Genomic DNA, 72089 nt, shown 5'->3' on the forward strand with positions numbered 1-72089 from the left:
AACAAGCATGGAATGTAAAACAGACATGATTTCAGCCTCAGTACAATTGTCAATATTCCATGAGTAAGTAGAATTTGCAGACCAATCCTTATGATATTCAGATTTCATAAGGTCTCTGCGATCAGGGGCAGGGTTCCAAGTAGTCTCCCATCTCGATCTGGAAGATGTAACATTGACCTGATCTTTATCATCATCAGATTGTTCTTGGTCTGTCACAGAGAAGTTATTGATACAGATTTCAAGATCTTCAATTTGTGGTTCTGCTTCTATCTTGTGAAGACTCATGTCAAATAGTGATGCTTCTATCTTATGAATACTTGTATCAAAACTTTCTTCTTCATCTTTAGTGGATGAATCTTCAAACATGAAATTAGAGGATTCTGGCTTGCTTGATTCTTCAGTTTCTTTGGATTGTTTTATGGCAGGATGTGGGCTAAAGAAACTAGGATTTGCAAACAAAGAGTATGGATGAGAGGAAGTAGGTGGTGGAAAGGTTATAGAACTGGGTGTCCTGATGAGGCTTTCCACAGAAGGAGCAATAGAATATGGAACAGAAGTCTTGGGTTCTGAAAATATAGTTGCAGATTTATAAGCTTCGACCCTAGGCTTCTTTTTCAGGGATTCTATCCCTTGAGATACTTCCCAAACTTGTTTTTTGACAATATCTAGGGAATTACTGATCTTCACTATTTCTTTTCCATGAGAAAAGGTAGCTTCATGGGTCTTTTTTTCTATCTGTCCTGTCTGTAAAGATAATCTGTCAAGAATCTTAGCAAGAGCCTTATCATTTTCTGCTAGAGTAGTTATGCTGCTATTCAGACAAACTGTGTTATAATATTGTTTTCTCAGAATACTTTCAAGCATGGTCTTCATTTCAGAATTAGCAGTTTCAATACTCTCAAATTTAGAACTGACAAATTTCTCAAGACTAGACAAAGCTAAATTAGTCCAATTAGTAGCAGCAACAACATCTCTTGCTACTAGGTTAGGATCATCAGCATGAGATGGAAGCAATTTGTACAATTTTCCATCTTGACTTCTTATCACAAAATTTTTCCAAGGGGGAAACTCTGTGTCTGTTTCCAAAAGGCTTCCGTCAAGGAGTTCCCACTTGTGTTTATTTGGAGTTCCAGTCCGCATCATGTTTACTTGGAGCTGAGAACAAATCTTTCTTAGTAATTTTTCTCCTTCAATTTGAACAGTAATCAGAGATCTGGGAATATTTGGCTTGTTTAACATGCTCTGAATCTTTGGCTGAAAAACATGGGCTTTCAAAGGAGGAGGAATTACTACAGGATTTTCTTTCAGCTTTTCTTCTACAAATTTCTCTGGATCCTTGATTCTCTTTTGCTTTGCTTGGTTTCTGAATTGTTTCATCAAGGATTGTTCTATTATATTTGCAGAAGGGTAATACCATTCATAGAATGATATCAACTGATTTTCTGCCTTCATCCATTCTTTCCATTTCTCAACATTCTATCTGTTGAAGGCAGGGCGATCATCTCTTGGAAGAAGCATTACTTCTTCGAAGTACAAATGTTCTTTTTCATGTGTAAACATATCCCAATTGAACATTTTCTTTTTCCATTGATCTTCTGGATCATATGGACTGATACCTTTAAAAATCTTTAAAAAGGCAACTATCTCTGAATCAGAAGGGATTTCTACATGCTTTGGAATCCTATCAATAGGATTTCTTCTGTATTCAGGAATAGGTGAAGAATCAACATAGCCCAAACCATAAGTGGAAGAACTAGAAACTGTATGTACAAGTAGTTCTTCTTGTGGGTTAAAGAATACCACTTTTTTGTAGTTTTCCTCAGAGGAATCAGACGGAGGAGTGAATCTGATCATATTGATCCTGTGACGGTCTGATGACTCACCATGTGGTGTAGGCGGCTCTGAGGAGAATTGGCAAAATGTTTTTGAGCAGTGTGGATGATCACAGACTGAGCTGAATGGCTGAGATGGGTTTGGCTGTGAAAATAATCTTCTGATGGAATCATATACTGCTTGGTCAATTACAAATTGCGGAGGTGCAGAGGTTTGAGCAGGATGTAATTGGCTAATTGTGGTTGGAACTGCAGAGACAGAAACAGAGGGTCCACCATGCTGAACTGTATTGACTCTGGGAAATCTTGTGGTAACTTTACCGTCAATCTCAGTAATGATTGACTGTGCTGCAGCAACAGGTTTTTTTATGGGTTTTCCCCAATTGGTTACCCAGTCGTCAGGAGGACACAAATCGTTGCGAGAAACATAGACTGGTGCTACAGGATTACAGGATGAGTCATACTGGATGAGAGTGACTCGGCCTTCATCTTTGTCAGGGGTGTGTAATACAGCAGGAATTGTGGTATTATAAAATCGGACACAAGTAATATAAAAGATGGCCAAATTTTTTGATTTTGTTTTGAAGTTTTCATATCCTGCAGTCTGAATACCTAATGTTAGGCATTGCAGGACATTTGGGTCATCTAATGCAACAGAAAAGTCTGGAAAAACATCATACTGTACAGGGCCTTCAGCAAGGCTTGTCTCAATGCCACCTATCATGGCTTGTGTAAATGTAGTCCATCGATTATCAAATAGGGCTGAGAATACATAGGCTTTTTGGCCTTTTCTATGCAACGCATTCAGTCCTATTCTCACCATCCCCAGATGGGCGTATTGATAACCAGCTTTGAGGGCTGCTTTGATATGTTTGGCCTCTAGGAGAGAGATGGTCAACATAGCATTCAATGTTAAATCAGCTTTAATGGATTTTTCTTTGATTTTTATCTGGCTGAGGGCACGGAAATTAAAAGAGGAAAGTCCTCGATAAACATCCTGAGGAGAGACTGGTGGAAGTTTCCAGTTTACAGTTGGGTCTGTTTCTTCTTGCTCAATTATTGCAGAATTACCAGAAGCAGATTCAGATCGACATAAACCTTCTAAACCAGATCTTAGTTCCTCTTCAGTCTTTATAGATTTAAAATGCTTTGTTCCAAATATTCCCATAGACTCAGAAGATTCAGCAGATGAATTTCTAGAAGCATCCATTGTAGATTTAAGAAAGATAAATACCCGTTCAAAGACTTGCAGAAAATGATGAAAGAAGAATTGCGGCTTTCTTCTGAAGGAGAAATTGCAGCTTCTTCGCGTACTTGAAGTACGAATTCTCGTCCAACGTCTTCAACACCCTCCAACACCAACACCAGCAACAACGGGCTCAAACGCTATTCAGGACTCAAACGAATTCGCGATCCACTCAAACAATATCTCACAGCAAAATATCAACTCAACAATACTTGGCTTTGATACCATTTCTATTTATTAACTTAAGATTGGAGAATTATTAAAATCCATCTACAATGTTAAAATTCTGAGACAGAGATTTTTTGAATCTATTTATTAACTTATTTTAATCCTTACAGTATAGAGATAATTTAATATATTGAGCAAATGTAAAGTTATGAGGAAAAGAGGTTTTTTGAATTTATTTATTAACTTATTTTAATCCTTACAATATAGAGATGATTTAATAATTTGGGAAAATGTTGGGTTTGGGAGAGGGAAACCCTTCACTCATATACATTAGGAAATGAGAGGAATTTTGCACGTTCCAACTCATTTTGTTTTTTATTTATTCTTTGGCAACAAGGAAGTCAGTCAGATGCATTTTTCCGTTTGGCAGTATTGGCATTTAGACTTTCCTGCAGTAGTATAATAGCAAGGAAGTCAGTCTGATGCATTTTTTGGCCATGCAGGATTGACATTTACAGTGTTTACCTAGATCTTTTTTGCGTTTTCTTGTGAAACCCAAATTTTCTTCTTCTGCACATTCCAACCCATTTTGTTTTTTTATTTATTCTTTCCTGCAGCAGTATAACAACAAGGAAGTCAGTCTAATGTATTTTTCTGCCCGACAAGATTGGCATTTACTATGTTTGTCTAGATCTTTTTCACGTCGTATACCAGAGAACAATACTATGTTTGAATCACAATTTTCTATCATGAGTATAGGAGGAGGAAGATGTTACAACCCAAATTATCGTATTGAGAAGGATTGTGGCATTTGCAGTGAATAGGTGATGGGTTTACGCTATTTTTAAGTTCCTTTTGAGTTGAATGTTTATGGTATTTTCTTATTCTAGAGATTAGGTTTTGGGTAATTTGATTTATTTTTTATTACGATTAGTGTAGTCATGTACAAGAACCGACTGCAGGAGCTTGCTCAGAGGATCTGTTTCAATCTGCCTTCGTATTTTTGCATATGGGATGGGCACGATCACACCCCTCGTTTCAAGGCAATAGTCACATTCAATGGTGAAACTTTCAAAAGCCCAAAATTTTATACCATTTTGTGCTAGGCTGAGCATGTGGCTGCGAAATTTTCTCTCAATACTCTCTCAAGAAGAGGCCCCTCGCAGTCTCTTGCTACAAGAATCCTAGTAAGTAGACCATTTCTTATTTCTTTTTCCTTGTTGGTTTTGATATTAGATTGAAATCAGTACACAAGAAAAAGTGTTATCCTTTAAATGCCCCATGTAGAAATTTTGAATAATTTAACACATATTCAACAGAGATTATCCTGATCATGTACTATTGCGGAATACATACACAATACATAAGCTCCTCTACGTTGATCATCAATATAGCAGCATCAATAACAATAAAACATCAAGAGCATTCACACATTAACACAGTATGTAACCCGGGGAAAGCATCTCGCTAAAAACCCCACACTATCTGTATATTAATGATTGAGACCATGTAACATTACAAAGTACAATGCTTATCACAAGCAATCCAGTACCAGCTCCACCTGTTACACACAATACAGCTAAGATCTGATCTCCAAATCTATTCCACTGCTTGCCTGCCTCCACTGCTCAATACCTGCTCAAGAATGAATGAGAATGGTCTACCAAACTCGTATTTCACCTCCAAAGAATCACTCACAATGTGTAAGACGTGAGCAGAAGCTACAAACTGGGCAAATACATGAGCAAACTCATTGGCATACTCAATCCCTTGATTGTGCAAGATCTGGTGCACAACTATAGTCACAACTGATAGCAATCTGATTCTCTAACACCTGTCCCTGCTGAAATGAACATGCACTGACATGCAACTGAGTTAACTGATGTATTCTATAGTTGTATTATGAGTTAATAATTAGTTTAACAACTCATCATTAGTCTATTTGCAGTTAGACTAACTACAACTAGTTTAACCAAGTCAAACTGAACACAACTCCATCAACTCCACAATCAACTCCACCAAACTCAACTGATTGAGTTCTAACTGAAGTCATGCATGCAACAACTCAACTGACTCATAAGAAAAGCGTACTTCCTTCTGACAGCTGCATGGGCCACATCTGTAGCTCAAACTGAAGTGCTCCAAGAGAATAAGATCAAGTTTATAGTCCAAATATTATTATGAGAAAATAATATTTGACTTTTCTATTTTTGACAGCCAATCTAAAAATAGACTTTGATCACCCACATTTTGGTCACCCACATTGTGGTCACCCACACTTTGGTCACCCACATTGTGGTCACCCACACTGTGATCACTCACACTGTGGTCATCCACACTGTGATCAAAAATAGAACTTGCGCCATAATTTGCCTGCGGGCCCACTTAGTGAAGGCGAATCTTTTCACTAAGCTCCATCATCTTGTTGCAATCTCAACACCCCAGGCACTGCCGCATTAACATTGTCCCTTGTTTTACTTTTGAGTCCCATTGACCTATGAACAATAATGCAATTTCTTTCTATGATCCAGGTCCGAGTGTGACAAAGGACCCTTCCAAGACCTTTTACTTCCGTGATGTGTTAAATTGCATTTTTAATAGAACATAAATGAATACATCTACATGCTGTAAAGAAGAGGAACATGATAGTCATCAACACATGAAAACATAAGCCGTTGACAACGGAGTTCATCCAGGAGGGGCTATGTCTCCGAGCCCCGGTGTCAAGATGGTGTAGGCTGCTGCATTAAGTGTTGTCAATAGTGATGATGTACATAGGGGTGATGTCGTTATCATACAAGGAAAAATGCCCTCACGCAGGAGTGGCTCCAAGAGATGTTCCGCTACAGGAACTCTCAGTCAAAAGACTACTATCAGTATGACACAAAACTCATACACGATGAGCATCCCACCAACATGGCATAAAAGGGATCTCAAAACAAACATGCATGGTGACACATGAGTATCCCATCAACATACAACAAAGGATCTCAAAACACAACATTATGAATCATGAAAAGTACATCACATAGACGATTTCACGTCACATCAAGCAGGAATCATGAAAACGAGTAAGAAACTAGATCCCACATCAAACATCAAGCAAGGACCTGTGCAACACAATGCATAAAGAAGAAGTACATGAACACAACATATACCTCACAACCAAGGGCCATTTGAAGAGGCGGATGTCAAACTACTGAAGCTGTTCGGACCATAAATCTCACGACATCAATCGCATGACTGCTCACACATGGATGTTGACACCTGCATTCCACTTAGAAAAGTGGTTGAAGAATAGAATGAGAGAATGAGAAATCTGAACGCACCATCAGATTTATGACGTCGAATAGTGCAAAATCGACTGTCCAATTTTTGAATTCTAAGAAGTTGAGAATCTAGGGCTCAAGGAATCTTTTAGATTCCCCCTAGATTCCTCAAAGATTTTGCTCCATGGGTGGACTGGAAATCTGCAACTCCAAAGGCGAATCTGACTTTTCCATTACGATCCCTGCGGAAAACCATGAAAAACGACTGTAAACTTGACTATATTCCAACATGGAGAAAAATTACCTCCTCAGGAAAATTGCAAGGATCATGGTTTTGCTCCCTGTTTTTGCAGTAATCATGGTTCCACCCTCATACTAAAAATGGCCGAAAAATTAAAAACTCTGATGGAGACATGGACAGCGCCATTGCATTTGTGGCGTCGAGAAGTGCTGAAACCATATAAAATTTGTCAAAATCTGACAAAGTAAAATTTCACCCCTCTTGCAAAACACTGCCTCGAACTGTGTGCCAAGATTCTGCCTCCTCTGTCTCGAAATTCATGCCTTCTCCTGGTTCTCCCATCTGTCCCCCTAGTGCACTGAAAATACTGGGTTTATATAATATTTCCGGGTGGATTAACCAAGTGGGTTAGTTGGCATTGTGGTAAATTGAGGCATTAGTTGAGGAGGGGTCGGGTGGTCAAACCCCGCCCCTCCCTTTTTATAAAAAATACACTTTTAAAAAAAATTGAACGAAACTTTTAATATTTGGGGTGCATTCATTTGAGGCTGGTACATTGGTACTGTTTGGTGGTGTCATGGGGACGCTTAGTGGGGGCCTGCCCATGTGGGCCAGGCGGGTTCAATCCCTGCCGGCCTCACCTTAATTCCCTTAATTCATTTGTATTTAGTGTTATGGAGAGGCGTGGGTGGTGGGGGTGGTGGCCCATCACCGCCCTTTTTATATTTTTTTTAATTTTTTTTTTTTTTTAATACAAAAAAATCATTTTTTGAAATTTTCGAAATTTGGCCGAAGGAGTCTTTTTAACTAGGCCACAATTTCGCCTGGAATCTGGCCAGAGTTGGCTAGAATTCGGTGGCCAGGTTTTGTCCAAATTGTTGACTCCTTAAGCCTACCCAGTCAGCAAAAAGTCAACCCAACTTTGACTGCTTCTATCTTCATCATCCGGACTCGTATTTAAGAACTATTTGCACCGTTGCGATCATGACGACGAGATCTACAACTTGAACTTGGTTCAAGAAACTTCTGATCACTTTGGTTTTTGAGCTTCCATCAGTCCTCTTTATCTTGTGTGTCTCTCTAGAGCCACCTGGATCATTCCTCCCCACTGAGATGTAGAAATTCCCACTGTAGATCAACAGATTATGCAATATACTAAAACACAATACAAGATATACTTCTACAACACTTTGTAGAAGCTTAATCGAATTGAGCAAGATCAAGAGAACACATATAGCTGAGAATGAGAAATCAATCACACATAACATAGAAGAAATAACCCGGGGAAAGCCTCAGCCTAAAACCCCAACTCTGTATTATCATACAAGTGGAAATCTTGTTCAGGTTACAAAAAGAATCAGCTCTCAAGCTATCCTGCTCTCTCTGCAATCAAACAATACAACTCACAGACTGAATAGACATAGTATATGTCCTTGTCAAGCCCTCCAAGCCTCCTACTTCCTTGTGCAGTTTTTCTTGGGGTCCAGTGAAGCCACATGTGTGAATTGGCCTCATCACACTCACAAAACCTGAAGAATTAACTGCGCAATCTTCAAGGAGATAATTCCTTCTGCATGCAAGGAATATTCACAATGGAATATTCTATCAACTGATAGTACACTGCCCCTCCATCTGATCTCAACTGGGTCTCTGTTTGAACTGACATGCATGAGTTATTTATGAGAGAATACTCAATTATCTGAAGTGCAGTAGTTACATGCATGTAAGTATTAACTAACTGAACTTACATTCATTCAACAAATTGTTTGAATTAATCTAACTGGACTTGACTCAGTTAACTAAGTCAACTAATTACAACTCAATATTACAACTCATCCTTATCTCTTTAACTGATGGATAAATTCCTCAATTAATGGAGAAACTGTTGCATGTCCCCACATAGACTTCAAGTTTGATTTTCCTTAACTAATTAACTCAAGATGAATTAATTAATTAATTTACAAACAACTGCTAAGATCAAATTTGAATTTTACTTCACTATTTTAGTTTAGGGACTGACTAAAATAGGAAGGTATCCTAAAATGCTATTTATAGAATGCTATTTTTAGCACTTCCATTTTTCCATCCATTGTTGCTAAGATCAACACTGGCTGAACTACTATTTATAGCAGTGCTATTTTTAGCAATTCTATTTTTAGCATTTCTTGTTGCTATTTTCAACACTCCCTCTCAACAAGAAAGGGATTATCAGTAACCCCAATCTTGTCTATGTGGAACTCGAACTTGCATTTTGATAATGCCTTAGTCAAAATATCTTCATCCTGTTCCTCGGTCGAAACATATAGCAACAACATGATCCTCTTGACCACACAGTCTCGAAGATGGTGATATCGGATATCTATGTGCTTGGACCTGTCATGAAAAATTGGATTCTCAGAGAGTTTGATACAACTCTGGTTATCGCAGTAGATCACTGTAGGATCCATCATCTGACCAAACAATCCCACTAGAATCTTTCACATCCAAGTGGCCTCACATGCAGCCTGACTAGAAGCCATGTATTCAACCTCTGATGAGTTAAGTGCAACTGATCTCTATTTCCCGCTGTACCAGGAAACTGCAGTTGAACCAAGGTTGAAGATTCCTCTAGAAGTGCTCTTCCAGTCTGATGGACTCCCTACCCAATCCACATCTGTGAAGCCCTAAAGCTTCACTCCCTCTGTTCATATATACCACAATCCGAATTGAGATGTGCCTCTGAGGTATCCTAGCACATGCTTCGTTGCCTTCCAAAACAGCTTGGTAGGCTGAACCATAGCTTGACTGAACTAGTTCACCGCAAAGCATAAGTTGGATCGTGTGTTCACCAGATACATAAGTGAACCCACCAGCTGCCAATAAACAATAACAGCTACTACCTCACCTGAAGTAGCAGCCTCCTTCCTCCAGTTCATAGCTAGAGGAGTCTGCATGGGCTTGCACTTCTCCATGTGAAAGCGCCTGAGTATCTCATTGAGATACTTGCCTTGAGACACAAATACTTCCCCATCTTTCTGCCACACCTACATGCCTAGAAAGTAGTGCACAATTCCCATGTCCTTCATCTCGAACTCTCTTGCAAGGTCCTCCTTGCAAGATTGTATCAGCTAATCATCACCTGTCAAAATGAGATCATCAACATAAAGAACAATGATCAATGGTTTACCTTCTACCATGATGTGGTAAAGGTTCGCATCTGCTTCACTCTTGGTGAAGCCCAAACTGGTGAAATAGCTGTTGATCCTAGTGTACCAAGCACGGGGTGCTTGCTTCAGCCCATACAGAGCCCTCTTGAGTCGGCACACATGTGACTCACGATCGAAGGTCTCGAAACCCTCTGGCTGCTCAATATACACCTCCTCCTCAATCTTCCCATTGAGAAATGCTGTCTTCACATCCATCTGGTGGATCTTCCACCCCATCTGAGTTGATAGTGCCAACATCGATCTAATCGATGATTACCTTGCTACGGGAGCAAAAGTCTCATCGTAGTCGATCCCCTTGACCTGTAAGAAACCCCGGGCAAAAAACCTTGCCTTATGTTTCTCAACACTACCATCAACTGCCTTCTTTACCTTATAAAGCCATCTGGAACTCACCACTGACTTTCCCTGAGGCCTTGGGACAACATCCCACGCATTGCTCCGAATGATAGAGTCATACTCCTCTACCATTGCATTAACCCAGACTGGTTGCTGCACTGCCTCCTCGAATGAAGAAAGTTCAGTATCTACACACTCCCCAAACAGGGCCATGTACCCAGTGTACCGCTCGGGAGACCTCCTCTGTCTGCGCTGAGAAGATGGTTGTTCCACATTCTCCCGTGCATCCAGCATCAACTTTTCAGCTTCCCTTGAGCATTTTTGCCCATCTTTGGAAGTATCAGCATGAGTGGATGTCTCCACTCCCGGATCCTCTACATGCGGCTGCTCCACATCAATCTGAGGCTCCTCCTCCTTAGGAACTGAAAGTTCCTCATCTGCATGCAACTTGAGCTCCCTCTCAAGTGATAAGCACATGGATTTTTACTCGTCGAACTTTAGATCCATGCGTACCATAGTCCTTTGAGTGGAAGGCAGGTACACCCGATAGTTGTGGGGTGTATCCGTGTACCCCACAAGTATTCCAAACTCAGCCGTTGGGTCCAGCTTCTTCTTGGAATCTTTGGTCACATGATAGTAAACTGATGATCCAAAGATTTAGAAGTGACTTACATAAGGTTACTTCTCGGAATAGGCCTCCATAGGTGTCTTCATTCCCAGTATACGGTGCGGGCTTATGTTCTGCAAGTATACTGCTATATTGCATGCCTCAGCCCACAAATGCAGTGATAGGCTTTGGTCATGCAACATCACTCGAGCTACTCCCACTATTGATCTGTTCTTCCTTTTGGCCACCCCATTCTGTGTGGGTTATGGGGTACCGTCAGTTCCCATTTAATACCTTCTGCAGTGCAAAAGTCTTTAAACTGTTGGGAGACATACTCTCCACCATTGTCACTATGCAAGGCTTTTATTTTCTTTCTAGATTCTTTCTCTGCCAAGGATTTAAACTCACAAAACCTCAAGAAGGTTTGATCCTTCTTTTGCATAAAGTAGATCCAGCATCTACGAGAAAAATCATCAATAAAAATAACATAGTACCTTTGTTTAGCAGTGGAGGCTGTAGAGAAAGGTCCACAAACATCTGAGTGAACTCACTCCAGGATTGCTCCAGCTCTACTGTCTCGATCCGGAAAGGAAGATTTCGCATACTTACCCAAGGTACAACCTTTGCATGTAGTCGTCTGCTCAAGTTTTCCCTTGGGTAATTCGGTAGAAATCTGCTGCATGATCTTTAGGGTTCCATGGTGCAAGTGGCCCAGTCTTCTATGCCATAGCTCGCCAATATCTTGGCTCTGCACCATCTCAACTTTGGAACTCAAAGCAGCACAGTCGTCTACCTCTAGCTTGTAGAGATTCTTGACTCGAATCCCTATTCGCTTTGTCTGTCCAGTACCGATATGCCTTAGGAATACCTTTCCTTAACTAAATACTACATCATAGCCTTTATTTCTAGCATACTGACAGACACAAGATTCTTCTTCAGACATGGTACATACTTTACATCAGTCAGGGTGAGGGAAGCTCCATGCTCCCTCTGAAACATAACCGTACCTTCACCTGAAACATGGTACTTTCCATCATTGCCTATCTCGATCTGCATCTGGAGATCCTTCTCCTCCAAGGTATTGAAAAGATTCTTGTCACCTGACATGTGGAATGAAGCTCCACTATCCAGGTACCACACACATCCCACCATGGATGAAACCATGCATACAATAAGTGACAAATCCAGCTCAAACCGTGAGGCCAGTGCCTCACCATCAGATCCCTTTGAGGAACCCTTCTTGGATTTCTTTTGTGGACAATTCGTAGCATAATGGCCCACTTCATGACAATGAAAGCATATCACTTTCGATTTGTCAATCTTCTTCCCACTATGGGAAGAACCAGATTTGGGATGGGATGCCTTCCCTTTCCCTTTCCTCGCCTTACTCACTAAGGCTATATTTTCCTCATCGTCTTGCTTCGACGAGGATCCATCTCTGGTGCTTCTTCTTATTTCATCCTGCATCATATCCGACCAAAGTCATTCCCAATCTCACTATTTTTCTCTTCCATTAACCGAGTCTTAGTAGCTATGCCAGCTCTTAAGAAGACCGAGGAGTGCAAGACTCACCCTATCATCATCAACGGTTGTGATCCCTACACTTCAAAGCTCATCCCTGCAGGTGATGAGCTTGTTCAGATATGTAGAGATCATGTCTCCCTTTTCACACTTGATCTTACAAAGCTTGTCTTTCAGCGCCAACTTCCTCTGATCATTGCTATTCTGATATAAATATTTCAATGTTTTCCACATCGAAAATGGTGTCTCCTTCCCATGGAGGCTCGAGACAATGTGGTCTCGAACTCCCTCCAAGAGGATTCTCCTTGCTCTAGCCACACATTTCTTCCATTCCGCCAGTTGAGTAGCATCAGTCGGCTTGGGGACTTCTTGATCAATGAAGTCCTTTAGACCGTTATCCTCTAATACTACCTCCATGCGATCCTTCCAGGCTATATAATTCGAGCCGACATCAAGGCATACTCGAGTCTTAAACCACTGAACGCCATAGGTGAAATTGAGATGTGATAAGAACTCGATTTCTATCTTCAGGAACCAAACTTCGAACTTCTCCTTCTTGTATACTGTTCTTCGTCTTGATCACCTTTGCTCCGATACCATGTAGAAATTCCCACTGTAGATCAATAGATTATGCAATATACTAAAACACAATACAAGATCTACTTCTACAACACTTTGCGGAAGCTTAATTGAATTGAGCAAGATCAAGAGAACACATATAACTGAGAATGAGAAATCAATCACACATAACACAGAAGAAATAACCCAAGGAAAGCCTCAGCCTAAAACCCCAATTTTGTATTATCATACAAGTGGAAATCTTGTTCAAGTTACAAAAAGAATCAGCTCTCAAGCTATCTTACTTTCTCTGCAATCAAACAATACAACTCACAGACTGAATAGACATAGTATATGTCCTCCTCAAGCCCTCCAAGCCTCCTATTTCCTTGCGCAGTTTTTCTTGGGGTCTAGTGAAGCCACATGTGTGAATTGGCCTCATCACACTCACAAAACCTGAAGAAGTAACTGCACAATCCTCAAGGAAAGAATTCCTTCTGCATGCAAGGAATATTCACAATGGAATATTCTAGCAACTGATAGTACACTGCCCCTCCATCTGATCTCAACTGGGTCTCTGTCTGAACTGACATGCATGAGTTATTTATGAGAGAATACTTAGTTATTTGAAGTGCAGTAGTTACATGCATGCAAGCATTAACTAACTGAACTTACATTAATTCAACAAACTATTTGAATTAATCTAACTGGACTTGACTCAGTTAACTAAGTCAACTAATTACAACTCAATATTACAACTCATCCTTATCTCTTTAACTGATGGATAAATTCCTCAATTAATGGAGAAACTGTTGCATGTCCCCACATAGACTTCAAGTTTGATTTTCCTTAACTAATTAACTCAAGATGAATTAATTAATTAAATGACAAACAACTGCTAAGATCAAATTCGAATTCGAATTTTACTTCACTATTTTAGTTTAGGGACTGAATAAAATAGGAAGGTATCTCGAAATGCTATTTATAGAATGCTATTTTTAGCACTTCCATTTTTCCATCCATTGTTGCTAAGATCAACACTGGCTGAACTGCTATTTATAGTAGTGCTATTTTTAGCAATTCTATTTTGAGCATTTCTTGTTGCTATTTTCAACATGAGGAGCTTTTGGTCCTCCAAAAGCATGAAAAATAATCTGTAACTTCTCTGTACCTTGTATGCGTCACAAGCATCCTGAAAAGTTCTTGCTTCCATCCCCTTCACCTTTGTTCTTCGGAGCCTTAAGCGACGAGCCGACACTTGCAACCTCTGCAACCTGTAGTACATTGTTTTGCAAATTACTTGCTTGACTTACATGACCAACTAATGACCCAAACATCCCATACTTTCCATGAGTTTATAACACAAACTCGGTGGTCAAGTTTACATCATGATGGAAATGATACCACTGCTACGACAAGAAGGCCGAAATATCATTGTTGCTTCAACAAGTGATGGAAACACATCATCATTGCAACACATGATTTACAACAATAAGGCCAAACACTATTTGCTTTGACAAGTGATGGAAACACAACATCACTTTCAAAGTGTAAAATGAAACTCAAAATAAGGCTAGACACCATTGTTGCTGAACAAGTGATGGAAAACACATCATCACTTTTACATTTTAAAATGCAACAAATGATTTGCAAAAGCACGACCATGAAACGCTAACATATCTAGAAACCATTTTTCACTTATCAATGTGAATGGGTCGCCTCCTTGTGGCGGTTTTTCTTATCGAACAATTGTTTCACCTGGCTCCTGCACTGACACTCTGTCTTTAAGGCGTTGCTCTAGATGGAGCCTCCAACAAGTGGCTCTTTGATGGCCACTTCTGTCGCAATGACTACAATAGGTTTTCTTTCTCTAGATCTGTTTAACCTACTGTTGAGAGGGTCTTTCATGCCTCACCCTTTTGTGTGCTGCCATTCTTTTCCAACACTTAGAAAATGTATGGTTATGTAATCCACAAAAGGTACATGTTTTTCGATGCCATGTTTTTCGTTCATCATTAAAAACATGATTATAATCGAAATGAATATTCAAAAATCGAAACTGGTTATACCTTTCCTTGTTGTTTCTGGTGTAAGTATGGTGATGAGAACTTGCCTCAGCTCTGTCCCTGCAATGGAAACTGCCATGGGATGATGGGAATGTGTTCCCATCATTCTCTTTCCTCGACGATTTTGACGATGTCTCGGAAGAATCTGACACCTTTGAGCATTCTCCTTTGGTGTATCTCAAGCCTGCAAATTGAGGTCTCTGCTTAACCTCCAATGGTTGAGTTATGCCTTGGTTATTAACACCAAGTTCTCCTTCCTTCTCATGCCTCATCCTTGTAAGGAGCCTCATGTTTGTCCCTATAATTTGGATCTCCTAATCTGCAACAGAAATCATACTATGTGATGATGAAACTAAAAGGAAATCAACATCTTTTACCTCCTCTATCAATTTGGAAAGAACTGATGAGGGCTGCTCATCATCTGTTGTTGGTGGTTTGCTAATTGTCATGGCGCATTCCCCAACTTCCTTTTTGACATACCCAAGTCCTGTTTGACAGGGCAATTATTCTACTTTGATGGGGTTGACAATGGCTTGGCCATTAATTCCCAAGCCTTTTCCTTCATACCCCATTTTCTTCAACAGTTTGGAGCCAATTCCTGTGGTATGATTTTCAAAAACAACGAAATCGTCATCAGGAAACATACATGAATTTGGAGAATTACATTTTACCTCACATGGGTCACGCTGCAACTTTTCCAAGGCCTCATCCTTTGCTTGCAGCTATCGTATCAAATTATGTTTCTCCTCTTTCTCTTCATGTAGGTGCATCTTCAATTCAACGTTCTCTGTTTGAATATTATGTTTGTTTTGCTTCAGTTCTTCCATGGCCTCTTCTGTGGCTTGCAACTGAAGATGCAATCACTCCTTTTCCTCTGTCTCTTTCTGTAGAGTTTCATACATTATCTCTACCCTTTTGGAAATGTAGAGCATGGTCTCGTTCATCGCTTTTTCATCCTCTGTCGCTGCACATTCCATTGTTTACACTGCAATTCACATCAACGCAAAGACTGCTCCAATACCACTTGATCCAGGTACGGATGTGACAAAGGACCCTTCCAAGACCTTTTACTTTCGTGATGTGTTAAATTTCATTTTTAATAGAACATAAATGAATACATCTGCATGCTATAAAGAAGAGGAACATGACAATCATCAACACATGAAAACATAAGCCGTTGATAACGGAGTTCGTGTAGGAGGGACTATGTCTCCAGGCCCCGGTGTCAAGATGGTGTAGGCCGCTGCATTAAGCGCTATCAATAGTGATGATGTACATAGGGGTGATGTTGTTATCATACAAGGAAAAATGCCCTCACACAGGAGTGGCTCTAAGAGATGTTCCGCTACAGGAACTCTCGGTCAAAAGACTCCTATTACTATGCCACAAAACTCATACATGATCATCATCCCGCCAACATGGCATAAAAGGGATCTCAAAGAAAACATGCATGGCAACACATGAGTATCCCATCAACATAAAACAAAGGTATCTCAAAACACAACATGATGAATCATGACAACAAGTACATCACATAGATGATTCCGCATCACATCAAGCAGGAATCATGAAAACGAGTAAGAAACATGATCCCACATCAAACATCAAGCAAGGACTTGTGCAGCACAATGCATAAAGAATAAGTACATGAACACAACATATACCTCACAACCAAGGGCCATCTGAAGAAGCGGATGTCAAACTACTGAAGCTGTTTGGACCATCAATCTCACGGCATCAATTGCATGACTGCTCGCACATGGATGTTGACACCTGCATTCCACTTAGAAAAGTGGCTGAAGAATAGAATGAGAGAATGAGAAATCTGAATGCACCATCAGATTTATGATCAAATAGTGCAAAATCGACTGTCCAATTTTTTAATTCTGAGAAATTGAGAATCTGGGGCTCAAGGAATCTTTTAGATTCCCCCTAGATTCCTCAAAGATTCTGCTCCATGGGTGGACTAGAAATCTGCAACTCCAAAGGCGAATCTGACTTTGCCATTGCGATCCCTACGGAAAACCATGAAAAACAACTGTAAACTTGACTATATTCCGACATGGAGAAAAATTACCTCCTTAGGAAAATTTCAAGGATCATGGTTCCACTCCCTATTTTTGCAGCAATCATGGTTCCACCCTCATATTGAAAATGGCTAGAAAATGCAAAACTCTGATGGAGACACAGACAACGCCATTGCGTTTGTGGCATCGAGAAGTGCTGAAACCATATAATTTTTTTCAAAATATGACAAAGTGAAATTTCACCCCTCCTGCAAAATGCTGCCTCGAACTGCGTGCCAAGATTTTGCCTCCTCTGTCTCGAAATTCGTGCCCACTCCTGGTTCCTCCATCTGTCCTCATGGTGCACTGAAAATACTGGGTTTATATAATATTTCCTGGCGGATTAACCAAGTGGGTTAGTTGGCGTTGTGGTAAATTGAGGCATTAGTTGAGGAGGGGTCGGGTGGTCAAACCTTGCCCCTCCCTTTTTATACAAAATACAGTTTAAAAAAAACTAAATGAAACTTTTATAAGGGGGTCAGGTCCACATTGGGTGGCCCGCCCCATGCCTCCCGCACACACATACGCTGATGCTTTTAATATTTGGGGTGCATTCATTTGAGGCTGGTACATTGGTACCGTTTGGTGGTATCATGGGGCCGCCTGGTGGGGGCCGGCCCACGTGGGCCGGGCAGGTTCAATCCCCACCGGCCTCACCTTAATATCATTAACTCATTTGTATTTAGTGTTATGGAGAGGCGTGGGTGGTGGGGGTGGTGGCCCACCACCGCCCTTTTTATATTTAATTTTTTTTTTTAATACAAAAAAAATCATTTTTTGAAAATTTTGAAATTTGGCCGAAGGAGTCTTTTTAACTAGGCCACAATTTCGCCCGGAATCTGGCCGGAGTTGGCTGGAATCCAATGGCCAGGTTCTATCCAAATTGTGGCCTCCTTAAGCTTTCCAAGTCAACAAAAAATCAACCCAACTTTGACTGCTTCTATCTTCCTCATCCGAACTCGGATTGACGAACCGTTCACATCGTTGTGATAAGGACGACGAGATCAACAACCTGAAATTGGTTCAAGAAACTTCTGAGCAATTTTGTTTTTGAGCTTCCATCAGTCCTCTTTTTCCTGTGTGTCTCTCTAGAGCCACCTGGATCATTCCTCCCCACTGAGGAGATTTTGGTCCTCCAAAAGCATGAAAAATAATCTGCAACTTCTCTATACCTTGTCTGCATCACAAGCGTCCTAGAAAGGTCTTTCTTCCATCCCCTTCACCTTTTTTCTTCGGAGCCTTAAATGACAAGCCGACACCTACTACCTCTGCAAACTATAGTACATTGTTTTGCTAATTACTTGCTTGACTTACATGACCAACTAATTTCACAAACATCCCATACTTGCCACGAGTTTATAACACACACTCGGTGGTCAAGTTTACATCAAGATGGAAACGATACCCCAGCTACGACAACAAGGCCGAAATATCATTGTTGCTTCAACAAGTGATGGAAACACATCATCACTGCAACACATGATTTACAACAATAAGGCCAAACACTATTTGCTTTGACAAGTGATGGAAACACAACATCACTTTCAAAGTGTAAAATGAAACTCAAAATAAGACTAGACATCATTGTTGCTGAACAAGTGATGGAAAACACATCATCACTTTTACATTTTAAAATGCAACAAATGATTTACAAAAGCACGACCATGAAATGCTAACATATCTAGAAACCATTTTTCACTTATTAATGTGAATGGGTCGCCTCCTTGTGGCAGTTTTTCTTGTCGAACAATCGTTTCACCTGGTTCATGCACCGACACTTTGACTTTAAGGTGCTGCTCTGGATGGAGCCTCCAACAAGTGGCTCTTTGATGGCCACTTTTGTCGCAATGACTACAATAGGTTTTATTTCTCTAGATCCATTTAACCTGTTGTTGAGAGGGTCTTTCTCGCCTCATCCTTTTGTGTGTTTCCATTCTTTTCCAACACTTAGAAAATGTATGGTTATGTAATCCACAAAAGGTACATGTTTTTCAATGCCATGTTTTTCATTCATCATTAAAAACATGATTATAATCGAAATGAACATTCGAAAATCGAAATTGGTTATACCTTTCCTTGCTGTTTCTGGTGTAGGTATAACGATGAGAGCTTGCCTCAACTCTGTCCCTGCAAAGGAAACTGCCATGGGATGATGGGAATGTGTTCCCATCATTCTCTTTCCTCGACGATTTCGACAATGTCTCGGAAGAATCTGACACCTTCGAGCATTCTCCTTTGGTGTATCTCAAGCCTGCAAATTGAGGTCTCTGCTTAACCTCCAATGGTTGAGTTATGCCTTGGTTATTAACACCAAGTTCTTCTTCCTTCTCATGCCTCGTCCTTGTAAGGAGCCTCATGTTTGTCACTATAATTGGGATCTCCAAATCTCCAACAGAAATCATACTATGTGACGATGAAATTGAAAGGAAATCAACATATTTTACCTCCTTTGTCGATTTGGAAAGAACTGATGAGGGCTGCTCATCATCTGTTGTTGGTGGTTCGCTAACTGTCATGGCGCATTCCTCAACTTCCTTTTTGACATACCCAAGTCCTGTTCGACAGGGCAATTCTTCTACTTTGATGGGGTTGACAATGCCTTGGCCATTAATGCCCAAGCCTTTTCCTTCATACCCCATTTTCTTCAATAGTTTGGAGCCAATTCCCGTGGTATGATTTTCAGAAACAGCGAAATCATCATCAGGAAACATACATGAATTTGGAGAATTACATTTTACCTCACATGGCTCACGTTGCAACTTTTCCAAGGCCTCGTCCTTTACTTGCAGCTGTCGTAGCAAATTATGTTTCTCCTCTTTCTCTTCATGTAGGTGCATCTTCAATTCAACGTTCTTTGTTTGAAGATTATGTTTGTTTTGCTTCAGTTCTTACATGCCCTCTTTTGTGGCTTGCAACTAAAGCTGCAATCACTCCTTTTCCTCTATCTCTTTATGTAGAGTTTCATACATTATCTCTACCCTTTGGAAATGTTGAGCATGGTCTCGTACATCGCTTTTTCATCCTTTGTCGCTGCACATTCCATTGTTCACGCTGCAATTCACATCAACGCAAAGACCGCTCTACTACAACTTGATCTAGGTCCAGGTGTGACAAAGGACCCTTCTAAGACCTTTTACTTTCGTGATGTGTTAAATTGCATTTTTAATAGAACATAAATGAATACATCTGCATGTTGTAAAGAAGATGAACATGACAATCATCAACACATGAAAACATAAGCCGTTGATAACGGAGTTCATCCAGGAGGGACTACGTCTCTGGGCCCTGTTGTCAAGATGGTGTAGGCCACTGCATTAAGTGTTGTAGATAGTGATGATGTACATAGGGGTGATGTCTTTATCATACAAGGAAAAATGCCCTCATGCAAGAGTGGCTCCAAGAGATGTTCCACTACAGGAATTCTCGATCAAAATACTCCTATGATTATGACACAAAACTCATACACGATGAGAATCCCGCCAACATGGCATAAAAGGGATCTCAAAGAAAACATGCATGGCGGCACATGAGTATTCCACGTCACATCAAGCAAGAATCATGAAAACGTGTAAGAAACTGGATCCCACATCAAACATCAAGCAAGGACCTGTGCAGCACAATGCATAAAGAAGAAGTACATGGACACAACATATAACTCACAACCAAGGGCCTTCTGAAGAAGCAGATGTCAAACTGCTGAAGCTATTCGGACCATCAATCTCACGGCATCAATTGCATGACTGCTTGCACATGGATGTTGACACCTGCATTCCACTTAGAAAAGTGGTTGAAGAATAGAATGAGAGAATGAGAAATCTGAACACACCATCAGATTTATGACGTCGAATAGTGCAAAATCGATTGTCCAATTTTTGAATTCTGAGAAGTTGAGAATCTGGGGCTCAAGGAATCTTTTAGATTCCCCCTAGATTCCTCAAAGATTCTGCTCCATGGGTGGACTGGAAATCTACAACTCCAAAGGTGAATCTGACTTCGTCATTGTGATCCCTGTAGAAACCCATGAAAGACACTGTAAACTTGACTATATTCCGACATGGAGAAAAATTACCTCCTCAGGAAAATTGCAAGGATCATGGTTCTGCTCCCTGTTTTTGTAGCAATCATGGTTCCATCCTCATACTGAAAATGGCTGAAAAATGCAGAACTCTGATGGAGACACGAATAGCGCCATTGCATTTGTGGCATCGAGAAGTGCTGAAACTATATAAAATTTTTCAAAATCTGCCAAAGTGAAATTTCACCCCCTCCTGCAAAATGCTGCATCAAATTGCGTGCCAAGATTCTGCCTCCTTTGTCTCAAAATTCATGCCCGCTCCTAGTTCGTCCATCTGTCCCCCTGGTGCACTGAAAATACTGGGTTTATATAATAATTCTGGGCGGATTAACCAAGTGGGTTAGTTGGCGTTGTGGTAAATTGAGGCATTAGTTGAGGAGGGGTCGGGTGGTCAAACCCCACCCCTCCCTTTTTATACAAAATACAGTTTTAAGAAAAACTGAACGAAACTTTTATAAGGGGGTCGGGTCCACATTGGCCGGCTCGCCCCATGCCTCCTGCACACACATACGCTGGTGGTTTTAATATTTGGGGTGCATTCATTTGAGGCTGGTACATTGGTACCATTTGGTGGTGTCATGGGGCTGCCCGGTGGGGGCCGAGTGGGTTCAATCCCCGCTGGCCTCACCTTAATTCTCTTAATTCATTTGTATTTAGTGTTATGGAAAGGCATGGGTGGTGACCGACCACCGCCCTTTTTATATTTTTTTTAATTTTTTTTTTAATGCAAAAAAAAATCATTTTTTGAAAATTTCGAAATTTGGCCGAAGGAGTCTTTTTAACTAGGCCACAATTTCGCCCGGAATTTGGCCGGAGTTGGCGAGAATCCAGTGGCCAGGTTCTATCCAAATTGTGGCCTCCTTAAGCCTGCCCAGTTAGAAAAAAGTCAATCCAACTTTGGCTGCTTATATCTTCCTCATCCGGACCTGGATTGACGAACCGTTCACACCATTGTGATTAAGACGACGAGATCTACAACCTGAACTTGGTTTGAGAAACTTCTGAGCACTTTCGTTTTTGAGCTTCCATCAATCCTCTTTGTCCTGTGTGTCTCTCTAGAGCCACCTGGATCATTCCTCCCCACTGAGGAGATTTTCGTCCACCAAAAGAATGAAAAATAATCCACAACTTCTCTGTACCTTGTTTGCATCACAAGCGTCCTGAAAAGGTCTCGCTTCCATCCCCTTCACCTTTGTTCTTCGGAGCCTTAAGCGACGAGCTGACACCTGCTACCTCTGCAACCTGTAGTACATTGTTTTTAAAATTACTTGCTTGACTTACATGACCAACTAATGACCCAAATGTCCCATACTTTCCACGAGTTTATAACACAAACTCGGTGGTGAAGTTTACATCAAGATGGAAACAATACCCCAGCTATGGCAACAAGGCCGAAATATCATTGCTACTTGAACAAGTGATGGAAACACAACATCACTGCAACACATGATTTACAACAATAAGGCCAAACGCTATTTGCTTTGACAGGTGATGGAAACAAAATATCACTTTCAAAGTGTAAAATGAAACTCAAAATAAGACTAGACATCATTGTTGCTGAACAAGTGATGGAAAACACATCATCACTTTTACATTTTAAAATGCAACAAATGATTTACAAAAGCACGACCATGAAATGCTAACATATCTAGAAACAATTTTTCACTTATTAATGTGAATGGGTTGCCTTCTTGTGTCGGTTTTTCTTGTCGAACAATCGTTTCACCTAGTTCATGCACCGACACTTTGTTTTTAAGGCGCTGCTCTGGATGGAGCCTCCAACAAGTGGCTCTTTGATGGCCACTTTTGTCACAATGACTACAATAGGTTTTCTTTCTCTAGATCTATTTAACCTGCTGTTGAGAGGGTCTTTCACACCTCATACTTTTGTGTGCTGCCATTCTTTTCCAACACTTAGAAAATGTATGGTTATGTAATCCACAAAAGGTACATGTTTTTCGATGCCATGTTTTTTGTTCATCATTAAAAACATGATTATAATCGAAATGAACATTCGAAAATTGAAACTGGTTATACCTTTCCTTGTTGTTTCTGGTGTAACTATGGCGATGAGAGCTTGCTCAGTTCTGTCCCTACAGTGGAAATTGCCATGGGATGATGGGAATGTGTTCCCATCATTCTCTTTCCTCGACGATTTCGATGATGTCTCGGAAGAATCTGACACCTTCGAGCATTCTCCTTTGGTGTATCTCAACCCTGCAAATTGAGGTCTTTGCTTAACCTCCAATGGTTGAGTTATGCCTTGGTTATTAACACCAAGTTCTTCTTCCTTCTCGTGCCTCATCCTTGTAAGGAGCCTCATGTTTGTCCCTATAATTAGGATCTCCAAATCTCCAATAGAAATCATACTATGTGACGGCGAAACTGAAAGGAAATCGACATCTTTTACCTCCTCTGTCGATTTGGAAAGAACTGATGAGGGCTAATCATCATCTGCTGTTGGTGGTTCACTAACTATCGTGGCGCATTCCCCAACTTCCTTTCTGACATACCCAAGTCCTGTTCGACAGGGCAATTCTTCTACTTTGATGGGGTTGACAATGCCTTGGCCATTAATGCCCAAGCCTTTTCCTTCATACCCCATTTTCTTCAACAGTTTGGAGCCAATTCCTGTGGTATGATTTTCAAAAACAACGAAATCATCATCAGGAAACATACATGAATTTGGAGAATTATATTTCACCTCACATGGGTCACGCTGCAACTTTTCCAAGGTCTCGTCCTTTGCTTGTAGTTGTCGTAGCAAATTATGTTTCTCCTCTTTCTCTTCATGTAGGCACATCTTCAATTCAACGTTCTCTGTTTGAAGATTATGTTTGTTTTGCTTCAGTTTTTCCATGGCCTCTTCTGTGGCTTGCAACTGAAGCTGCAATCGCTCCTTTTCCTTTGTCTCTTTCTGTAGAGTTTCATACATTATCTCTACCCTTTTGGAAATGTTGAGCATGGTCTTGTACATCGCATTTTCATCCTCTGTCGCTGCACATTCCATTGTTCACACTGCAATTCACATCAACGCAAAGACTGCTCCGATACCACTTGATCCAGGTTTGAGTGTGACAAAGGACCCTTCCAAGACCTTTTACTTTCGTGATGTGTTAAATTTCATTTTTAATAGAACATAAATGAATACATCTACATGCTGTAAAGAAGAGGAACATGACAACCATCAACACATGAAAACATAAGCTGTTGATAACGGAGTTCGTCCAGGAGGGACTACGTCTCCGGGCCCCAGTGTCAAGATGGTGTAGGCCGCTGCATTAAGTGCTATCAATAGTAATGATGTACATAGGGGTGATGTCATTATCATACAAGGAAAAATGCCCTCACGCAGGAGTGGCTCCAAGAGATGCTCCACTACAGGAACTTTCGGTCAAAAGACTCCTATGAGTATGACACAAAACTCATACACGATGAGAATACCACCAACATGGCATAAAAGGGATCTCAAAGCAAACATGCATGGAGACACATGAGTATCCCATCAACATACAACAAAGGGATCTCAAAACACAACATGATGAATCATGACAACAAGTACATCACATAGACGATCCCGCGTCACATCAAGAAGGAATCATGAAACCGAGTAAGAAACAGGATCACACATCAAACATCAAGCAAGGACCTATACAGCACAATGCATAAAGAAGAAGTACATGAACACAACATATACCTCACAACCAAGGGCCATCTGAAGAAGTGAATGTCAAACTGCTGAAGCTGTTCGGACCATCGATCTCATGGCATCAATCACATGACTGCTCGCACATGGATGTTGACACCTGCATTCCACTGAGAAATATGGCTAAAGAATAGAATGAGAGGATGAGAAATTTGAATGTACCATCAGATTTATGACGTCGAATAGTGCAAAATTCACTGTCCAATTTTTGAATTTTGAGAAGTTGAGAATCTGTGGCTTAAGGAATCTTTTAGATTCCCCCTAGATTCCTCAAAGATTTTGCTCCATGGGTGCACTGGAAATATGCAACTCCAAAGGTGAATCTGACTTTGCCATTGCGATCCCTGTGGAAGACCATGAAAAATGACTGTAAACTTGACTATATTCCGACATTGAGAAAAATTACCTGCTCAGGAAAATTGCAAGGATCATGGTTCCACTCCATGTTTTTGCAGCAATCATGGTTCCACCCTCATACTGAAAATGGCCGAAAAATTCAGAAATCTGATGGAGGTATGGACAACGCCATTACGTTCATGGCATCGAGAAGTGCTGAAACCATATAAAATTTGTCAAAATCTGACAAAGTCAAATTTCACCCCTTCTACAAAATGTTGCCTCGAACTGCGTGCCAATATTCTACCTCTTTTGTCTCGAAAATCATGCTCGCTCCTGGTTCCTCCATCTGTCCCCTTGGTGCACTAAAAATATTGGGTTTATATAATATTTCCGGGCTGATTAACCAAGTGGGTTAGTTGGTGTTGTGGTAAATTGAGGCATTAGTTGAGGAGGGGTTGGGTGGTCAAACCCCCCCTCCCTTTTTATACAAAATATAGTTTAAAAGAAAACTGAACGAAACTTTTATAAGGGGGTCGGGTCCTTATTGGGCGGCCTGACCCATGCCTCCGACACACATACGCTGATGCTTTTAATATTTGGGGTGCATTCATTTGAGGCTAGTACGTTGGTACCATTTGGTGGTGTCATGAGGGCGCCCGGTGGGGGCCGGTCCACGTGGGCTGGGCAGGTTCAATCCCTGCCAGCCTCACCTAATTCCCTTAATTCATTTGTATTTAGTGTTATGAAGAGGTGTGGGTGGTGGGGGTGGTGGCCCACCACTGCCATTTTTATTTTTTATTTTTAATACAAAAAAATCATTTTTTGAAAATTTCGAAATTTGGCTGAAGGAGTCTTTTTAACTAGGCCACAATTTTGCCTGAAATCTAGCCGGAGTTTTTCGGAATTTGGTGGCCAGATTCTATCCAAATTGTGGCCTCCTTAAGCCTATCTAGTGAGCAAAAAGTCAACCCAACTTTGACTGCTTCTATCTTCCTCTTTCGAACTCGGATTGAAGAATCGTTCACACCATTGTGATTAGGACGACAAGATCTACAACTTGAACTTGGTTCGAGAAACTTTCGAGCACTTTGGTTTTTGAGATTCCATCAGTCCTCTTTGTCCTGTGTGTCTCTCTGGAGCTACCTGGATCATTCTATTATTGTTCCTTTCCCTCACCCATCCTGAACTAGTTTTATACTTGTTCAAACCTTTAAACCCTCTGGTGTGGTACCTGAAGGCTCATGTTAATGAAATTTGTATCTGTAAATTGAGCAAGGTTGTTGAACCTGCCCGGCCCAAAATGGCCAACACTGCACTGAAAATAATACATAGCTTTAGCTTTGTTTGAAGAGTTGTTGATGCCTATACAACATATTACAAGTTTCACTGGATAGGCTAGGGGTTGTAAGTTGTAACCCTTGTCGCACCATGAAAACATCCATGTTTTGATCCTTGTAAAAGCATCACAAACTGGACAAACTATAAAAGGAGAAGGGAAGAGAGATGGGTTTTTAACCCTCTGTTATAATATCAATCCACCATCCAAACTAGGTTGGTTGTCGTGAAACAGGTGGGCATAATCAGTGGCAGAGCAGTCAAATGGCTAGAGGCGCAAGTCCTTGGTTTGATTCGTAGCCTGTCCAAGTTTTAACACCTTCAACCATTTTTGGCAGTTTTAAAGTCAGATCAAATAAATTTCAGGGGAACCTTATCTACTTACCTAGAAGTAGTATGGCTATTTGTAACATCCATAGAATTTTAAAAACAAGGTGGTCAACTCGGTTCTCTTAGCTGATAGAGCTATATGATGTCTATTGTTGGTTATATCTACATTTAGAGTTGAACTTGAGTAATTCCATGGCACTTGAAGAATGCATGAGAGACTAGAGTCGATATTTGGCCATCTTGTGTGTCCCAATTAGTTGACTTAAGGGGATTTGAAATTTGGCCTATGGCACATGCAACTGAACCTAACCCAAGAATTTGGAATTGTGATCAGTAGTTAATTATTGCCACTGGTAGCAGCAACCGTGGGTGAACCTCATGTTGCCTTAAAACTTAAAAGTAGACATGCTTGTTTTGGAGAAGGGATAAAATTAACAATTATCCAGCCTGTGTTGCATGGACATCCTATGGAGGGAACTCTCTTAAGGAAGGTGGGACTTTGATTACTGTTGGATTTACACTCAATGCAGGCTGGGAAATCTACTCCATAAAAGAGAATGCCAACAAAAAAGTTCATTATTGTTTTTTTTAAAGAGTGGAGGCCATCAAAGTTGAAGATGACATTATTCCATGAAACTTTGTGAAAAAATTGTGGAAATTTATAATTAAAATGTCAAAAGATGCTAAATGTAACACACTTATAAATGTTAGTCTAAATAAGTAATTTCTAAGATGTGTTTTGACTTATACGACGAAACTGGAGTGTGCAAAAATCTATTACAAGAGATGGCCCAAAGGGCTGGGGTGCCATTACCAATATATACAACAACGAGGTCAGGACCGAGACATATGCCAGTGTTTACATGTTCTATGGAAGTTGTTGGGATGACCTTTCAAGGTGAAGTTGCAAAGTCAAAGAAGCAGGCTGAAAAGAATGCTACAATGGTTGCATGGTCATCCTTAAAGCAACATATATTTATGCACATTACGCATGTGATTTTCACTGCAATGTATCTAATTCTTGGGTTGGTAATGTTATGCCCATTTTTTATTGTTTGTGTAGATACTAGATATTTATATCATGCCCATAGTTGCAATGAAACTCAAGCAAACATTAATACCCATAGATTTCAACTTTCAACTTTAAATTGAGAACATATGTGAAGCCCCTAGCCCACTTATAGTTTCAAAAACATTTCAGTGGGTGAGGTTACTCTAATTTGTGTGTCTAATGGCCTCAGGAAAATACAAGGGAACCTCACTAATGGAGGTTGTTAATATTATTTTCCAATGAGGTGAACATAAGTGTTGTCTACGAAGGAAATTAAAAAGCGAGTGCTAATTGTGAAATTAACTTTAGTGACATGGCCTTTGTACTTTCCAATTAGGATGGGGCAAGGGAGTTTGGGAGCTAAGATTTCTTCAATGCTAAGGATCCTTGAAGAAGAATTGTTGACAAGATAGACTAGAAAGCATTCAAAAGTTCTTTTATAAACTAGACCTTCAAGGTAATGTTTCTATAAGCATTAGAGTCTAGACATCATGGGACATGACAGTGTGTGCAAGGCATAAATGCAAAGAACAAGGAAGCTAGTTGTAGAAATGTTTGTGAAGGAGAAATATTATCACATTAATAGAATCTCATTATCACTTTTTTAACAAGAATAATGTAGTGATCTAGGTAAATTTTATGTACTAGGGTTGTGGGGATTAGGGTTTGAGGCTGAGACGTCCTTGTGTCAACTAACAACTAAATCAGATTCAAACAATATATATTCTGATGAACAACTCAATAATTAAAACACAATACTGAATAAAATGAACTTCCTTGAATAAATTGCTTCAGTCAATAGAATCAATGTGATTTCAGTTAAATCATACCATAGGAGTTCATATAGTTTTGCATTCAGATAAAGAACCAAGTTATACACATGAAGGTTGCATACCCTAATGAACATTCAACTAGAACCCTACGTATGGACTGATCTGAGAAAATTCAAAAAATAAATCCTTCCTCTGCTACAAATCTCTTTGACTTCAGATCCATGTCCCTGTTTTTCCTTCACTGTCTCTACCAACACAGGATATTGGTTCTGATTCAACTCGACTTTGTTGTATTTGTTTTATCTAGACTGTGGGGTACTGAGTTTCCCTTCGATCACAGTTCAAAACCCTTTGCCTACCTTAGAGTACGATCTTTGTGTGTGCAAAACTTCTTGATGACCCTCTGAACTTGTTCAGTGATCCTTGCTCTAAATTGGCCTTAGGAGGATTATATGCTCTGAGAATTGGGCTATACTATAGGAGGCCACCATGTGTTTTTTTACAGAAATCCATCTCCTCTATAGAGAGGCATCCATCCTAATCAAGAAGTTGAATTATGGCGTGGGGAGTGTTGACTTGATGGGGCCTGACCCAGGTTCAGCTTTATTTGTGCCAACCAACAAAACCCTAATTGCTGGCCCTTTCGGCAACAACCCGTGTAGCACAGGTTGCAGTCTCACCTGAATCAATATTGGGGGATGCTAGAACCAAGTTTTTGCATACAAAGGCCTGTGTGATGTGTTCCTGCAATCCTTATGGCTTAGATTTGCCTTCACGCACCTCTAATACTTCCAAACAAACAACTATAGTAAATCTATCTAAATGACTTATAGATCTTCGCGAAGGTTCCTAATTATACTTGACATGCATAAAGATTATAGATCTACCACTTTCGTGTAGTAAATAAGCATTGATTCATGTAAATCATAACATAGAGTGAAGATACATAAACTTTGCAGAAGTAAATAATAAGTCACAGATGCATCCAAATCAACTCAAAACATTATTTATTAAGTATAATCATTTAATTACAGACTTCTTTTCCCCGTGCACTCAGCTGCAGGGGCCCGTGCACTCAGCTGCAGGGGCCCGTGCACTCAGCTTGCGGACTTACTAAGGTCTCCGCGCACTCAGCTGCAGGGGCCTGTGCACTCAGCCTACGGACTTACCAAGGTCTTCACGCACTCAGCTGTAGGAGCCTTCCCCTTTTGCCTTAGTACAGGAAACAAACCTTTCCTGTCTTAGCACCTTGCCCTTACAATGATTTTTCACTATTAGGTATTTTTTAAGATTCACTATGACTCATCTATATATAACATTTGGTTTATAATATCATGGTTCGCGGACCATGGGCGGGTCTCCAAACCACTCTATTACCTACCCACCCAAGTGACTAAAGTCCCTTTGACTTGTACTAGCTTCGCGCTCCGCTTCCACATTTCGCGGAGACTTTACATCCATTACATAAAGATATTACAAAATTGACCCAAAACTTGACCAAAATGACCCCAGGGACACCTCCTGGTCTTAGATTTTCATTACAAGTCATACTGCAACTTCAGTCCTCAAACTTCCACAATTCTTGGCTGCTTAGAAAGTCTACGAGCTTGGATTATCCTCCTAGAATGGACCTTGATGACTCAAGAGTCAACTCATATTTATAGTTCAGATAGATGTTTTCCCTTGGAGTATAGAGACAACTTCAAAATACCTCGTTTCCTGAATGAGAGGGTTCTTGTAGCCAAATAAAACAAACAAAGAACTTCGTTGCCCTCCTAAAAGAAATTAGTATTTCTTTTACAATTGTTACTTTTATGCCAGTTAAGATCACTTAAAAACATAACACAAAATGAATAACAAGTAAATAATTTTATTAATCAAAATAACAAGGAATCCAATCCTCTTTTACAATAATACAAGTTGCAATCAGTACAATCACACCTATGATTCCTTCAGGGCTCCAACCCTAGATGAAGACTCCAATATTCAATTCACCAGGCTCCAACCTGAACTACACCACCAAGCTCCAACTTGGTCTATTTGAGGACTCCAATCCTCTCAGGCTCTATCCTAATCCAAGGCTCCAACCTTGTGCTCCACCAAGCTCCAACTTATTCTTCCTGAGGATTCCAATCCTCACTACAACACAAGATCCAACCTGATCTTTTTCAAGGCTCCAACCTCTAGGGCTCCAATCCACTGCTTCAAGACAGCTTAGTGTTATAGACATATTTGGGCATTGCAACCCCAATCATATATGTCAATAAACCAAGGGCTCTTTAACCCCTAAAAGTGTTGTTTCATACCCAAAAGGGTCATAGTCAACTGATTACATCATTCCCCAGAAGTTCCACCTGAAAAACCACTCAGAACTGGCCAAAACTGGACCATACTGACTGCTCCACTGTCAGGGTGCGATGCATACTGGCTCCTACACTAGCCAGATGCGACGCATACTGAAGAAGCCTTCTGTGGGGTGCGATGAGATAGAATGGACAAATGTTTGAGATAGTTTGCTAAGTGGATGCTCATGGAATATTCTAGAAACTTCCTCTATGACACTTGCCTCTCTGAATTCGCCCAGGGATGAGTAAGAGATCCAAGAAATATCCAAGTGGAACTAAGAACTACAAGTGGAATGACACCAATCAAAAACCCAGAGATGACTCACACCTCTACAAACATATATAAATGGATCCCTCATCTGAGAGATCTAGAGGCTGGAATTTTGTAATTTGTAAAGAAGTGTTGTTAGTCTGTCTTTGAGAAGAAGCATTGTATTCTTGGGTGATCTTGATTTTCATGAGGTGAAGATGGCATTGATGCTAGGAGGATGATGCTAGATCAGACAACTGGGTTGTAATTCTCCCTTCTACTTTAATAAAGTTTTTTGAGTTTTCCTCCATACAATCGTGTACTTGTGAACCTTGTTATTTGTGAATGCAATTGTATGTTCAATGTATTTCTGATCCTACATTGTTTATGATATTATAGACCGAGATGCTTTGATGGTGTTTTGTTACTTTGTTTCTACAGGTATTCTCTAAGCAGGACAAGTAGGAGAAGGGTTGCAAGCTCTATTGAAGGAGAGAGAAATTGAGCAAGGATTCAAGTGGAAGATCTAGGTTGGTCCCTTTACTTCTCTCTTATCTATTATACATAAAGGAAATCGCAAATTACTTTGATTGTTTGTTTCTAGGATAGCTACCAATCTTAGTGGGACTAGCAGATCGAAAAGACATTAGTTTTCCTGAAAACAAAATGGTGACTCCACTGGGGAACGAATAGTTTGTTTGTTTGCTGTTGATTGTTTTCTTTATAAACTACAGATGGAGCCTGAAGTTAGCCAGATAGCCTTCGAACTGCTCTTGCTATGAAATTTCAAAGTAGATGAATGCTGCTTTAGTCAATCTCTGGGTTAGTTTATGAATTGAACATCTGACTTACAAGTATTCTAAACGCCCTTTGTGGTAGCTCAATAACCTCCTAAGATCACACCCCTGTACTTTGTTCTTGACTGTTCACAATAGCTCAGCTTAAATCACTGAACTCGGCTGCAAATTTGAGCAAAAACCCACCTCAGTTTCACTCCCTGGCCCATCGCACTGTCTGTAACTAGAAACCAGTATGCATCGCACCTCTCGTGTGTAGCAGGTGAGATGCATCCTTGTTTCTGAGAAGCATAGGTGCGATGACTAAGTAATACTATTTCTCTCTTTGAAATTTAGGTTTTTTCCTCCTTGTTTTCAGCTCTATTCAGTTGTTTTGCTACTTATGATCAGTATCTCATTACTGAAGCCTCCTTATTTTACATTGTTCAACCTCCACTGATTAGGATTAGTAAATGTTTTTATGTATTTTTCCATCATTTATGATCCTTAGTCAAAAAGTAGCTTAAATCGAACTGTCGTTTTGATGCAAAAAAGTGTCGTAACTGTCATTTTGAGTCAATAAGAAGAGTGTCGTAAAGTCTTCCTCCTGTAGATAGTCGATTGTACTTTTGTCATGGTATTTGATTTGAATTGTTAATATTTGAAGTGTCGAAATTAGTTTTCTATTCGAAATCGAAAAGTGTCGTTTTAGTCTTCCTTTTAGTTTGAAAAGAAATTGTCGAAATGTTGGTTTGAAGAAAATAGTTCAGATCTGTACTTAGTTTTCCTTTTTTGCATTCTTCACATTAAAGGGAACGGAAAACAAATACATGCATTTGCATTTGCATTTAGACTGTGTGCGAAAGATGATTTAGGAAAAGTGCATTTAGTGTTTGCTCTTTTCTCTTTGTTGAAAGAATCATAATCTTCTTTCCTTAGTAGCTAGGATTTTCATTGCTAAAAGAAAACAACGATTGTTTATCATTTTAGATTGCATATTTAGGAATCTTATATCTACATCACGTGGTGAAACTTGAAAGGCAAACTTCTAAGCAAGATCAACTCTAAAATAAATCTCAATGAATATAACAACACTTTGGAACCTAACGCAACACATCTAGAGGTCTAGGCTAGAGACGTGTTCTGGCGTCATAAAACCTGGTAACTATCGTTTTCATCGAAGGTTGGGTGATTCCTCCTCTTTGATATGACAAGTGCTAGTACAGACTTGTGCTCCCCGTACCATCGAGTATATATTGGGAGACCACAATAGGCTTACATCCTTTATCCATAGGAAGCTGTGTCTGTCGCCCTATCGATCACAATGCACTAAACACAACATTCGGGAAGATTGACTGCCGTACATAAGTCCTTGGTAATTTCTCTTTAATTTACCACCAAGGTGTATTTTGCAGTTTTGCGATTGGTTTGGTAATCCCTCTGTCTAGATTTCCAGAGTAGTCACTTTCATTCCTTTTCGACTCCTTAAAAGAAAAGGTCCATCTGAGCACTTGTCACTTCAGGCTCATTAAAAATCGAAGGAGACTAGAGTCATCTTTAGCTTTTTCTCCACTCTTAAAAATTGAAAAGGAAAAGTTGTGTCAAAGCGTCATTTAAAATTTATTTAATTTGGAATAACATCCCTGTTCCTTCGTTGATCTTAGGTTGAGATAATGGAGTCCACCAATCAAAGAATCCCTCTTGGGGGGAATCCTAGTCCTTTCTCTTCTTGGGGAGAAATTGGTGCTCCGTATATGGCCACATTGTCCCTTCCAGGAATCACAATTGGTCTACAGGTATGGCTATTCTCAACCTTTGTCGTTCAAAATACGGTAATTCCTCAGCAATCGAATCAGCAACTAGTTGATACCGAAAGTGATCCTTCACCTTCTACTTTGTTTGTTTCGCCCTCCCCTTCTTCCTCTTCGCTTGGTGAAAATAATGATACTAGTAACCAAGTGGTTGAGAAGAAGAAGAAAGAGAAGGAGAAGAAGAAGAAGAAGTTAGTTAAGCAAGTGGGCAACAACAAATCATCTCGTGAAAATCCACACATTAAATCTCCTAAATATCCTTGTCTAATTTGCAAAGGAAACCATTTTCATCGAGATTGTCCTTGCATTCCGCGGATCTTGAGAGAATAGTATCCTCGTTCGCACTGTTCGGTGTCATCAACCTTTGGTGATCATGTTGACAGCACACCATCAACTAGTGAAAATGAAATTCCTGGACAGAAAGGAAAGGTTAGAATTCCATGTCAATTATGTGAAGAAGACCATCGCCTTCCCCATTGTCCTTTCTTGAATGAGGCCAAAAGAGTCTTGCATAACTGTCCTACTTCACCGCAACAACTTCCACCTGGATACAAGAAACTCTCACCAAGTCCTTCGCTAGTTGAAAATCTGATTGACATAACTCAATCATTGGTCGAAACGCCTATCGTTGAGAGTGAACCTTCTGAGTCCATATCGGACCAAAGTCAACAGGTCGAGATGGTAGTCGACCCAGTCTTGCCTTCAGAAGGTCCACCTTCAGATGATACTATTTCCAAAGAGAATGAGAATGATACTGTTCAAATTCTTTTTGTTAATACAGAGTCTGATGAACTTGGGAGCAATCCGCCCGTTCCTTTACAACAGGAGGAAAATTCTCCAGTTCAAGGGGTTCATTCAACCGTTTATTCGGTACCCCTTCCAAGTAGTCTAGTCGTTTCCTTCGATTGGAATCAACTAGCAAGACCTTGCCTTCCATCTAGTGTACCATTCCGGATCATAGTACAAGTTTACAAAATGATCGTGTCTGGCACTATCATAGACGAGGAGGCTTCAGTGAGTATCCTTTCCTCAACTGCTTGGAAAGCGCTCGGTTCTCCATCGCTTATGCCTGTGACTCAAAATTTGTCAGGTTTTAACAAAGGAACAAGTCGATAGTTAGGGATCCTTCCAAAGTTGCTGATAACTTTGAAAAGGAAAACCATTCACTTGAAGGTGATGGTAGTCCAAGGACCATTAGATTACAATCTACTTCTTGGATGTGACTATATATATAGCATGGAAGCTATTGTTTCCACACTCTTTCGAGTAATGTGTTTCTCGCATGAAGGCAAAATTGTCCAGCTTATCGACTAGCTTTCATTTCCCGGTTCAAACACAGGGCTAAGTCAAACATCATCCCTAAATGGTCTCTTTGTGTCGAGAATGTCTCTTCAACCTTCATTCCATCTGCCTGATTGCGGCAAGTAGTCTAGTGAATGTAACGAAGCTTAGGGGGCATGCACCCTTGTCCATTCAGATGAACCCAGCTGAAAAGATGGATTTCCTTGTAGGTTATGTGATCGGTCTGAAACAGCCATCTCCTTGTAGGTTATGTGATTGGTTTGAAACACCATTTCCTTGTAGGTTATGTGATCGGTCTGAAACAACCATTTCCTTGTAGGTTATGTGATTGGTTTGAAACACCATTTCCTCGTAGGTTATGTGATTGGTCTGAAACACCATTCACTTTTGTCCACTATGTGGACAAAGCCAAGGAAGTGTTTTGTCTAACTGCGGACGAAACAATCCTGCTTAACCGCAGTGACTTCCATATGGTGACCTGGAAACTCTCCTTTTCTCGATGCCTGGGGGCATGCAAACCTTTTTTACGCAAACAAAAAGTGACCAATTTCATTTTGTTAGCTTTTTAGTTTTAACTTCTTAGGTTAGGCAGTTGGTCCGGAAATGTCTGCATAGCAGATGGACCAAAGGAAGGGTTTTATCTAGGGAAGACAAAACCATCCTACCTAACCTCAGTAGTTCCTTAGATTTTTAGTTTTCTAGCTTTGTAGTTTGGTCGTTTCTAGCCTACATAAAAAAGGCAATGAGCATATGTTATCGTAGAGTTCAAGCTCACTAAAAAATGAACCTACCAATGAGAGACATCTTTGACTATTGGTATGAGCAATGTTTCCGCAAGGTTTCCGCAAGGTTCAAGCTCGTTAAAAAATAAACCCGCCACTGAGCATATGTTAACGCAAGGTTCAAGCTCATTAAAAAATAAACCCACCTTCAGTAAATGACCTCTGTGATTGCCATGCTATCAGCCTTTTGAGCTCTAGTTGTGTTCTGCTGTCACCTCCATCCTTTTGGCCAATCAAATGCTTCCACTTGATTGTTTACTCTTTTGAGGAACAACTGCGATGAGTGATTCTGTTAGCCACCCTCTTCACACCGCCATGTTTTGAGAAGTTCCAAACTTACCTGGAACCAGTTGCTACCCGAAAACACCACTTGTTCCTAAAAAACGAGTCTCTTTTAAGCTCTTTTTAGACTCGTTAAATATAAAAATATTGCCGAGCTATAGGCCTTTCTAGCTCGTTAAAGTAAGGGGAAGCACCATCGCTCCTGTATATTTTAATCGTTTTGGACCTGAGGGATTATCCCACAAAAATATCGAGTGCTTGTCTTTTTCGACTCGCTAAAGTGATCAGAAAAGTCATCCCTTTTGTATTATTTTAATCTTTTTCGGACTCAAGGGATTATGCTACGAAAAAGAACTGCTAGAGTTTCCTTTTCGTCCTTTTCAAACTCTCTAAAAATGAAAAGGACCGAGTTGTCTTTTTCGTTAAACTCGTTAAAACAATAGCGACAAACTTGTCCACCTAGACAAGGACGAGTTTCACTGTCGCTAGGCTCGCTAAAACATAGTGACGGGTTTGCTCGAAGGGAAAATTATAGAACAAGCATATGTTATCCTCCTCAAGCTTGACAAAAATAAAGAGGTACTGGTCAGCAAAGACTGGGGAAAAAGGGAAGAAAGCTTGAAGAATTTTATTGGTAGCAGGTCGCTCTTGAACATGACACTTTCACTCCATCACCATGATTGAGTCGGGTTGGGTTATTCCATTCATCGGTCATATCACCATTGGTCCTCCATACCATCCATCTTTTGGGGTTAACGCTACCAATCCATTTCAGTGTCGCCGATATGTTCAAGAGAAGTCATTCAGAGAATTCACCATCCAGCTAACGCCTCATCCACTGCAATACCTTCACCCTCCATTTTTCATGACTGCCATTCTTGAACCTTGTATCATCAGATCGTTTTCATCTCCAGAAAATCATTTGCTTCGTGTCGTAGATGTGGGATACATCAAGGCCCTCCTACGATGGGTCACTTCTTGTTGACATCATCTCATTATCCAAGAAGTTGACTTAGAAACAACCCTTTCAGTACTTTGAAGCTTGCATGCCTCAATGGCAAGTTTCTCACTTTCGGCGACAGGGTTACATCAATGGCCTTCGACCGAGAGATTTTGCGTGGTGTTCGACATTGGATCATATATTCACACCACATGAATTGTACTATAGTACCTTGAGGGTCATTATCATTATCGGTGATTCCTCTCGTGCCTGTTAACAGCTTACATCATTGGCTGGTAATCAGGTGATGTCTTTCCATGTTCGACTTCAGAACATCTTTTCACATGGATCGACTTGTACATCGGGTGAAGATTGAACGAGTTTGAAGACCTTGGATCTAGTTTCATCCATCTAGACTGTGATATATTCAGGAATATAAAGACATCAAATGTACACAAAAGCTGCACAGATGATCATCCAAGCTAAGGGATGATGACTCTACATACAAAGAATCACCAGTTTGCAACTGCAGATGATTATCTGTCCTATGTACATGAAAATGAATTTATAAAGACGAGCACGGGAATGCCCGCCTCAGTTGGATCATGAAAATAATATGATGATGATGTATTGTATTGTATCTTATACAGGTCACCTTCTAGTGCGAATACCTCAGATCCTCATGATAAAGCATTTCACTTGACATCAAAAGATTTACGACTTCATGCTTTAGGGGGCAACTGTTATAGACATATTTGGGCACTGCAACCCCAATCATATATGTCAATAAACCAAGGGCTCTTTAACCCCTAAAAGTGTTGTTTCATACCATAAAGGGTCATAGTCAACTGATTACATCATTCCCCAGAAGTTCCACCTGAAAAACCACTCAGAACTGGCCAAAACTGGACCATACTCACTCCTCCACTGTTAGGGTGCGATGCATACCGACTCCTACACTAGCCAGGTGCGATGCATACTGAAGAAGCCTTTTGTGGGGTGCAATGAGCGAGAATGGACAAATATTTGAGATAGTTTGCTAAGTGGATGCTCATGGAATCTTCTAGAAACTTCCTTTATGACACTTGCCTCTCTGAATTCGCCCAGGGATGAGTAAGAGATCCAAGAAATCTCCAAGTGGAACTAAGAACTACAAGTGGAATGACACCAATCAAAAACCTAGATATGACTCACACCTCTGCAAACATCTATAAATGGATCCCTCATTTGAGAGATCTAGAGGCTGGAATTTTGTAATTTGTAAAGAAGTGCTGTTAGTCTGTCTTTGAGAAGAAGCATTGTATTGTTGGTTGATCTTGCTTTTCATGAGGTGAAGAGGGTTTTGATGCTGGGAAGATGATGTTGGATCAGACAGCTGGGTTGTAATTCTCCCTTCTACTTTAATAAAGTTCTTTGAGTTTTCCTCCATACAATCGTGTACTTGTGAACCTTGTTATTTGTGAATGCAATTGTATGTTCAATGTATTTCTGATCTTGCATTGTTTATGATATTATAGATCAAGATGCTTTGATGGTGTTTTGTTACTTTGTTTCTATAGGTATTCTCTAAGCGGGACAAGTAGGAGAAGGGTTGCAAGCTCTATTGAAGGAGAGAGAAATCGAGCAAGGATTCAAGCGAAAGATCCAGGTTGGTCCCTTTGCTTCTCTCTTATCTATCATACATAAAGGAAATCGCAAATTACTTTGATTGCTTGTTTCTAAGATAGCTACCAATCTTAGTGGGACTAGTAGATCGAAAAGACACTAGTTTTCCCAGAAACACTTAGCAATTTCACAAAACTTCCAAAACATCTTCAATGAGTTCTGAACATCATCTTCACATATTTCCAAGAATATCTTCAACCAAGAGTCTTCAATGATTCTTTAGCAAAGTCTTCAATGACTACAATAAGGGATCTTCTTTATGTGTGCTACAAAAGTCAACTTCAATAGGCATTAAAGGTATCTCCAAATCTCTTCATTTGCAGAAGGAATCTTATTTAGGGTTACTCCATAAGCACTTCAACAATGCTGCTACAATTTAGGTCTGCTCCATCAATTTTACAAAGACAAGTCTTCAGTGATGGCTCCAAACATAGCATCTGCAAGAGTCTTCAATAAATATTCAGTAATGCTTGTCCTAAGATACTTCTTCCAAGGTAATATAGGTTTCTGGATGATTTTTGAGGACTGTTGCACAGTAATTTGTCACTGTCTTCACTCCAGTCTTCCTACTATGTCATGTGCCCAAGTCATACATGCTCATATTAGACAAATGCTCTCTGATGCTGCCAAATGACCCACTTTTCCAAAGGTTTCTGCCTCATCGCGTCTGTTGGCCAAACAAACGTGCTGATGGGCACTCCAAAATAGTCCACAAGCGCTGCCATCGTGGAAGTACACGTGATTCCCGCGATGGTCCGATTTTATGTGCCAGCGCAACTCTCTCCTGTAACCTTCCGCGATGACCTGACTAGCTCCATTATGCAATAGCGATGTCAGCGCGGCAAACTAGTTATGTTCCCGCGATGATCCAGTTTGGGCAAATTTGTTCCAACAGTTGGCCTTTCAGATGACTCCAGACCTGGTTGTTGGCCTAGTTTATGTCGCCCTCCTTTCTCTGGCGTGGCTGTTTCGTCATTTGTGCTACCTTCCTTGGAGATAAGCTCATCTTCCCACCTTTCATGGAGACTCCTTCTCCTATTTAAACTCTCACCATTGCTATGTGCTGCTAGTTTGGAATCCTTAGTCTTTGGAGTGGTTGCTGATAGTACTATTAACGCTTGTGAGTTTGCTAGATCGCTGGTATGAGTGTGACAAGTGTGGGATTGTTGATAGCTTGAGGAAGGTTGTGAAGTGCCTTTAATCTTGTGTAAAACTTGTGAGTGAGAGAGACTTGTGTATTGGGAGATCCATCTTCAAGAGTGAATGCTTGAGGAACATGCTGGCTGGATCCCTCTTGAGAAGGCTTGTGACGTCAAGACTTTGGTTGTAAGCTTACTCTTGTTTCATAATTAACGCAATCAATGATGTTTTCCTATGTCTTCTATGTAATGTACTTGATAGCTCATGACTTCTTGACTTTGTGAGTAAATAGATCATTTGTTGTTTCGGTTACATGCTTTGTTGTATTTCCTTTGCATTGTTTCAGGTTGATTACTCATTAGGAGAAGGAAGCGGAAGCTGGAGCAGCGTAATGGAACTCCATTGACCATCGGTTGAGGTAGGCCTCCAACTATGACTGTTTAAGGAAAGCTATTGTTGATTTGTCCTTGTTTGTGACTAGACCCACTCTAGGGCTAGAGGGGTTGCCTCTGTCCGCAGAGGGAACACTTTCCTGCATCACAAATTGGCAACTTTGCTGGGGAGGCCTTTGTTCTTTTCTTGTTTACTCTTGTCTTGATTTTTTGTTTTGGTCTCTTTTGAAGTTTTGGGGATTGGTTACCAGTCTTTTGAGTTTCTTGGCATGATCTGGGAAATGCCCTTATTTGATTAAAGATTGATTGTCTTTGGTTTGGGAGTTTTTGGTTCGCCTGTTACTGTTTTGAACATCATCGCGGCTTTTAATTTAACAGTCGCGTTGTCATCTTGTCACCCCTTTTGTAGTATCTTGTTCATCGCGTAATTACGCTTAACAGTCACGAAGGTTCTGTAAAACGGACCATCGCAGAAAATTCGTGTACTTCCACATTGACATTGCTTTGTTGTTGTGGTGTTCTCCCTATCAGCGCTTGTTGCTTGTGTATCACCCGCGCTGATTGCTGTAGAATTGATTTTTTTTCAATTCTGCCTCTTGAATCCATCAGTCTTGCTAGTCCCTTGCTGTTCTCACTTGTTTGATGACTTGTTTTTCACTGTTTAGAGGTTGAGGCACTCTCTTGTGAGCTTTGTTGAATGAATCTTGTTTTTCTTGCTTTGTGACCTAGTTTCATTGTTTCAAGTCTTTTGGATCAATTTCGCTTGGTTTCTTGTTTGCAAAGATTCGTTTGCTGCTTGCTGTTGGTTTGATTGAGCCTTCCCCTTTGCTTACTTTTGGTTGATTGTTTAGTGATTGTTATTGGACCAATCTCGGCATTGTTTCAATTTCTCTTCACTACCCGGACATAGATTACAATTGTTTGGATCAACCATTTTTCCACATTTGTTTGTTGCTTATTGGTTTCTTTTAGATTAGAGGCATCAAAATAAAAAAGATTGCATTTCATTTGGCATGCGAAAGTGAAAGTGAATTTTCATTTCAAGTTGCATATTGAAAAGTGAATGATTAAAATCTCTCATTAGTAGTATCCGTGCACTTTAGGAATTGATGTCTGTTTGCATTGAGTGACTGTTTTGTTGCCTTGGTTTTCTTGGTTTGGGAATGATCTCTCTACCCTCCCATAGGTAGGTGTTCATCGAAGAAAAAGGATATTTCATTCATTCTAGCTGCATCCTAGGTTCTGTTATATACATACAGTAAGGCCTGAAAACTGAAACATAATTCAAGATCAACTTAAAAATGAACTGAATAAATCTAGCAATGCATTGGAACATAATGCACACATTTAGAGGTCTAGGCTAGAGATGTGCTCCGACGTCATTAAACCTAGTCACTTTTGTTTCCACTCAAGGTTGGGTGATTCCTCCTTTTGTGACTCAATATTGGTCTAGCACAGATTTTTGCTCCCATGTACCGTCGAGTATATGCTGGGAGACCCCACTAGGTTATCAATCCTTTATCCATAAGAAGCAGTGTTTGCCGCCTTACAAGCCGTAACACACCGAACACAACATTAAGGAAGATTGACTGCCATACGGAAAGTCCTTGGTTTTCATATGACTGCCAAGGTGTATATGAAGTTTTACGGATTTGTCTGGTAAACCTTTTGCCTAGTTCTCCAGAGTAGTCACTTTCGTTCCTTTTTGGACTCCCTAAAAGAAAAGGTCCATCTGAGCACTTGTCCTTTCAGGCTCATTAAACCTCAAAAGAGATAGAGTCACCTTTTCGTCCTTTTCTCGACTCTTGAAACATGAAAAGGTCAAGTTTTGTTCCTGTGTCATAAAATTTACTGCCCACGAAATATTCCTGGTAATAGTTCGAGTTCTTGGTTGTGAGAAGAGTGTTCTTCAGGTTCGTTCCCGATGGCAACCTCCCCCGAGTCTACCGGCCAAGGTCTTCCCCCAGATGGAAATCCTGGTCCATTTCCTTCTTTTGGAAATGCCGGTGCTCCGTATATGGCAACATTGTCTTTGCCTGGGTTAACCATTGGTTTGCCTGTATGGTTATTTTCAACCTCGGTGGTCCCGAGTGTCATGACTCCTGTTCCACCGTCTTCTTCATCCGAACCACGACACGATGATTCCAAGGTTGAGCCAACGCCTTCTTCTCCGGTTTCTTCCTCCTCTCCTCCTTCGCCTGGTGAAAGCTCCATATCTAGTAACGAGGAGACTAAGAAGAAGAAGAAGATGACGAAGAAGAAGAAGTCCGATAAATGCAAGGCCCCCTGTGTAGTTACTGCTCCAAGTCCATCTCAGGTTGGAACACCTTCTGCTCCTCTACGGAAGGTTAAGTTTCCTTGTAAATTGTGCAAGGGTGACCATCTTCTTTGTGATTGTCCTGGCATTCCTAGGATCTTAGAAGTATGGTCTCATGATCCGGCTCGTCCCTCATCATCCTCTGAAGCTCATGATGATGCTATCCTAACAACTGGCAACCATAAGAAGGAAGGGAAGATTCGATTCCCCTGTAGACTGTGTGAAGGCAACCATCCCCTTCACCTTTGTCCACTCATGGATAAAGCTTCCGCCGTTTTGGAAAGTCTTACAACTTCTTCACCCCAACTTCCCGTTGGTTATCAAAGGCTCTCTTCAGACCCTCCCTCCATTGACAAAGAGATTGACTTAGATTCTTCTCTTGTCCATCCTCCTCTTTCCGAGCCTGGCTGTGCTAAGCCTGTTCCAGACCAACCATTGGTTGGAGAGAGTGTCGACTTGGGTTCACCACCTGTTGATCACTCTATTTCGGAAGAGCATCATGCTCATGTTCTTCTCGTCTCATCAGATTCTCCTGCGTTCGAAAACAACTCTCCTCTCCTAGCTGATCTAGGGAGTCCTCCTTCGGTTCCTGCAGAGCATGGGGGTAATCATACGATTCCCCCACCAAGTAGTTTCGCCGTTACTTTCGACTGGAGTCACTTGACTGCTTTCCGCCTTCCATCCTATGTGCCTTTCGAGATTACAGTACACGCCTATGATAAGGCAGTACTTGGCACTGTCTTGGATGAGGGTGCGTCTGTCAGTCTTATGCCTTCCACTACTTGGAAAGCTTTGGGCTCCCCACAACTTGTGCTGGTTACACAGAATCTGTTGGCATTCGATGGAGAACCCTGTCAACCTATTGGGATCCTCCCAAAATTTCCTGTTACTTTGGGGGGCAAAACCGTCTATATAGACGTCATGGTTGTCCGAGGTGCGAATTTCAGTCTTCTCTTTGGTCGTGACTATATTTATGCCATGGGGGCCCTCGTCTCTTCACTTTTCCATGTGGCTTGTTTTCCACACGATGGAAGAATGGTGACCATCGATCAATTATCGTTCTTTAGTCCCCCAGTGCCTCCTCCGCAGCTGTCATCCCCTCTCGGTTCTTGCTCGCAAGTAGCACCTTCTTTGCTACAGGTCAATTATGTGGCTACCTGTTTAGTCTCCACCTCTGCTGATGATCATGCAGATGGTCTCGTACATTATGTATTGGGGGCATTGGAACCCGATCTGTCATTAGTGCCTCATGACATGTATTCCTCCGAGAGTGCGTTTCTTCCATCTCGCGAAGACCTCTTGGGAGCCATGTTCTCGTGTGGCCCATGAACAGGTGCCTGAGGATAGTTCTTTTCTTGTGTTGACCTCGTTAAAAAATGAAACAAGGTGCTTGAGGATAGTTTCTTGATCTTATGTCAACCTCATTAAAAAATGAAACAAGAGTTATGAGGATAGTTCTTTTACTATGTCAACCTCATTAAAAAATGAAACAACTCCCTGTCCAAATCGAGTCTTTGATTAAGATCTCGTAAAATCCAAGTCGAGTCTTTCCAAGATCTCGAATGTGAACCTTCATTCCATCCACCTCGTTGAATCCAATGAAGCTTGGGGGGCATGTAGCTCGATTTGCGTCATTATGCTGGGGGCATGGGAACTTATAACAAGCATAGTTTTTCATTTCAAGCTTATGTAAACATGAAACCGAATCCAAGCAGAGTTCTCCATGGTTCAAGCTTGTGTAAAAATGAACCCATACCTGATTTAGATCTCGTGATTTCCATTTATCCGCTAATTTCTGCGAGATGAGCCTTGGTTGTTTCATTCCATCGCCACCATCTCTTTGGCCGATCATATGCCTTCACTTGATTGTTTATCCTTTCCTGAGGAACCACACCGATGAGTGGTTTTATTAGCCAGCCTCTTGACCATTACATGTTTTGAGCAGTTCCACCATTGCTAGAACCAGTTGCTACCCTTTATACGACTCGTTCCTCTAGGACGAGTCTCCTTTAAGTTCTTTTCTGACTCGTAAAAGATGAAAAGATTGCTGAGTATTTTTCCCTTTTTGACTAGTTAAAGAAAATAAAAATGGAGGTATACTTTCAACTCTTTTCTGACTGCTTAAAAACGAAAAGATTGCTGAGTTTTCCCTCTTGACTCGTTAAAAGAAATAAGAGGCGGTCTGCTTTAAGCTCTTTTCCAACCGTGTAAACACAAAAGATTGCCGGGCCTTTGTCGTTCCAGGTTCGATATTGGTTACAAAACGACGTGTCTTCGATTGCTTTTCTACTTTTTCGAGTCGAGGTCACTAGCTACGAAAAGTACTCCTCGATCGTAATGGTCAGGTGGTTCTTTCGAGTATCATTTTATACTTTTTCGAGCTCGAGAGACACAACTCTACGAAAAAGGACCCCCCCTGGAGTTTTCTTTTCCGTGTCTTTTTCAAACTCTCTAAACATGAAAAAGACTCCGAGTTTTACCTATGTCGGACTCGTTAAACCCTGACGACATTGGACTCGTCACCATGACGAGACTCGAGCTTCTCCTTCCTAGGGCTTGTTAAATTATTACTAGGTTGGGCTCAACAGCAGGTTTATCATTGATTGTCTATGGCAACTAGTCACTCTTGAACATCGACACTTTTGCTTCTTGTCGGGTTGGGACATCCATACATCGTCATTTGGCCTTCCGCAGGTTTTGGTTATCATTCTAGCCTCATTCCATTCGATTCATGTCATCTCCATCGAGCCTCTGATCCCTTGGTGCCTGAATGCTACCACCCCCCTCCGAAGTCGTGTCGCCAACATGTTCAAGAGTATAATCCTTCTGCAGTTTACACCCTCGTCTTTTCCTCTGATACTCTGTTTCGCCATCTACCACTTGTTCCTTATCTCGTGTCATTGATGGGGGAAACATTATGGCCCTCCTACGATGGGTTATATCCTATCGACATCAGCTCATTATCCAGGAGATTGACCTAGAGATCCCTTTTGGTACCTTGGAGCTTGCATGCCTCAATGGAAAGTTCTTCGCACCTGATGGTCGACTTTCATCATTGGTCGTCGATTGGGTGATTCCACGAGTGTTCGACTTCAGCTCCTTTTTCACACTTCGTGGATTGTGCTAGATAGTATCTTGAGGACCATTGGCATTATTGGTGGTTTCTCTCATGCTTGTTAACGGTTTTCATCATTGACCGGTAATCAAGCGATATTCTATCATGCTCGACCTCAGCACATCTATTCGCATGTTAGGATTTGTACTATGATCGGATGGGTTTAAGACCTCGAACTCAGATTACACATGTTCGGGCTGTGTGGATTGGTTTATAATTACATGACTCATTCATGGATGGCTGTGACCATGCTTGAGTCTTCATGGATGGTTGCGACCATACCTTTATCATCATAATGGTCTTATTAGCTAGATGGCTGCGTCCATACCACAGACCTATTTCGTATGTCTTCTGGATGGCTGCGCCCATGCCTAGACTACATGTAATTCATCATCAGAGATATCAGTTGTACTTGCGTGCAAGTTCTTCCAGATGGTGTTCCAGCTCAGTCAGTTTCGTAAAGCATTTCACCCCTCCCTCTCTCTCGGGCTTCATACTTTAGGGGGCATCTGTTACACAGTAATTTGTCATTGTCTTCACTCCAGTCTTCCTACTGTGTCATGTGCCCAAGTCATACATGCTCATATTAGACAAATGCTCTTTGATGCTGCCAAATGACCCACTTTTCCAAAGGTTTCTGCCTCATCGCGTCTGTTGGCCAAAATAAACGCGCTGAAGGGTGCTCCAAAACAGTCGACAAGTGTTGCCATCGCGGAAGTACGTGTGATTCCCGCGATGGTCCAATTTTGTGTGCCAACGAAACTCTCTCTTGTAACCTTCCGCGATGACCTGACTAGCTCCATTATGCAATAGCGATGTCAGCGCGACAGACCAGTTATGTTCCCGCGATGATCCAGTTTGGGTGAATTTGTTACAACAGTCAGCCTTCTAGATGACTCCAGACCTGGTTGTTGGCCTAGTTTATGTTGCCCTCCTTTCTCTGGCATGGTTTTTCTGTCATTTGTGCTACCTTCCTTGGAGATAAGCTCATCTTCCCACCTTTCATGGAGACTCCTTCTCCTATTTAAACTCTCACCATTGCTATGTGCTGCTAGTTTGGAATCCTTAGTCTTTGGAGTGGTTGTTGATAGTACTGTTAGTGCTTGTGAGTTTGCTAGATAGCTGGTGTGAGTGTGAAAAATGTGGGATTTTTGATAGCTTGAGGAAGGTTGTGAAGTGCCTTTAATCTTGTGTAAAACTTGTGAGTGAGAGAGACTTGTGTATTGGGAGATCCATCTTCAAGAGTGAATGGTTGAGGAATATGCTGGCTGGATCCCTCCTGAGAAGGCTTGTGACGTCAAGACTTTGGTTGTAAGCTTACTCTTGTTTCATAATTAATGCAATCAATGATGTTTTCCTATGTCTTGTATGTAATGTACTTGATAGCTCATGACTTCTTGACTTTGTGAGTAAATAGATCATTTGTTGTTCCGGTTACGTGCTTTGTTGTATTTCCTTTGCATTGTTTCAGGTTGATTACTCATTAGGAGAAGGAAGCAGAAGCTGGAGCAGCGCAATGGAACTCCATCAACCACTGGTTGAGGTAGGCCTCCAAGAATGACTGTTTAAGGAAAGCTATTGTTGATTTGTCCTTGTTTGTGACTAGACCCACTCTAGGGCTAGAGGGGTTGCCTCTGTCCACAGAGGGAACACTTTCCTGCATCACAAGGACTAGCTTCAAAATGTCACAAGGTTGCTCCAAATGAACCCTTTAGTCTATTTCAAAGATGCCAAACTCTTGTTTTTCACTGATCTTTCAACATAGACTAGTTCAACAATTCTTGCAAGGCCAAGAATACTACTTTAATGAGTTTTTCATTCTCCTATAGACAGAGGTCAATAGGCTTGTTCTTGTCCTAGGGTAGAGCTATGGTTTAGGTTTGTTTCAAGAGGGTGAGAGGTCTATCACTATAGGCTGAAAATAGTGCCCTTCAACTAGGCCAAAAGTTTTGTTCCAATGATAAAAAATTATGCCTTATCTCATGGACGAAAACTTGCACCAAAAAGATCCTTCTCACAAGACAAACATTGGTTTGATCTTAGCAGATACTACAGGTCTGCAATATATTTTCTTTGTCTAGATGCAAGTTCTGTCCATAGATTAGATATAGGTTTGCATAGGACGAATATTACACAAAGACTAAAGTTCGAAATTTCAACAGATATGCATTGGTCTGAAGATCTCCAAGAATACTTCTCACAGGTCTGAAAATCAAATCCTCCACAGGGTCCGAAACTGCAATTCCTTTCTAAACAAGGTCAAGTTGTAGAGGGTTGTAAAAAGTTTAGGTTCAAGTCTTTAAAAGGTAGAATTTATGATTATAGGGCTGTGACTGGGTTGAAAATGCAGACCACTTAGGCCAAAATTATAGTGGCCATAGGGCCGAAATTTTAGGCCTGAAATAGGCCAAAATTTTAGAGACTATCTCTACTCCAAAAGGCCAAAATTTGAGCTCTTCCAGGCTGAATTTTACAGTCCGAAGTCTTTGTCCAAAACAAAAATATCACAGAAAATTATTCCTCCAAAATCTCACAAAGAACTCAGAAAATGTTGCTCCAGAATTCGATTAAAAGAGGTTTGCTTCTGCACTTGTTATCTCAGATCTGAATTGCTTGCCAAAATGAGGCGTATTGACCTTTTATTTATACTTGTTTCAACCAATGAAGAGACACAATTGTTGGGTGAAGAGGTCGACATGTGTAGGCTCAGGTAGGCTTGAAACATTGGATTTTGACTTTAAAAATTTATTTTTTCCACATTGATAAAGGGTTAGGGGATGAGGAAATATTTGTTGGAGAGAGGATGAAGCCCTTTATAAACTAATGCAACAATTTTCCCAATTTTTTTTCTTATGTATAGTAATATCAATTTTTATGCTTGCAAGGGCTTTAATCTATATATATTTAGGACTTATTACCATCATCATATGCATTTAAATAATCTAGGACTTTATATATGGCACCTAGGGTATTCTAGAGCTTCATATTTGGCAGCTAGGGTTTATCATATACTTCAATCTCCATGCTTAGGGTATCATGGGCATCTCTAGGGTTTCATCATATGAATAAGCTAGGGTATGCTCAAACAAGGGTTAGCATTTACTAGGGCTTCTATGTGATCTTCGTTCATTAGGGTTTCTTCCATGTTAGGTCAAGCATACTTAGGGTTTGCCAACAGTTCATTCATGTATACATGTGCTTAGATCAACTTAGGGTTTGCACTTAGGGATAATGTTTTGTACAAGTTTTTATTTCAATACAAATTAGGGTTTCATTATGTTAGGGCATTAGGCCATGCTTCAACAATCTATTTCTAGTTCATAAACCAATATAAATACCCCTAGAATTTTTCTATCTAACTAGAAAAAACCCTTGTGCCTAAATAGGGAGAAAAGAAAAGGAATGCCAACTAGGGTGGAATATTTCACCACAAAAATTAACAAGAGAGAAGGGTTCTTAAAACCCTCAGAGCCTCTGGCTAAAAAAAAACAAAGATAAATTGATCCACAATGATGCTCCAAAATGAGGGGTCTCTTCTTTGAAAATGATTGAGTAAACTTTACTCCAAGCCCCAATTTTGGGTTTCTTTGCCTAGCTGCCCCAAAACATGCCCAATAATGGGAATTTTTGGGGTTTCCCCCCTTTATGGAGGACTATAGCCTACGGGGATCGATAGGCTATTTCATCCTTTGGAAAACTAATTTCTCAGGAACATTGTTGTTCCCTCCTTCTTGACATTGCTTGTCCTCAAGCAATGAAAAATCTTGTTGTTTCCCACTTTGTTCCCCTTCTTTGATGTACTAGAGGAATTTTCTGATATCTTCCATATATTGGTATTTTGACTTCTGCAATTCGACGACTTTTTTTTTGATTTTTAATTCCTTCTCTAATGGATAAATAAGGTGATTTTTTTCTTGCCCCTGCTACCTTAATTTATGTAACTTCAGTTTCATCTTCATTCATGGGAAGAACATGAATCAAGGTTAGAAAAAAGGAATCAATAAGACTCTTTTTCCCCTCTACTAGTGTTTTTATAACAGAAACTACAAAGTGCCATTGAATTAGCTGAGCTAATCTCAAGTGAAATCTAATGAGCAATAACCACTGCAAGATGTTTTTGAATCAGTTCCTCAACCTTGGGTTGCATTGCTCTTATGTCTAGTATTGTATTCATAGAATCTAATGGAAATGCATCAAAGATCAATTTTAACAAAGTACATAATCATTTTCCTATATTCAATAGCTTGCTATTGAAATAAGGTTCTTATAGTTGAGTTACATGCTGAACATTGTTTCAAATAGACAAACATGGTTGCTTTTCTAAAACCTTACTCATGACATCAAGACCATGTAAAACAACTATTGAAGGATCTTTTTTTCCCCAAAGGATGTAAACTCCCAAGTAGCCTTTCCAAAGCCTATGCTAGCAGTATGAACACCTCTTTGTATATTGCATAGTTTTCTTTATCTTTGGGTTCTGTAAACAAGGAAACCTTTATAAGAAATATAATGATTATTTCCTGCATTGCAACATTTGGTTTGTACTCTTCATCACGTTGACCAACTGATACTGGTGTACTAATATTTTGTCTAAGAGTACCACCAGGAGACATCATACCAAAACTAGGAAGGTCCCTTTCTGTTTTAACTCTCTTGGTCAAGGAATTTGGAAAGCCTAAAGCATCAGATGGATGTTTTGCAGGTACTGTTACTCTAATCATGTAACCTCCTGCAACTAGAGTCAAAATTGGCCTATCCATAGGCTGAAAATGCCCCTCTGTATCTGATGCTGCCTTTGCTTCTGCTTGATGTTGTTTTTCCCATGCAACAACAAGCCTAAAGAGCTCTATATATAGATGTCTATTCTTTGTGGGAGTGTTTTGATGCAGTCCAAGGCAACACAGATAATTTAGCATCTGTGGCACAATTTGGGCTTGATAGCTATAAAATAGGTTTGAATGTTGTAAAATAAGCTAGAAAATGTGAACCAAATTAGCAATTGAATGCCACTATTCAACCAATATTTCCTTCATATAATGGATCCCTACAAGTATCTTTCTCTCTCCCAAGGACAATCTTTGTGATAGTTTTAGTATGAGCATATCTATAGCTCGGTTAACTGTGCCCTTGCTCTCTGGCTAGGACATTCTTAAAAGCTCAAGAAATATGTGAAGTATGGTTTTCACAGGAACTTCATGAGCCTGAAGATATTGGAAAACAGTAACAAAGACACACGACTTGCTTTCACTTTCCTCTTGAGTGAGACAATTACCACTAAATTTTCAAGTTCTTTTTTTCGGTCCACAAGATCATTGGGGAGATACTTCAACAAAAGTATTGCTAGATGGAAAAATTATGTCCTTAAGTGCTCATTGTACTCTGCATTTACCTTTTTAGGTGGATGAAGCATCTTTTCAATGATAGTTTTTATAATAGAAGGACCAACAACATGCCCATTTTGACCCTTTACTATTGGGTTGTTATGAATGGCCAACCACCTAAGTACTGTCTCCAAAGAAGAGGACTTCCAAATACCTTGAAACCTCCTTATATGTAGGATTTTTCAAAGTGTATGATCCCTTTTTCATTTCTTAAATGTCAACATGGAGAATTTTTGTTCAACAACATTTTTTGAGTTGCAAAATGTGCATTTGCAATTCATGCAATCTGGTTACTAGTTTGCGTTCAAGAAGACATGAGATGTTTTTCTTGAAATCTTGAAGTGGGTTGAAGTCTCTGAACTATTTGCATTGGCATCTCTAATCATTGTAACAATCAATACAGTTGTGTTGTTAATCTTCGTCTTTGTACAATCATGTGAGTCCTCAATCATGTGACTCAATCCTTATATGTGACTCAATCATTATATGTTTCATCTTCATTCATGGGAAGAACATGAATCAAGGTTAGCAAAAAGGAATCAATAAGACTCTTTTTCCCCTCTACTAGTGTTTTTATAACAAAAACTGCAAAGTGCCATTGAATTAGCTAAGCTAATCTCAAGTGAAATTTGATGATCAGTAACTACTGCAAGATCTTTATGAATCAGTTCCTCCACATTGGGTTGCATTACTCTTATGTCTAGTATTGTATTCATAACATCTAATGGAAATGCATCAAAGACCATTTTTAACAAAGTACATAATTATTTCCCTATATTCAATAGCTTGTTGTTGAAACAAGGTTCTAGTAGTTGAGTTACCTACTGAACATTGTTTCAAATAAACAAATGTGGCTGCTTTTCTAAAACCTTACTCATGACATCAAGGCCCTGAAAAAGAACTATTAAAGGATCTTTGTTTTTCCCCAAAGGTTGTGTACTCCCAAGTATCCTTTCCAAAGCCTATGCTAGCAGTGTGAACGCCACTATGTGTATTGCAGAGTTTTCTTTATCTTTGGGTTTTGTAAACAAGGCAACCTTTATAAGAAAGCTAATGATTATTTCCTACATTACAACATTTGGTTCATACTCTTCATCACGTTGACCAACTGATACTGGTGTACTAATGTTTTGTCTAAGAGTACAACTAGGAACATCATACCAAAATTAGGAAGGCCCTTTGCAGATACTATTACTCTAATCATGTAACCTCCTACAACTAGAGTCAAAATTGGCCTATCCATAGACTGAAAATGCCCCTCTGTATCTAATGTTGCCTTTGCTTCTGCTTGATGTTGTTTTTCCCATGCAACAAAAAGCCTAAAGAGATCTATAGCTAGATGTCTATTCTTTGTGGGAGTGTTTTGACGCAGTCCAAGGTGACACAAATAATTTAGCATCTGTGGCACAATTTGGGCTTGATAGCTATAAAACAGGTTTGAATGTTGTAAAATAAGTTGGAAAATGTGAACCAAATTAGCAACTGAATGCCACTCTTCAACCAATATTTCCTTCATATAATGGATCCTTAGAGGTATCTTTCTCTCTCCCAAGGGAAATCTTTGTGATAGTTCTAGTATGAGTATATCCAAAGCTCGGTTAACTATGCCCTTGCTATCTGGCTAGGACATTCTTAAAAGCTCAAGAAATATGTGAAGTATGGTTTTCACAGGAACTTCATGAGCCTGAAGATATTGGAAAACAGTAACAAAGACACACAACTTGCTTGCACTTTCCTCTTGAGTGAGATAGTTTAACACTAAATTTTCAAGTTTCTTTTTTCGGTCCATAGGATCATCGGGGAGATACTTCAGCAAAAGTGTTGCTAGCTAGAAAAGCTTTATCCTTAAGTGCTCATTGTACTTTGCACTTAGCTTTTTAGGTGGATTAAGAATATTTTCAACGATAGTTTTTATAATAAAAGGACCAACAACATGCCTATTTTGACCCTTTACTATTGGGCTATTATGAATGGCCAACCACCTAAGTACTGTCTCCAAAGACCAGGACTTCAAAATACCTTGAAACCTCCTTATATGTATTATTTTTCAAAGCATATGATCCCTTTTTCATTTCTTAAATGTCAGCATGGAGAATTTTTGTTCAACAACATTATTTGAGTTGCAAAATGTGCATTTGCAATTCATGCAATCTCATTACTAGTTTGCATTCAAGAAGACATGGGATGGTTTTATTGAAATCTTAAAGTGGGTTGAAGTCTTTGAACTATTTTCATCGGCATCTCTAATCATTGTAACAATAATTAAAGTTGTGTTGTTAATCTTCGTCTTTGTACAATCATGTGACTCAATCCTTATGGTAGGAAAAAGGTATCAATTTATGTTGCAAGTGCAAAGGTTTCCAAACTGGGCTTAGGAGAAACATATGGACCTTTATCAAATGAAGTTCTAGTTGGCAAGACCATGAAAAGTTTTCCTCACAAAAAGGACCAGCTCGCCACTAAGTCTGGCAATGTCATGATAGGAGGTGTTGTCCGTATCAAAGGTTAAACAAAATATAGACACAAATCTTGTGAAGATGGACTAAAGTATCTTGATGATATCATTCCTATTTTTAGGGGACGAGATTCACTCAAGAAGTTTTCAATATAAGAAAATTTCAACATAAAATTATGGTTTAGTTCACCGAATCCTTCATAAGGCCTCTAGAAGTTTTCAATGATGACAAGATGCACTCATTATGATCCTATACAGTACCTGCCAATTATATGGAGTATTCCTTCTCATATCCATTTCTGAAAGGAGTGAGGCTAGTGCTAGACCGAAGGTCATTGGAAACCTTAGCTACAAAGTCTATCACAGAATCACCAGGGAAAAGAGAAACTACATTAGATATGATTTTTGACTCAATGCATACCTACCTGAGAATATCCTTGCTTGAGCAAATCAACCAAAGTTACCAGAATTACATGTTTGATGAAGGGAAGACCAAGGCAGATTTTGTGGTACTTGGAAGTGGAATTGGAGGACCTTGTGCTATGATCCTTATGACTAGATATGGGCAAGATGTTTGGGTTTCAGAAAGTCATGACTTACTTGGAGGAGAAACACATTCATTTGCAATCAAAGTCTATAAATTTGACTCAGGGCCATCTCTGTTTTCTGGCTTTTCATCCAGAGGATCCCAAGCCAATCCTCTTTCTCATGTTTTGGATACTTTGGGCAAGTCTCTTCCATGTGTTTTGTATGACTCCTTAGATTTAAAATATCCATTTATACGTAGCTAGTTGGATCTACTTTGTTTTCTACCTCCAGGATTAAAAGTCGATGGTACACTAGCTACAAAAATTATATATATGTTTGCAGAATGGTATTAGCCAGGTGGTCGAGTTGTTGGTGTCAAGCTGACAAGTGGGCTTTCCATAAATGAAAAAAGGGTTGACATTAGTAAGACATTTATATCTACAATTGCATTTCCAGATACACATCAGGAAAAGTGCAAAAACGCTCCAATGTGACTCTTTCAAGCATCTCCATCTTGGTTTTGACGCAAGGGATATTCCAAAGGACCTAGAGCTACATCACATTATTATAAAAGAAGAATACTCTAGAGAAAAATTTGAATCACAAGAAATCGGGCAAGAAAGAAACAACTCTCAAGACAAGCAGGGCAAAAAAGTGAACTTGACAACCCCTCAAGCATCAACAGTTATGAGGATTCGAATACCACACAAAATAAATCTTCATTTAACAGCAAAGCAGATCTCCTAGACCAAACTTCTTCTCCGACTATCTTCAAAATGATGAACACAATAGATCACGAAGCTAAGACACCAATGTCCCAAGAACCAGAAGAGATGAAGGAGATGCAAGATAAAGGCAGTTGGAAGACTGTAGAGAAAAAAAAAAGGAAAGCTACAGCACCAATCTCGCCAAGAAAGACGAGGAGCCAGACAATTAAAAACTAAGAAAATTATAGGTCCGATAGACCAATTTGGTCTCAGTGGACATTAACCACTATCATCATCATCATCATCATAAAGGAAGTGATGGTATATAAGAACATACAAACTCCAATATTCAACCATGTGATGATGAGAGTAATGAAACTCTGAGACCTGATAGTAATCCTGCACTCCATCCAATGATGGCAAGGCTCAGTCAGAAGGTTGGACATGTACAACTGACTTTTAGCATAAAAAATGGCCAAAGATATTTTTTTTGAATATTAAATAGTATTATGGGGCCGCTTTAGAATGAAATTGGGCAGATACTTCTTATAAAAAAAATTGGAAATTAAACAAGTGACAATGCAAACTCTACAATCCACTATGACTCTATTTGAAGGCCTGTCATTGGTGGTCCCTAAAGGAGATCGTTTGTTGATGATAGGTCCAAGTGGAAATGGAGAAACATCCTTATTGAAAACTATTGTTGATATATGGTGCTTGGGTGAAGGTGCCATTAGACTCCATACAAGACATAACAATGAAGAGCCTGATAAATCTATTGAGAAATTTATATCTATGCCACTATTAAATACGTTTCTGGATGATTACTTGAAAGAAGAAAGCCTTACGAAGTCTAGTTTTTTGGAAGAAGTTGTCAAGCATACTCAGTTACTTAGGCCATGTTGTGATCTTGAGCATATGGCAGTAGACCGTTATAATGCATATTTTGTAAGGTTGAAAATCCAAAATGAAGAAACCTCGCCATTGAATCAGTATCCAATTCCTTAGTCAGACCATACCATTGAGGCTCACATTTATGATGAGAATGTTCCTAAAAGTTTCCTACTAGCATCTAGATCTCTTCAAAAATACTTCCCTTCACCCATATCAACAAAGGTTGGAATTGAGACAAGAATTAAAGAAAGGTATACAGTCAGTGTACCTTATGATCCAATGATAACTAAACTATCAGCTTGGGAAGGAAACCAAGTAGCAACATGGGTTAAATTGGAGGACTCCATGTCAAAGTTTTAGGTTGCTGGTGTACCAGCTAATGTTAATTTATTCCAAGTCCTTGTTGGTCAATGTACCTTTTTAAATGGCCAAGTTTAAACAAATTTCATTGGGCACCTCACAAGCAATTTGTTTCCTAACTACAATGAAAAGTTAGTAAATTGTGAGTTGAAGGATGCTAGAATTGGTGTTTCTTTGACTACTGTGTGTATTTGTGAGTGTGAACAGCTAGAAGACAAAGGTCTCTCCAAAGGGAGATTGGCTTCACTATGTTATACTGCCCTGACTTTCCAAATTAACCATAAATGTGAAAATGGAAGAATTATTAAGGACTCCATACCAGTGGGAATTCTTGTCATACATGGGAAGGACATGTACTATCTTGAGATTGAAGATAGTAGTTACTTTGTTTTCTACCTTTAGGATTAAAAGTCGATGGTACACTAGCTACAAAAATTGTATATATGTTTGTAGAATGGTATAAGCCAGGTGGTCAAGTTGTTGGTGTCAAGCTGAAAAGTGGGCTTTTCGTAAATGAAAATAAGGTTGACATTAGTAAGGCATCTCTATCTATAGTTGCATTGACAAATACCCATCAGGAAAAAGTGCAAAAGACGCCCAATGTGACTCTTTCAAGCATCTCCATCTTGGTTTTGATGCAAGGGATATTCCAAAGGACCTAGAACTACATCACATTATTATAAATGACTAGAAGCTAGGGGTGGATGCTCAGCCAAATGTTGTGGTCGTTTCAATAGCGAGTATGGTAAGTCCAAATTTAGCACCTAGGTGGAAGCATGTACTTCATATATACACCCTTGGAACAAAGCCATATGATTTGTGGGATAGATTGGATTGTAGAAGTGAAGAATACAAGAAGCTCAAGGCTGAGCGCTTTGAGGTCATGAGGAGAGATGTTGAAAGTGTACTTGGAACTGGTTTTTCTCAAGAAAAATGTGAGGTGAAGTTGGTGGGTACACCATTAACACACCAACATTTCCTTTAGTGAAATGGAGGTACATATAGGCCTGCAATTCACATAGGCGAAATTCCTGGCATGGGAGTTTCTGACTTGGGGAATAATGAGACTGCAAGAGAAGATAAAGGCAGTGATGGTATAGAAGAACATCCAAACTCCAACATTCAACCATGTGATGATGAGAGTAATGAAACTTTGAGACCTGATAGTAATCCTGCACTCCATCCAGATGATGGCAAGGCTCAGTCAGAAGGTTGGACATGTGCAATTGACTTTTAGCCTAAAAAATGGACAAAGATAATTTTTTTGAAGATTTAACAGACTTATGGGGCTGCTTCAAAATGCAATGGGGCAGATACTTCTTATAATTTTATTTTGGAAATTAAACAAGTGAAAATGCAAACACTACAGTCCATTATGACTCTATTTGAATGCCTCTCATTGGTGGTCCCTAAAGTAGATCGTTTGTTGATGACAAGTCCAAGTGGAAATGGAGAAACATCCCTATTGAAAACTATTGTTGATATATGGTGCTTCGGTGAAGGTGCCATTAGACTCCATACAAGACATAACAATGAAGAGCCTGATAAATCTATTGAGAACGTTACAGCTAGACCACTATTAAATAAGTTTATGGATGATTACTTGAAAGAAGAAAGAATTACCAAGTCTAGTTTCTTGCAAGAATTTGTCAAGCATACTCAATTACCTAGGCCATGTTGTGATCTTGAGCCTATGTCGGTAGGCCGTTATAATTTAGATTTTGCAAGGTGGCAAATCCAAATTGAAAATGAAGAAACCTTGCCATTGAATCAGTCTCCAATTCTTCAGTTAGGCCATACCTTTGAGGCACACATTTATGCTGAGAATGTTCCTAAAAGCTTCCTACTAGAAGCTAGATCTCTTAAAAAATATTTCCCTTCACCCATATCAAAAAAGGTTGGAATTGAGACAAGAATTAAAGAAAGGGATACAATAAGTGTACCTTATGATCCAATGATAACTAAACTATCAGTCTGGGAAGGAAACTGAGTAGCAGCATGGGTTAAATTGGTGGGCTGCTCGTCAAAGTTTCAGAGCACCTGGTGTACTAGCTAATGTTAATTTCCTCCAGGGCCTTGCTGGTCAATGTACCTTTTTAAATGGCCAAGTTGAAATAAATTTAATTGGGCACCTCACGAGAAATTTGTTTCCTAACTATAACAAAAAGTTAGTAAATTGTGAGTTGAAGGATGATAGAATTGGTATTGCTTCGACCGTTGTGTGTATTCATTAGTGTGAAAAACTAGAAGGCAAAGGTCTTATTGAAAATGCAACAAGATGATGGAGCTTAGTGGAAAGGAGTCGCCTTCACTAAGTGGGCCCGCAAGCTATTTTTGGCGCAAAGTCTATTTTTAGATTATGTCTATTTTTAGACATATGGATCATGGTCTATGAGTTGCAGGATGCTGTTTATGGATGATTGGTCATGTTGGGAAAAATAGATGGACTTCTATTTTTGGTTCACATTGGAGTGATCAGAGTCTATTTTTAGACTGCCAGGCTAAAAATAGAAACAATCAAATATTATTAGCCCTTAGTAATATTTGGACTCTAAACATTATCTTATTCTCTTGGAGCACTTCAGTTCGAGCTACGGATGTGGCACATGCAGCTGACAAAAGGAATCACGTGGTTTCGTATGTGTTAGTTGAGCTATTGCATGGAGGACTTTAGTTAGAACTCATGCATGTGAGTTCTGTGGAGTTGGATGTGGAGTTGGATGTGGAGTTGATGGAGTTGTGTTCAGTTTGACTTAGTTGAACTAGTTGTATTTAGTCTAACTAAAGAATACACTAGTGATGAGTTGTGTGAATTGATTGTTAATTAATTCACTAATTATTAACTCATAAAGAAACTAAAGAATACATCAGTTAACTCAGTGCATGGACAGTTCAACGGAGACAGGTGTTAGAGGTAAGTGAAAGGGTGAGTTGTGACTATCAGTTGTGCATGAGATTTGCACATGCATGGATTGAGTAATGCCAATGAGGATTGCGTAGTGTGGGCCAATATCAAGGCAATTGTAGCTTGTTCTCACGTGATTTTCACTTTGGATTGTGCAGTGGAGGCAGGCAAAGCAGCGGAGGAGATTTGAACCTATGACTTGTTCGGATCTGAGCTAGTTTTGTGTGTAACAGGTGGAGATAGTACTGAGTACTTGTGAGGAGTATTGTACTATGTATTGTTACATGTTCTCAATCATTATAATATACAGATAGTGTGGGGTTTTCAGCTGTAAGCTTTCCTCGGGTTACATACTGTGTTAATGTGTGCATGCGATTGATGTTTCATTATTTTGATGCTGCTAAATTGATGATCAACGTAGAGGAGGTTATGTATTAAGCATGCATTCCGCAATAGTGTATTATCGGGATAATCTCTGTGAATAAGTGTCATATTGTTCAAAATTTTTACATGGTATCGGAGCTGTTGATCATCAGATCTATTATTCAGAAAGTGTTTACATTTTATTTCTTCAGGCAGAGTCTATAATCGGGTCAGGTAGCCTCTGGATTCATCCTTCCTTTGGAAGGTGAGATATCTGGTAAAAGCCCATACAGTCAATCTCTGTATGAGAAATACTTTGTTCTCACGAATTCTAGATCAGAGGCGGTTGAGTTTGGAGCTGGTGGAATTCGAATTTGCAGCAGTGTTTTCTTGGTATCAACGTGGCAATGTCTTTCAACGGATTGCGATTGGAGTATGCTCTTGAGGGCAGCTCGAACTATATTGCATGGAAGGACAGGATGGAGGCAGTGTTAGATGATAATGGGCTGAAGGAGTTCATAGAGGCTGATGTCCCAAAGCCTACTGATACTGCGCAAGTTGATGCTTGGCAAAAGAAGACAGAAAAGTGTCAAAGGATTCTGTTGGAGGGCGTGAAGGATCACATTGTGTCCAGCCTGCATGGAAAGGCTTCTCCATACTTTATGTGGAAAGCGTTGACAGTTCTATTCCAAAGAAAGAGCGATCAGAGGAAGCTGGCGCTCAAAGATAAACTCAGAAACATCAAATGTGAGAAGGGAGACAGTATGCCCAAGTATCTCACGAAGTTCACCCAGTGCCGGGATGAGCTGGGAAGTGTGGGGGTGACTATTGATGATGAGGACTTGGTGAGCTTGGCTCTCCTTGGTCTTCCGAAGAGTTGGCATTCCTATCAGGACTCTATCAATGGTCAGGAGAAATTTCCAGGACAGGAGAGACTTTGGTCGGATCTTGTGCAAGAGGAGATCAGACGAAGCACTAGAGACAGTTCTTCATCCATGCATGATGAGGAGAACTGTGCCTTAGCAAGTAAGGTGAAGAAGGGGAAGGAGAAGGGTTCTCTTTCTGAATCCAATTCTTCCAATGATGGGAAGAAGGTTGACAAGTCGAAGGTGAGATGCTTTCTTTGTCATGAGTTGGGCCATTATGCTACTAATTGCCCAAAGAAGAAATCCAAGAAGGGATCCGGGGAAGGATCTGAAGGTGAAGAACTTGCTTCATAGTTTGATTTGGATTTCACACTCTTCGCATGCATGGTTTCATCCATGGTGGGAAGTGGTTGGTTTCTTGACAGTGGAGCTTCTTTCTACATGACCGGTGATAAGAGTTTGTTCAGTACTTTGGAGGAGAAAGATCTCCAGATACTCAGAGTGATGGGTAATGATGAGAAGTATAGTGTCTCAGGTGTAGGCACGGTTGTTTTTCATAGGGAGCATGGAGCTTGCCTTACCTTGACCGATGTCAAGTATGTACCAAGACTAGAGAGAAACTTGGTGTCGATCGCGATGTTGGAAGACAGAGGCTATGGTGTAGTCATCAGTAAGGGAAAGGTTTTCCTTAGACACATCATCACTAGACAGGTGAAGCAAATTGGTTCACGGGTCAAGAAACTATATGCTCTTGAGGTTCAAGATGCATGCAAAGCCTTGAGAAGCGAGGCAATTGATGGAGACTTGGTGGTTGAGAGGGAGCGTATATTACCTCTCAACATGCAGAGCCAGAAGAAGTCTCAGACGATTGTGGAGGAGCCACGATTGGTGCAACAGCTTCAGGAGGTTGTGGAGTAGCCACAACAAGGGAAGCTGAGAGGAGATCGAGTAGAGACATCTAATCATGCAGAGACCTCTAGTAGGGGGAAACTTCGAGCCAAATGGGTTGAGGGATCACATGCAGCCATACCTCCTGGAAGGAGGTGGGGTGATATAGAGTGATCGTCCCAAGGAGGAGGGGCAAGATCCTTGAGGTACCCAACCTCTTGGATGAGACCTTGCTACGGGAGCCCTGATGTGGAGTAGAAGGAACTGACTGATTGGGTAGAGACAGATGCGGATGGAGCGGCAGAGAGAGTGACAGTGTAGGGAATCCCAGGACAGTGCATAGCTAGCAGGCTGTAGCAATGCGATAGGCACAAGTGTTTTGCACAGTGCTAGGTGGCACAGAGAGGTGTGCAATGGTGCGAGATGCATGGAGATGTTGCAGTAGCACAGATGTCAGAGAGGGAGCACTTATCAGTAGCAGGTAGTGCTTCAGCATCAAAGTATGTTCCTAGCCCAACAGAGTGGTCAGTTGGGAGTGTTTTTGTTCCAAGTGTTGTTGGAGCAAGTGGACCGGGCAAATGTGTTGCATGCAGAACATTCTAGAGTTGTAGGATAGGGGTTGCAGATAATCCATATATTTTTGAGAGGGAGTGTTGAAAATGAAACAAGATGATGGATCTTAGTGGAAAGGAGTCGCCTTCACTAAGTGGGCCTGCAGGCTATTTTTGGCGCAAAGTCTATTTTTAGACTATGTCTATTTTTAGACATATGGATCATGGTCTATGAGTTGCAGGATGTTGTTTACGGATGATTGGTCATGTTGGGAAAAATAGATGGACTTCTATTTTTGGTTCACAGCGGAGTGATCAGAGTCTATTTTTAGACTGCCAGGCTAAAAATAGAAACAGTCAAATATTATTAGCCCTTAGTAATATTTGGACTCTAAACATTATCTTATTCTCTTGGAGCACTTCAGTTCGAGCTACGGATGTGGCACATGCAGCTGACAAAAGGAATCACATGGTTTCTTATGTGTTAGTTGAGCTATTGCATGGAGGACTTCAATTAGAACTCATGCATGTGAGTTCTGTGGAGTTGGATGTGGAGTTGATGGAGTTGTGTTTAGTTTGACTTAGTTGAACTAGTTGTATTTAGTCTAACTAAAGAATACACTAGTGATGAGTTGTGTGAATTGATTGTTAATTAATTCACTAATTATTAACTCATAAAGAAACTAAAGAATACATCAGTTAACTCAGTGCATGGACAGTTCAACATAGACAGGTGTTAGAGGTAAGTGAAAGGGTGAGTTGTGACTATCAGTTGTGCATGAGATTTGCACATGCATGGATTGAGTAATGCCAATGAGGATTGCGTAGTGTGGGCCAATATCAAGGAAATTGTAGCTTGTTCTCACGTGATTTTCACTTTGGATTGTGCAGTGGAGGCAGGCAAAGCAGCAGAGGAGATTTGAACCTGTGACTTGTTCGGATCTGAGCTAGTTTTGTGTGTAACAGGTGGAGATAGTACTGAGTACTTGTGAGGAGTATTGTACTATGTATTGTTACATGTTCTCAATCATTATAATATACAGATAGTGTGGGGTTTTCAGCTGTAAGCTTTCCTCTGGTTACATACTGTGTTAATGTGTGCATGCGATTGATGTTTCATTATTTTGATGCTGCTAAATTGATGATCAACGTAGAGGAGGTTATGTATTATGCATGTATTCCGCAATAGTGCATAATCAGGATAATCTCTGTGAATAAGTGTCATATTATTCAAAATTTCTACAGGTCTCTCCAAAGGGAGATTGGCTTCACTATGTTATGCTGCTCCAACTTTCCAAAATAACGATAAATGGGAAAATGAAAGAATTAACAAGGACTCCATACCAGTGGAAATTATTGTTGCACATGGGAAGGACAAGTACTGTCTTGGGATTGAAGATAACAGTTACTTTGGAATGATAACTAGAGGTATTATAGTTGTTGGGGAGAACAACTCTAATTTACATGTTGATGTGGTTACCATGAGTGTATCCTTAGCAGTCTATTCTCAGGTTTTTGTTGAACATATAAATACTTCGTATGGCAACTACCACCATCAATCAAACGAAATGCAATGAAATATAACAATGAGAGGATGCTAGTTACTTAATATGTTTGGTGTAAGACGAGAACACTAGGAAATTGGAGATCAATGAGTTATATGAAAAAACCAAGCCCCTTGAGAAAGTTACTGTTGTCTATCCTCTGACAAGGGTACAATAGTGGGGTCATTGACATTCCACCATTCCAAAAGAAGGCAATTGGAATCCCAGGTTAGGCTATAACATTTGAGGGTATAGATATAAAACACCAAATTGCACTGCTATATTGGGTGACAGCCTTAAATATACAATGAGCAATACACATGGGATGACCAGTTCCCATATATGGCCTTGAGATCCAAGAACATTTGTGGAAGGTCTACACTGGTGAATTTTTTGTAGCATAACAGGGAGCTATAGCTGGGTAGAATTTTATAAGACTAGGGCAACACAATACTTATGTTTGAAAGCATTCTGCAGGAACATTTGGGACCTTGGCATTTAGCCAAACCAGCCTGAGAAGTAGAAACATATGGTGATATTGCTTGAGGACAAACAATTTTTGGCGGGGAGGATTGTGATATTCCCAAATTTTATGCATGCAAAATCACTTAGGAATTTTGCCAAAATTTTGGAAATATTAAAAGGGGAAATATTATTTTGTGAGAGAAGGAGAAACTATTATTTTTAATGGGATGACAACAAAATAATATTTTATTGAGGAGGAAGACAAATCCTTATTTTAATAGTATGGCGACAAATTAATATTTTATTCCAGAAGGATAATTATTATTTTATTAGAATGGCAATAAATTATTATTTTATTCAAATGGCAGAAAAAGTGGAGAATGGGCCCCACGAATAAAATAACAGGGAAAAAGGAGAATCTAGAAGTTAGAAGGAGGCTTAATGGAGAATTATAAATAGAGGATGGACTCAATTGCAATTCATTCTATTGCTATCTATTTCATTGACAATTGAAGAGCTCAAACGAGCCTCAATGGTTTTAAGTGAAACTCAAGATAATTTTGGTGGACTTCGAGTGCCTCCCTAGTTAGCTCATTGGGAAGATTATTGCATATCTTCCAATTGTGCTTATTGTAGAGAAACTTCAACATCTCATCATAATTATTTGTAGGAGGAGAAATTATTATTAATCTCATTCTATTATCTCCAGTGAGAAGGGAGGCCAAATTGTGTTGCTCACATAGACCTTATTGTGGGCCAAATTGAACAACATTCCACCATATTTCCAGGGGTCGAAACTCAGAGTTATGGGTTGAAATGCCTTTAGTGAAGAGGACTGCTATATTTGAACCTTTATGGCTCAAATTCCTTTGTGAAAGGTGGGATGAGTTCTACTACTAAATAGGAAAGTCGAGCTGCTTGAGCAAGGGTTGAAATAAGTGTTACAATTGTTGCAAGTAGTGGACGAGTTCGATGTGTGGAGGAGTTGTTTATCTTGTCACCACAAGGATGTGGTATTTTTCCTTAGAGTTGGATGAATTTTTGGCATTGTGACAGAGGGTATACCTTCATCCATCGAGCCATTAAGGGAGCATGCAGGGAGGTCTTCTTACCAGTTTGTGAGAAGCATATAGAGGGCCATCTATGCCTTCAACAAAGGTTATATTTTACCCATAGGTTTAAACATTTCTCAAGGAATTAACTACTGATATGTGGGGTTGCTCCTTCCTGTAGCTGAGCACGAATTAGCTAAAATTTGGCACTCTATAGCAACATATATATATATATATATATATATATATATATATATAATTTATAATTTATGGGTTTGCAATATGATGCATATGAACTAGTAGCTTACCTTCTATTCATGTATGCCCATGGTTATATGTTATTTCTGAGTTCAATACATGATACACTGATTAGCATGATGTCTGGTTTCAATCACCACTATGTAATGCAATTGAACAATGAAAACAAACTTGCACCAACAACAATATACCATTAATATGTTTGACAAAATTATTCACTGCAAAACTCCTTAAAACTCAGGAACACAATGATAACTTGGGTGACTTTTCCAAGTGGGAACATTACACTATTTTTCAAAATTGTAAAACCCCTTTATGAATGAATGTTCTAAGATAGTGGTCAACAAGGTGAAGTACTTGTGCACAAAAAATGGATATGTTTGTTATAAAAACCAGTTTCTGAACTTCAAGGAATCCACAGGAAATAAAAAAAGATATAACTGATAAGGTGTTGAATAAGATCGAACTAAAATTCCACAAGATAGGAAATAATTTGTGCCATTTATTAATCTGTGAAATAATATGGCATAATACTACATATTTTGTGCTCAACATCATGAAGATTGTTAGTAATGGGTAGTTAGTATGCATCAATTTCAATGTTCAAGCATCATGAGGATCATGACATCATGTCCTACCATAACTTTTTGCCTACTAATTTCTATAGTTCTGATGTGATGGATGTTCTGTGGTAGAATGCTTGAACATGATGAATCCTAGTTGTAATGCTGAAAATTTTTATTTTATAATTTATTTATTTTATTTATTATTATTATTATAATTTTTTTATAATTTTTTTTTTCTTTTTTTTTTTTGTATAAAATGCCTCCTTTAACTATTAATAAAAAATATGTAATGTCACACAAAATGGTGCGCAATTGAGCAACCTCAACAATTGAAAAAAGTGGTTTGAAAATCCCTGGTATCTATAAAAAACTGCCCAAAAACATAAATCCTATCAAAATTGACACATGGACATACTTTTTAGAAGAAACATTTCTTAAAAGCTGCTTGAAATAAACGAAAAAAAAACCAAAACTCTTGCCATAAAGGCACAAAAGCAATGTTCACACATTTCCAAACAATTCACTAACTATCATGATGAAACTTGCAATTAAAGGGGTATTTTCTTTGTCATTAGGAATGGCCCCCAACCATCATTAGTTGCCTAAAAATTTGTGATAATGTAAATTCAACCATCATTAACTCAATAAACATATTTGGTTGGCTTCTTGTTCTTTGAAATAACAAGGGAAAGTGTTAGCAACTTATCAATCTAGGGTAGTGGTGGAGGGCTACATGGTCTAGCTATGGTGATGCTCACCTTTAGCGATCAACACAACTAGCTCTATGCCTTGGCCTTCTACTAGAACTTTGTGATTCCCTAGAGAAAGCAGAGAGTATGAGAGCCAATAGAATGTTTCCTGCTCATAATGCAAAGAGACCCCCTAAATATTCTTACAATTGCATAGATGTGGCACATCCCACTAACTTTTGCATTTGAAAAAAAAATTGCATATAAATATTAAAGACAATGATAAGTTCGTTCTTTGTTTTCCCAAGTAAAAAGTTGAGCATCTTGACCCTTGTTAAACTCTAAACAAGAATTATTTATTTTCCCACAGATAAGAAATAGAATTCCAGCTCTAATCACTAGTACAAAATGGCTAATTAGTTACTAAAACAACGACTAAATTTTGCATATAAATGACCCTATTTCAGTCGGTGACCAGTAGTAGCTAATTTACAATATCTTATAACGCGACCAACTTTTAGTAGTTTCTAGCTTAGTCATTAATTGGTTGTCTCAATTTTATCGTCTAGGGGTATATTTAGTCATAAATTGGGTCATTAATTTAATCATTAATTGCCACAATTAATGACCACATATACAACAAAATATATTACTATAAGATCATTTAAAAAAACCAATTAATGACCAAAATGTTGGTCGTGCTATAAGATACTGTAAATTAGCTACTAATAGTCATATATATGCAAATTTTAGTCATCGTTTGAAACCAATAAATGACCAAATAAATATGACTCAGTTTTGGTCATGTTATAAGGTACTATAAATTAGCTACTAATAGTCATATATATGAAAAATTTAGTTGTCAATTGTCACAAATTTACCATTTGCAATAATAATTTAACTTTTTTTGGTAGTTACATATTCATTATATAAACGACTAATTTAGTAGTTTATATACATTTCATTTATTTTCATTAATAATTATTATAAATGACTAATTTAGTCGTATATTCATTTTATTTGTGTTCATCATTAATCAATATAAACTACTAATTTAGTAGTTTTAGATTGATTTTATATGTTCATTATTAATCAACATAAATTAATTATTATGATTTTGTGACTAAATTAAAAAAAATGTCATACAATGTGCACTGGTTCATCTAATATGAAAATGCAAAGTTACATATGTTAATTACAATACTAAACAATATCAAGTGCAACTATAAATAATTTCAACCAAAAAAATTATATCATGTGAAATGTCAAGTATTACAATATGAGTTTCCAACTTAATATTGGTTGAACTACAATTTACACATCAAATTTTGTTTCATCACTACAAATCATTATCATTGTGTTTCCAAGGCATTGCAGGTGAATTCACCAACTCTGACCATCAATCTCTATGTGTGTGTCTTATGCGGGATATTGGATTTAAGGGTATCACTAGACTGGTTTTCTTCTCTCTCCTTTTGCATTTGTCGCTTCAGTGTTATTGTTCTCCTCTTTCTTCAAATCCCGCTGCTTTCCATCAATAATGAGTTTCTTTTTTGAAAACAAAATAAGATACAATGCAGAATGTAAGACATGAAAGACGATGAACACTAGAATATAAACTAAAGTAGACTATAAAGGATTTATATGACATATCCTCAACATCAACAATGTTAAGGCCATTTTTCCCCATAAAAGCAAGAAACTCGAACAAGTTTTCCTCAATTGAGTGATAGTGGCCACTATGTGGCTAGATGACCTGTATAAACAAAGAAAATAAAATGCCACCATATAAAAGAACACCTTAGTATTCAAGCTTTAGGGAAAGCTTAGGCACAATCAAATAATCTGATGTGTGATTTCTAATCCTTGTCGTTTTATTGCAACAACATTTCATTCTCTAACACATGAACTTGGTCAAGTGTATAAACATCATGTGCTCAACACAAAGCAGTTAAAAGGATTTCAATCGATATCGTGTAATACTAATTTGATCTTCAAGCTTTGGTTGTTGTTTAAATGGACATGATACCAAGTATTTTCAATTTCATAATTGAAATACAAGCCAAAATGAAAAGAAACATTCAAAATGAAATCAAACAATAAAGAAAGAACATCATGGAATGGAAATTGCAATTATAAAAAAATTGTTTACTTGTCCATCGATGTCTTGTCAGACATTCCTAAAACATTTTCTTGCCAAAAATAACGATGAGGTGAAATAATCACAACATTAAAAAAATTGATGGACAACCTATGCTCAAATCGTTTTTTAATTTTTTTCACTTAAAAATCAATTTAAAAAATATATAACACTAATCTCAAATAACTTACAAAAAAAATCCTTAGTGGCACAAACTCTCCCAGTATTTGTATCATAGATTAGAATAAGTTTGTATACTCCTTTTCAAGACTATTTTCTATATGCCACTTGTCTTCAGTAAACTTCAATAACATATTACACTCTTTAAATGGAAAATCAGATACAATTTCAACAAACATACTGAAAAATTAAGAGTGAAATGCATATAGACACTGATACCATTGAACAGAAAATATGTTACCAATAAGCAGATTGTTTTTAATAACTTAAAGGAGGACAAAATACCAACCTAAGTATGATTTAAGAGCCTTTTGAAGATTTCCATACTTCTTTCCCACAGACTCTTTCAGCATGCATTCGAAAGATCGGGTAACAAAGCTACCTGTAGCTCCAACCATTGAATTAAAATAAGCAAATGGGATATCTCATTCTTTTCTAACATTGTTTGCCTAGAACAATGTTCTCGATACCTAAGATTTCTTGTTCTCATTCTTGGTACTTGTTTCTTGCATTGGTCATCATAGACAACTTGATGTCATAAAGTCAAATAGAGATAAATGTTGGGTTGTGTTATATTCTTTCCATGACTAGCCCACGTAGTTAACCAGGGGGTTAGAAGGGGGGCGAAGCCCCCCCTTCGTTGCGCTGATTGCGTAGTGGGGGGGTCACAGGGGGTTTGAGGGGTGCAAGTAACCCCCCTCTATGGGGTCTGGGGCAGCGCCCCAGAAAATTTTGTTTTTGGACCCTATATTAGGTTGGGCGGACCTACCTATGGTTTTGTGCATGATTTTTCGCACATGGTTTTGGACGCGATGGTTTTCGGTCCATGGTTTTGGACGCGATGGTTTTTGGTCCATGGTATTGGATGCTTCGACATGTATAAATATGTATTGTAACATTGAAAGGAACATAATGAAAAATCAAGCTAGTAGTCCTGGTTTTGGGATCCAGGGGAAAATCTTTGTGTATATGTGTTTTATGTGTTATGCTCTCGCATTGTTTATTTTCTGTGTTTTAGAATTCGTATGCAGGTAATTTCTGTACGGGGTTAAAACCTACAATAAAAATTTAACCATAAGTCCTATAGTCAAATATTAGGGTCCATCTTACATAATGCATTTTAAGGAATTTCTCACCATATCCCATAATTAAATAAATATATTACCATGCTTTAATGGTAAATTTCCAATTTAAGATCCTAATATCATCAACTATAATCGATATGACTAGCCTCACATCTTATCACAATAATAATTCTCCTTATATAACGACCCAATTTTAAAATTAAAATCATAACCTTAAAAGTTGTCAATTACAACTATCACTCATTAGCCTCAAATGAAGGCATATACATTATGGCTTTAAATGACAACTATAATCTAATTGAAAGATACAATTTATGAAGCATGCATAAAAATTTGAAGATGTAATCAATGTGAAGTATGTAATTTATACAACATATTTTAAAATTTAAAGATAAAAAATAAGTAAATATGTAATTTATACAACATGTTTTAAAATTTAAAGATAAAAAATAAGTAAAAATAATACAAATTGAAATTTAAAAGTTTTACATAAATAAACTATTTTTTAACCCATAACCTTATACATTTATAAAATCTCAAACATCAATCCACCGAAAATCCACCCCCACCACATAGATATGGATAGGTGTTACCATCGCAGAAACAATGCCAAGTTGTAAAACAATGGCAATTATCAAGGAAGGCAAGTACAACAAGGACATATATTTTAATGTAACAAGTAAACAATAATTATTAGTCCCTGTGTGGACTATAGCGATCGCCAGATTGTTTGACTAATATTAATCTCAATTTGACTTCTATATTTTCTACCACTAACCTATCATTGTACTTAACATATAAATAAATAATACTAAAACAAATTATTATTCGAATCTTTATTGACCAATTCAATTTGATGTCTTATTGTAGCACCACGGTTTCCATGCATATTTTTCGTATAAACTTAGGATATAAGTTGCAAAATGGTATGTGAATTGAACTAATCATAACTAGAAGTTAGCATTACTTCATAAACATTAAATGTTTTCAGTGTATAATCCAATAAATATTGCCTTCCTATATATAATCCAATCCATAATGGTGGTGTTGTTGCGCTCGTTACTGATAGGCCCCTGCCTGACGTCCTCAGCTATCTGTTGTTCCTCTGCCAGATTTTCTCCATTGCTCCCCTACCAACATGTTCTCCATTTTACTCTCATCCACAGCTTTACCCATCTTACCGCTTCCTGGTCAGAAATGTGTCCAATTTTTTTAGCTTGCTACCCCTTGATGCTCAAAACTGCATGGGCACCACCTACAACATTCAACATCCAACATTCCCATCATTGTAAATCTTCTCTCCTTCACCACAAGCATAGAACCAAATGGCTGAATCAGTGTCCCACTTTGCAGCCCTTGCAGGTATGCATTCAATTGTCTCAGAAGATAGTCTATGGTGTGTGTGTGTGTGTGTACACAGACACACACACACACACACACACACACACATATATATATGCCATTGTATTTTGTGTGTGTGTTCACAAGTCCTAAAAGATTATCTCTATATTTCGACTACATAAATTACCAATCTCAAGGTTCTTGTTGATTAGGTTTCTCACCTAATTTAGTTCAAGGTACGTAATCCACTAACGATAGTTTTGGTTTTCCTGTCATGGGGTTTTGGCTATTTGGCTTATGTTACAAGAAAATACATGTTATCTTGGTTAGTGATGAATACATTGGTTTGGATATGGGACAAATGGGAGCAACGTTGCAAATTGCAGGGGAAGAGATTACAAAAGATTTGAGATGTTGAAACTATTGAACATTTCATTTTAGTGGAAGTTTACCTTTTGTCAATTGTATATTGTGTTACACAGAGAGACTTGTCTATGATGACAAGGCCACAAACCACAATATTGTTAGAATAACACCTCTGAATGTGTGCACTCTCACATATCGATCATATCATGAAGTTTTTTGTCTGGTTACATGTTTACATAACAACAACTGTATGAAGGAAAAAAACTCTTCTGCTTCATATTTGTAATTTGTTTTATGGTGCATCTACAAGCTGTAATAGTCAGTGCACAAAAATTCTGGAAGAAAATCAATTATTTACACACAACACAAAGGTTCATTAGCATTTGGTTATGTAAATAATGTTATGTGAAAGCTACCAATTGACAAAATCAGAGTGAGATATAGGAGAAACAAAAGTTAGAAGAAAGTGGTAACAATGTGCAGTAACGCATAATGTCATGGATGATATGCAATCAACATTCTGTGGGTGCTTTGCCTCATAATATAGATGCAGATAGAGAAGTTACAACCTAAAGGTGCCTCCCAATGAAACAATAGTTTATGGATGATGCTAAAGCAAGGCTCGACAAACTTAAGACTCATAGTTTTGATTTTCTCTATTAC

At 39.3% G+C, this 72089-nt stretch overlaps 1 pseudogene; it reads left to right on the forward strand.

Moving 5' to 3' along the window:
* Positions 1-4187: 4187 nt before the first annotated feature.
* LOC149217668 (double-stranded RNA-binding protein 2 pseudogene) lies at positions 4188-57404 on the forward strand (annotated as a pseudogene).
* The last annotated feature ends 14685 nt before the right edge of the window (positions 57405-72089 follow it).

This window comes from Pinus tabuliformis, chromosome 1_1 (assembly GCF_031772625.1).
Source record: "Pinus tabuliformis cultivar Carrire ecotype Pingquan chromosome 1_1, CPIR1, whole genome shotgun sequence".
NCBI lineage: Eukaryota > Viridiplantae > Streptophyta > Pinopsida > Pinales > Pinaceae > Pinus > Pinus tabuliformis.